General features: G+C 46.0%; 19 protein-coding genes across 19 annotated transcripts in view; 11 read left to right on the top strand and 8 right to left on the bottom strand.

Annotated features, from left to right (window-relative positions):
• F4813DRAFT_365968 (P-loop containing nucleoside triphosphate hydrolase protein) overlaps window positions 1-1,175 on the bottom strand; it is a 4,241-nt gene extending 3,066 nt beyond the window's left edge. The window contains exons 1-4 of the mRNA XM_049243981.1: window positions 806-1,175; window positions 546-712; window positions 247-477; window positions 1-136 (exon numbers count right to left, since the gene is read on the bottom strand). The exon at window positions 1-136 is cut by the window's left edge and continues 293 nt beyond it. Coding sequence (XP_049097950.1) covers window positions 1-136; window positions 247-477; window positions 546-711 — 533 coding nt within the window. The 5' untranslated portion in view covers window position 712; window positions 806-1,175. The remainder of the gene's footprint in view (window positions 137-246; window positions 478-545; window positions 713-805) is intronic.
• Window positions 1,176-1,935: 760 nt separating this feature from the next.
• On the bottom strand, window positions 1,936-2,932 carry F4813DRAFT_381816 (acid phosphatase/Vanadium-dependent haloperoxidase; the record flags this gene model as incomplete). The annotated part of the gene is made up of 3 exons (XM_049245723.1): window positions 1,936-2,275; window positions 2,355-2,788; window positions 2,867-2,932. 3 exons carry the CDS (start codon window positions 2,930-2,932, stop codon window positions 1,936-1,938), a joined length of 840 nt encoding a protein of 279 aa, XP_049097949.1.
• A 432-nt stretch (window positions 2,933-3,364) lies between these two features.
• On the top strand, window positions 3,365-5,565 carry F4813DRAFT_151028 (uncharacterized protein). The gene has a single exon (XM_049238953.1). It carries the CDS (start codon window positions 3,510-3,512, stop codon window positions 5,289-5,291), a length of 1,782 nt encoding a protein of 593 aa, XP_049097948.1. The 5' UTR covers window positions 3,365-3,509; the 3' UTR covers window positions 5,292-5,565.
• On the bottom strand, window positions 5,380-6,862 carry F4813DRAFT_151011 (dienelactone hydrolase). Its single transcript, XM_049238952.1, has 4 exons — window positions 6,662-6,862; window positions 6,350-6,421; window positions 5,855-6,236; window positions 5,380-5,788 (listed from the first exon to the last, which is right to left on the bottom strand). The coding sequence occupies exons 2-4, from the start codon at window positions 6,397-6,399 to the stop codon at window positions 5,468-5,470; spliced, it is 753 nt and encodes a 250-aa protein (XP_049097947.1). The 5' UTR covers window positions 6,400-6,421; window positions 6,662-6,862; the 3' UTR covers window positions 5,380-5,467.
• Window positions 6,863-7,189: 327 nt separating this feature from the next.
• Window positions 7,190-9,382, bottom strand: F4813DRAFT_381813 (uncharacterized protein; the record flags this gene model as incomplete). Its single annotated transcript, XM_049245722.1, has 3 exons — window positions 7,190-8,010; window positions 8,041-8,408; window positions 9,357-9,382. 3 exons carry the CDS (start codon window positions 9,380-9,382, stop codon window positions 7,190-7,192), a joined length of 1,215 nt encoding a protein of 404 aa, XP_049097946.1.
• Window positions 9,035-11,240, bottom strand: F4813DRAFT_365958 (uncharacterized protein). Its single transcript, XM_049243980.1, has 4 exons — window positions 10,708-11,240; window positions 10,473-10,641; window positions 10,370-10,409; window positions 9,035-10,274 (listed from the first exon to the last, which is right to left on the bottom strand). The coding sequence occupies exons 1-4, from the start codon at window positions 10,931-10,933 to the stop codon at window positions 9,699-9,701; spliced, it is 1,011 nt and encodes a 336-aa protein (XP_049097945.1). The 5' UTR covers window positions 10,934-11,240; the 3' UTR covers window positions 9,035-9,698.
• Window positions 11,241-11,593: 353 nt separating this feature from the next.
• F4813DRAFT_365957 (ARM repeat-containing protein) lies at window positions 11,594-15,995 on the top strand. Its single transcript, XM_049243979.1, has 3 exons — window positions 11,594-11,870; window positions 11,982-14,277; window positions 14,478-15,995. Exons 1-3 carry the CDS (start codon window positions 11,807-11,809, stop codon window positions 15,262-15,264), a joined length of 3,147 nt encoding a protein of 1,048 aa, XP_049097944.1. The 5' UTR covers window positions 11,594-11,806; the 3' UTR covers window positions 15,265-15,995.
• A 1,974-nt stretch (window positions 15,996-17,969) lies between these two features.
• On the top strand, window positions 17,970-20,169 carry F4813DRAFT_365951 (uncharacterized protein). Its single transcript, XM_049243978.1, has 2 exons — window positions 17,970-18,764; window positions 18,847-20,169. Exons 1-2 carry the CDS (start codon window positions 18,582-18,584, stop codon window positions 19,720-19,722), a joined length of 1,059 nt encoding a protein of 352 aa, XP_049097943.1. The 5' UTR covers window positions 17,970-18,581; the 3' UTR covers window positions 19,723-20,169.
• A 15-nt stretch (window positions 20,170-20,184) lies between these two features.
• F4813DRAFT_150856 (uncharacterized protein) lies at window positions 20,185-21,684 on the top strand. The gene has a single exon (XM_049238951.1). It carries the CDS (start codon window positions 20,420-20,422, stop codon window positions 21,323-21,325), a length of 906 nt encoding a protein of 301 aa, XP_049097942.1. The 5' UTR covers window positions 20,185-20,419; the 3' UTR covers window positions 21,326-21,684.
• A 1,838-nt stretch (window positions 21,685-23,522) lies between these two features.
• F4813DRAFT_365947 (uncharacterized protein) lies at window positions 23,523-24,467 on the top strand. Its single transcript, XM_049243977.1, has 2 exons — window positions 23,523-23,945; window positions 23,998-24,467. Exon 1 carries the CDS (start codon window positions 23,586-23,588, stop codon window positions 23,889-23,891), a length of 306 nt encoding a protein of 101 aa, XP_049097941.1. The 5' UTR covers window positions 23,523-23,585; the 3' UTR covers window positions 23,892-23,945; window positions 23,998-24,467.
• On the top strand, window positions 23,970-24,467 carry F4813DRAFT_365946 (uncharacterized protein). Its single transcript, XM_049243976.1, has one exon. The coding sequence runs from the start codon at window positions 24,143-24,145 to the stop codon at window positions 24,383-24,385; it is 243 nt and encodes an 80-aa protein (XP_049097940.1). The 5' UTR covers window positions 23,970-24,142; the 3' UTR covers window positions 24,386-24,467.
• Window positions 24,468-26,545: 2,078 nt separating this feature from the next.
• Window positions 26,546-29,017, top strand: F4813DRAFT_150792 (uncharacterized protein). The gene is made up of 2 exons (XM_049238950.1): window positions 26,546-26,875; window positions 27,134-29,017. Exons 1-2 carry the CDS (start codon window positions 26,822-26,824, stop codon window positions 28,739-28,741), a joined length of 1,662 nt encoding a protein of 553 aa, XP_049097939.1. The 5' UTR covers window positions 26,546-26,821; the 3' UTR covers window positions 28,742-29,017.
• Window positions 29,018-30,458: 1,441 nt separating this feature from the next.
• F4813DRAFT_391255 (UPF0187-domain-containing protein) lies at window positions 30,459-32,056 on the top strand (the record flags this gene model as incomplete). Its single annotated transcript, XM_049247138.1, has 4 exons — window positions 30,459-30,668; window positions 30,726-31,087; window positions 31,142-31,488; window positions 31,557-32,056. The coding sequence occupies 4 exons, from the start codon at window positions 30,459-30,461 to the stop codon at window positions 32,054-32,056; spliced, it is 1,419 nt and encodes a 472-aa protein (XP_049097938.1).
• A 735-nt stretch (window positions 32,057-32,791) lies between these two features.
• Window positions 32,792-34,463, top strand: F4813DRAFT_391254 (nagb/rpia/CoA transferase-like protein; the record flags this gene model as incomplete). The annotated part of the gene is made up of 2 exons (XM_049247137.1): window positions 32,792-33,991; window positions 34,080-34,463. 2 exons carry the CDS (start codon window positions 32,792-32,794, stop codon window positions 34,461-34,463), a joined length of 1,584 nt encoding a protein of 527 aa, XP_049097937.1.
• A 449-nt stretch (window positions 34,464-34,912) lies between these two features.
• F4813DRAFT_381806 (Fungalysin metallopeptidase-domain-containing protein) lies at window positions 34,913-37,226 on the bottom strand (the record flags this gene model as incomplete). The annotated part of the gene is made up of 7 exons (XM_049245721.1): window positions 34,913-35,009; window positions 35,064-35,153; window positions 35,217-35,634; window positions 35,704-36,129; window positions 36,240-36,364; window positions 36,418-36,809; window positions 36,870-37,226. 7 exons carry the CDS (start codon window positions 37,224-37,226, stop codon window positions 34,913-34,915), a joined length of 1,905 nt encoding a protein of 634 aa, XP_049097936.1.
• Window positions 37,227-39,404: 2,178 nt separating this feature from the next.
• F4813DRAFT_397869 (acetyl-CoA synthetase-like protein) lies at window positions 39,405-54,751 on the bottom strand (the record flags this gene model as incomplete). Its single annotated transcript, XM_049247986.1, has 6 exons — window positions 39,405-39,855; window positions 39,921-48,243; window positions 48,301-48,371; window positions 48,427-50,540; window positions 50,591-53,694; window positions 53,754-54,751. 6 exons carry the CDS (start codon window positions 54,749-54,751, stop codon window positions 39,721-39,723), a joined length of 14,745 nt encoding a protein of 4,914 aa, XP_049097935.1. The 3' UTR covers window positions 39,405-39,720.
• Window positions 54,752-58,377: 3,626 nt separating this feature from the next.
• F4813DRAFT_381803 (L-lysine 6-monooxygenase (NADPH-requiring)-domain-containing protein) lies at window positions 58,378-60,093 on the top strand (the record flags this gene model as incomplete). The annotated part of the gene is made up of 3 exons (XM_049245720.1): window positions 58,378-59,285; window positions 59,362-59,944; window positions 60,001-60,093. 3 exons carry the CDS (start codon window positions 58,378-58,380, stop codon window positions 60,091-60,093), a joined length of 1,584 nt encoding a protein of 527 aa, XP_049097934.1.
• Window positions 60,094-61,058: 965 nt separating this feature from the next.
• On the top strand, window positions 61,059-62,578 carry F4813DRAFT_397867 (uncharacterized protein; the record flags this gene model as incomplete). Its single annotated transcript, XM_049247985.1, has 3 exons — window positions 61,059-61,249; window positions 61,342-61,603; window positions 61,659-62,578. 3 exons carry the CDS (start codon window positions 61,059-61,061, stop codon window positions 62,442-62,444), a joined length of 1,239 nt encoding a protein of 412 aa, XP_049097933.1. The 3' UTR covers window positions 62,445-62,578.
• Window positions 62,579-64,160, bottom strand: F4813DRAFT_150482 (uncharacterized protein). Its single transcript, XM_049238949.1, has 5 exons — window positions 64,029-64,160; window positions 63,511-63,976; window positions 63,113-63,449; window positions 62,856-63,056; window positions 62,579-62,800 (listed from the first exon to the last, which is right to left on the bottom strand). The coding sequence occupies exons 1-5, from the start codon at window positions 64,051-64,053 to the stop codon at window positions 62,714-62,716; spliced, it is 1,116 nt and encodes a 371-aa protein (XP_049097932.1). The 5' UTR covers window positions 64,054-64,160; the 3' UTR covers window positions 62,579-62,713.
• Window positions 64,161-66,439: the final 2,279 nt, after the last annotated feature.

The following is a 66,439-nucleotide window of genomic DNA, read 5'->3' as shown; positions in this document are numbered from 1 at the left end:
AAGCGAATATGAAGAGGGCAACGCGTGCACACGCCAGCACTCCTCGGGAGGTTTATACGAGCTAGACCGGACATCAGACTGGACTTGCCAGATGATTGGTCGCCAACAAGAACAAGCTCAGGAAGGGGGGCAACGTCTAGAAGCACATGATTAGCAAGCACGCCTCAGCCGTGAGTGGGCCATTGCTTGGTTTATCCCTAACAACGCAACGTAGGCTGCCAGAAACCTGGAGGGAATACGACTTACGAGACACGCCGAGCGTCTGAAGGTCTCCTAATGTATCATTACAAGCTTTCTGTCTGAGTCCAATATCGGCAAAGGTAGGATGGGAGAAACTCTGCTGGAGAAAGCTGGCATCGGCGTTCTGTGATACTGGAGAGCCCTGCTGGCCGCTTCTGAGGCTGTCCCGCCGGTACCTCATTTCCATGAACATGGGCTCAGTCTCATCATCTCTTCGCTGATGAGTTTCGGCACTAGCTATAGGGTGAAGAAGATTTAGCAACGATGGAAACGATCAAATAGGCAAGGGGTGTGGAGTTACTCACGAGCATGTGAGCGATTGAACGTTCGGGCCATGGAATGATGACTCTCACTGGGAGGGACTTTCCGCTTGAGAGGATTTGGAGAGGGTGGCCCCATGGTCCCTGATCTCACACTTGGCACCGGTGAGCCACCACGTTCGTGCTTGACACCGCCATTATGTCGCGGCATTCTAGACTATAGTTAGAAGAAATTTTGATATAAAAGATAACTAGCTTAACAAACAAATGGAATTTATGTGGCGGAGAGTCGGGAGAGACAGTACCTGTGGTGGTAATTATATGGCAGTGGTTATTAGAAATCAAGCCTGAACAGATCGCCGAACAGATATATAACGGAGCACAATATTATATTACCTAACACCCAAGGTGGTAAAGAGTCGAGTTACCAAATCTGGAAACCTGGGGTAGGAATAGAAATAGATGCGACTGCCAAGAATCGGTGATACTCAAACAGTGCAAGCTCTAGAAACGACCACTTTATCAAGTACTAAAAGTATTAAATAGGATAAGGATTTTAGATATTGTAGGGGAAAAGAGAGGGAATGATACACTGGTGTTGGTGATAGTAAGAAGGAGAAAGAATGGAGAAAGTGTGCGAGGAAAAGAGAGAGAAAATTAACACTTTGATCGAGTAGGTGTATTAGTTATGAAGTTGACTTGAGGCTACCTCCTTAAGATAATAGACGTTGTTAGGGCAACCTGCCTAAACAGGCCCAAGCACTAACAGGCACTATCTAAGTACCGAGTATCGACTAGAAATTGTTCACGCGTAAAAAAAAGTGACAGATTTTGGGGGTGGGGTTGCCTGGTGGCTGGTACATATAGTGGGGTTATTATACCACTGATAAATATCTACGTATAGGGAATTTCCTGGGGAAGATAGGGAAATTAGAGACGAGGAAAAAAAAACCCTCCCGGTCAAGAAAAAGTAAATTCGCAATATCAGCAAGACCCTACAAATAAAAATACTTGATCACATTTTTTAAACAAGGGAAGCAGTTGAGATATCATGGAGCTTACCCGTATCCTAACCAACATCTCTAGCCTCAGGGGCTACTAATTCTGTAGGTATCCATGTCAAATATGTATAGAATTTACATTAGGCCTCATCACCATCTCACATCCTAGAAATCAACCTATAGATTAAGCTCTAGGACAAGATCAACTATCAATCGGCCAGATATATATGATGGACTTTGACCAGATCCTCCTCGGTGGTCTCATTACAAGTAGATAAATATAACCATAGGGCCATCCAACTGAATCCTACGCAGATGCCACTCTAGGAATAGTAGAACATATATCGAATAATAGTTCAGGCATATCACAATATACGTACTCCGTGGTTTTTTAACTCGGAGTCCCCGCGATTCGTTTATCTAATAAATATATGTTAGCCAGGAGTTCCTATCAAGTTGACCATCTCATACCCAGTATTTCTTCCTATGATTAACCCGCCTTCTTCTTCATCTCGGATTCTTCTCCAGCCTTCCCCATCTTTGACCTCGGTACCAGGCGCCGGGTATGGCTCATCGCACTCACGGCTACTTAAACGCGGCCAATACCTCCGATAACTAAAAAACCCGACTGTAAACCCTAGCGCTGATCCCACACAGACGTCATATACGTCGTGGCGATAGTCCTGACACCGACTGATGGCTATCATAGCCGCTCCAACCAGGGGCGCGAGGCAAATCAACGAACGGCCAAGATCCTTCCTATCGCGGAATATCCTCAATTGGCCAGCTAAAAAAGCAAGCTAAGTATCCGAGACCGCTAAAGGAGAAGCTAGAGTGCCCCGAGGGGAAAGACCGCCAGCCGTCGTGGAGAGTATGGTGATTCGTCTCGGTACACACATCGATAGTCACCAAGACGTTAGGTTTGGTGCCGGCGACAGGCTTGCATCTGGCGATTAGGTCCGGCCTAGGACGTCCAACGGTGTTCTTTACAATGTCGGTGAGGAACGAACTGAGGATGAGGGCGATAGCAAGACCAAGAATAGTGCTGTGATGCTTATGGAACGAGGCTCGGGCGAAGCTATTGTATAGTAGTAGAAATCCGAGAGGAACGAACAGAGCGTAAACAAAGTTTAACCAGACTGGAACCCGCTCGACTTCGGCGTGAGGGAATGAGATATTTAAGTTATTGATATAGAACATGCGATGGAAAGGTTCGACGAGAAATTGAATCAAGAGGTAGGCCGTCAACAGGCCGGCAAATCCTACATAGTCGGGTGCATATGAATGCTTGAAAATTAGTTAGACTTGCTTTAGGTTCTGATAGGTTAGGTAGGTATAAAGGAATAAAAAAGACCATCACCATACAGTCCAGAACTTAGCTACCGATCCTAAGATTCCTCCTTGCTGCAAAGAGTCGTTCCGCGGCGTCATGATTGCAATAGCAGCAAGTCACCGTCCACGTATAGATTTAAAAATACTCCACAGCATTTCCAGGTAACGACCAATACAAAGGAGATGCCTACGGAGAAGCAACAGAATGAGTAACTACCTGTTCACAATAAATTGAAACAGATTAGGGAATAGGAACTAATTATGTATTGTTGTTTATAACATGTATGTATTATAAGACGTTAAGAAAAGATGAAAGTTGGAGGTTGCGTGCCAGATTAAGGTGCGAGATCAGAAGATGACGATTAGCGCATTCGAGATTACCTAATGTACGTACCTAGGTTAGGCATGTACATATTTTAGGCGCCTACAAGGTACATGGGTACCTAATGCTAGCGGTGTCTCAGCCCCCACTGTCGGGACTAACCCCCAAATTACCTAGGCATTTCACTTCGGTGACCTTTAAGCCTAAAACTTCATTTTCTTTCGCAAAGACTTGGTCAAAATATTACATCGGTCAATGTTTATAAGGGCCACCTCTTCCGACACCGAATTTCCCGCTCTACGTTAGCTCTCCACTATCAGCTACATCTATCATAGGTATATTTCACACTATAATATGTTGAAATCAACATATAAACCCTTCTCGAACCAGCCACCACCACCACCTTTACTTCCTGGATGGACGGAGCACAAAGCTCCTACGGGCCATACTTATTACCACAACGCGGCTACAAAAGAATCCACATATACTCGTCCAACCACGTCGCCTCTACCTACTTCCACTTCTATTTTTCAGCCTTCACCTCCTCTACAGGACCCCCACACCAACTTCCTCCAGTATTCCACCGTTCCTCAACTTTCCGATCCCGCGACCGCCAATGCCTTTCTTGCTCAGTACGACCCAACACACCAACGTCATGCACAGCAGCAGCAACAGCATGGCGGCCGTGGTGGTCACCGCGGACATCATGAAGGAAAAGATCGTCCCCGCCCTCAGCCGGCGGACAAGCCAAAATCCAAAGTTACCATACCGGGTTGTGAGCCATGGTTGCTAGTGTACACCAAGTATGGTCGGCGCTTTGCATACAATCCCGTCAAAAATGCGAGTTATTGGCGAATCCCCGAGAAGGTCATGAAGGGGGTACTAGAACTAGACATCAGAGGAATTAAAGAGAAGGCTACAGGCACGCAAGGTGGGGGGGCGGATGCTAAGACATCTACATCCCCGTCCGCGGAACCGCAAATAGAAACCCCTATAACAGATGTGGTGGAGGAAATAGGGGAACAAGTAGAACTAGGTTCCGATTATGAAGAGGTTGAAGTCACGGACGACGAAGGCGAAGAAGAGGAAACCCGCGAAGCGATGGGAGATGGAGACAAACACAATGAGCGCCCTCCGAAACGACAGCGTACGGAAGAGCCTACCGAAGACATACCGCTAGAATTTGACGAGGCCGATATTGCATATCAGTTACAGGCGATGGGAGATGAGTACGGTCTGGACCCGGGCGAATACGACGACGGCAACCCGGACGCGTGGCCCGAAGGTGCTGAAGGTCTCCCCCTATCTGAGACGGACGCGAGAGAGCTATTCAAAGATTTACTAAATGATTATGGTATCAACCCTTACTCATCATGGGAAAAACTCATCGAAGAGGGCCGCATCATCGAAGACGGGCGGTACACAGTGCTTAATACGATGAAGGCACGCAAAGATGCCTGGGAAGAGTGGAGCCGCGAACGAATACAAATTCTCAAAGAGCAGCGTGCGAGAGAAGAAAAGAAGGACCCTCGGATTCCGTACCTGGCATTTCTCCAGCATAAAGCAACGCCGAAGCTCTACTGGCCAGAATTTCGGCGCAAGTACAAGAAGGAAGCGCCCATGCGCGACACCAACCTAAACGATCGCGATCGGGAGAAATGGTATCGTGAGCATATCAATCGACTAAAATTACCCCAAGACACTCTTAAGAAAGATCTGGCTACACTTTTACGCACCATCCCTCTCCGTGCGTTGAACAACAAGACCCACCTAGAAAACCTCCCTGCTCAAATACTGGCCGACTTGCGCTACATCAGCCTGGACCCGCAGATCCGGGACCCTTTAATAGAGGCATATATTCAGACGCTAGGACAACTACCCACAGATGATGGGGCCGACAACGATGGCGAGGCGGCACGCAAGGCGAAGGAGGAACGGAGAAAGCGGGAGAAGGCGCTTGAAGAACGAGAGCGCATTGTCGCAGAAGAAAAGCGAAGGCAAAAGAGGCAGCTGGAGCACGGAAAAGCAGCCCTACGAGAGGAGGAGCGGGAACTGGAGAGAGCTATGCACGTAGGAAAAAAAGGCCTGCAGACTCAACTTTTAGCCGCGAATAAGACTGATAATGCTGATGGGTAACTGAGTATTTTCTAGATATACCCACACTATCACAATCATGATTCGCAAGTTTACCTTCGGTATGAAATATAATTATAGTCAAGATTTAGCATCAGTTAATAACTATCAAGGAATATCTGGATTATCTCGAGGTTCCTTCACAGCCTTCCCTTCGTCGATATCTCTTCGTTATCCGGTCATAGCAGCCAGTTATCGAGCCAGGTCACGGCCTGCAGGAAGGCCTGCTCCTTAGCGAAGCGCTCAACCTTTTTACTGGTGTCGCAGCGGACAGAAAATCCATGGACTACCTGCGAGTACAAGTTGATCTGGTAGGGTAATCCGCCCTGAGCTAGGATCTCTTCAGACCTGTGGCGCTTGTCGGCTGGGAAGATCTGATCCGTCTCAGCAGCCGCGATAGATAGCGGTGCCTTGAATCCCGCAAGCTCATCCTCGTCAACAAAGGACGGGTGCGCCATAAAGCCAGCCTGGATGCCGTTCTTGTAGTGACGGGCGAGGTACTACATAAGTGATCGTTAGCGACTCGAACGTATAGAAAGAAGACGGAATAACTAATTTAAACATACCTTTGCTCCGAAGCAGTACCCGACGGCACCCAGCTTATTGAACCCCTTCTCAACCTTGAGATACTTAATAGCAGCTTCAATAATAGGATCGACAGCCTCCTTGGTGTGGGGGTTGTCGCCAGTAGAACCCTTAGATAGCCAAGATACGAAATCGAAACCCTCGGGGCGATTCAGCGATAAGGCATCGCCTTTAAAAGGGTCAATGATGAGGGTTAGATAGCCGTTCGCGGCATATTGATCAGCCATCAGCTTGCTATTCTGCCAGATACCGATGACGTCGGGGATAAACAGGATAGCAGCGTCTTTGGCCGTAGATGGCTCGGGAGTAGCCAAGTAGGCTTGGTGTATGCCTACCTTGATGTCTGCACCTGTGGGCGTGCCCCTACATAAAAATACGAGGTTAATATAAGGATCCAAGGAATAGCAAGATATACCTAGGTGTATGTGTACATAGATATGTTCAGGTGTAAAAGTTTAAGTAAAGGAGTAACTTACTCGTGCTTGACACCCTTAACGCAGCAGTCTCCGGGAAGATTTGAAGCCATCTCGAATTCTCAGTATGGGTACCTAAGATATTTATCTTTATATGCGTATCAACGAGTAGATGATTACGAGGTGATGTGCGGCGAGAACTGTGATATAGATATGACAGAAAGAAGGATGATATTCAGCTTCGGATGAGTAAAAGGAAGAGCAACATCAACACCAAGAGAGAGACGAGAGAGGCTTAAGTATAAAAATTGACGCTAACAAGTTCTTAGTCGTCGAGATTTATCAGCAGCAACAACATTTAACCTACCTACCTACATTGTTACAGCTTGTTCGCTCTTTCCTCTTTATGAAAGGTAACTTTCTTTAGGAGCGCCCTAGCTGACCCCTCCACCCCACCTACATGTACATGTAGTTTTACGTTCTACTAGCCGTTCGCGGTGCCGACGCCTGGAAACAAACCCCACCCGATTCTTGATAGATTGCTTCAATCGCGTCAGCATGCAGGCACATTTCGAGGTTTTATATATATATCCACAGGCGCAATGCTCCGATGCCACCGACCACCGAACCAAACCCGGTTTCTATATCTGATAGTTAATTAACCCTGAAACTTGTATGTCAACATTCTTGCCTGCAGCTTCACCACCATCTTACTCCTCTGTCCAACATCGTATAAATATATTATTTACGCATTTGATATACTAAGGATATTATATAACAATGATTATTGCCTTTACGAAGCGTAGCTCTCGCTCTCGTTCTGACCTACAGAGCTACTCCTACGATGGACTTCAACTCAGGAGACCTACAACTTCGATGAGATCCGGCCGAGCATAAGGCAATCTATCCACTTTTCCATCTCCTGCGTGTGATTCTCCCCTGCTCTCCCGTACTCGGCTCCGCAAGATCTTCTTGTCTTGACGCCCCGTCAGCATTATCGTGCCGTGGGAGTCCTACCTGCGGCCGAGACGATACCCAGAATGGAATCCATGATCTATTCCTCTGCTCCATCGACTGTCTGCCAGAAGCACGACCCTCCCGACTTTGTCGTCCCAGCATAGCCGTAGATGATGCCGATGTACGAGTTTCGATGTCCTCCCGGTCTAGTTGTGTCCCTATTTTCGGTGACGGCGACTTCCCGGGGCCTAGCAGCAATCGTAAAACCTGAGTGGGAATCATAGGGGACGGAGTTTGATGCCTCCATTCTTCTCGGGTGACATACTTGTGCGTTGCTACGTTGCTAGGTGTGGAACTAGTTCCGGCCGTGCTCGCACGAACCTGGGATGAGGATAGGCTCTTTCGGCGCCGCTTTGATGGCCCCGGTATTTTTGCTAGTTCCGCGTCTGCTCGTGGAGATAAACATCCCTTCTCCGTTTTCTCCGTTTCACCGTATGCTTGGTCGACGTTCCTTTCGGACGGCTTCATCATCTTATGCCGCATATAACCGCTTCCGCGACCATTTGTGTCACTATTCCGTACCCTTCGGGTATTTACTAGCTCCTCTAGGTTGTTTCCGCCCTCTTCGTTGCGAGGCATTAATTTCTCTGCTAGGCCGGAGTTCGTGTCTCTATCTCCGTTATATGCGCTCGCCCGCCTCTTGAAGGACCACCAAGATTCTTGACGAGTCTCTTCTACTTGGGACTCTAGTTCTGTCGAAAGATGGCCTAGAGATGTCGATATGTCCTCTAAAGAACTAGTATTTGATATCTTCGCTTTATTCTTGGTTATTCCAAGAATGCTACGAAACTTAGTTCTATGTTCTTTCGAGCACTTGAAATTGGCCCGAGATTCCGGGGTACACGTTAATCTGCTCCTTCTCTGTGGTGTAGATGCAAATATCTGATTCCGGAGGCTGGAAGCTGAGTTGACTCTCTTGTTCTTTCGTAGCTGGTCCGGAGCTTGTGGTGTTTGCTCTCTCAAGGTCTCAGCTCGTTCCGTATAACGAGACGCGGGTGTCAGTTGTCCGCCGTCTCTAATTATTGCGGCTGTATCTTCAACGCCAGTGTCGTAGGGGTGTGTACTTTTACCGGGTTTAATATTCGCGGATGTAGAGTTTCGTATCCTAGGATTGTTAGACAATGTCGACGCGCTCGGTCCTTTCTGCTTCCGTGCCTCTATTGCTTCTACATAGTCGTCAATTCCGTCTTGCTAAGATTCAATCTTCATATTTATCCATAATAGGGGAATCGAGACTGCCTCAAGCGCCTTTACTCGTCGTGATTTTGGCTTGTCTTTGGCCTCTCCTTCTCGGAGTTCTCGTGACTCGTATAGCGTTTGTTGAGTCGGCCAACGGTGTCTATAGTCAACTACCGCCTTCTCTCTCTTCCTCGAATGTCTTCCCATTCTGGTATTTAGGTCGCCCTTTGAATATAATGTTGGTCTGTAATCAGACGGTGCTGTTCACGTTGAATGACGGGGATGTTCGGGATCCGATACCCGTCCGCCTTTTGTCCCCTAGCCTAACTTTACGTATATTGCAAGAAAAAATATAACCTAATGCTAATCGACGTAGAATATATTGCAGCGAATGTAGTAAACAGCATCGCCCCAAGAGATGTAACCTGGAATGATATTTGTTTTATTCGTAACTAATTGGAATAACATAGGTATCTTCTAAATGCTCTAGTTATCTCCTAGCTAATCCATATACGTAATTTCACATTTTTGCACTCTCGGTTATAGCTTCCTGAATACCTTTGCTAGGTATACATTTCTATCAGGCAAGCAGACTGTGAGGATGTTCAGTTCGAAGTTACGCTAAGGTACGTAATTTTAGTTGATGCTTCATCTAAATGATAAATAGATAGGTAGACACTAGATAAAACTCAGGCCTATAATTTGGGTATATCGCATAAACTCGATAGCCTTGACCTTCCATTGCCTCCTTTGTATTATACTGCTCTTCTTTCCGCTATTGGGGAATCCCAAAGCTCTATGAAAAGGAGATTTGCTAATATGCAGTAACTGAAACAAATGATAGTTCCCTGGGTACCCATACCCCCGTTCATACCGAATGCCAATATTAAGCCCCTTCATATTTATATATAGGTAATTGTTGTGAATGGGATGACCGTCTAAATTACCCCTATATCTAGTGAACAGAGGCGGGGAAGATAATGATATAAAATGCAGAGTGTGCATTTTATATCATTATAAAGAGTCCCGCTAAACAGTCTCTAAAAAGCGAGCCTGTCTCAGGTACCTAGGTAGTTATACTTTCGCCCGTATTACACTTTTCTACATCATAACGGCTCCTGTTAACCGCATATCATTATAAATAGCATACTCCTATGCGTATAATATCACATGTACCTAGATAATATAAGTCTTACAAAGCATAGTCCTTACACAATTATCCCAACTCGGCTCGATTGTACCCTGTCCCGGTGGCGGGGGTATACGGTGCCTCGACAACTTGCGTTGCTTGCGCTACCGGAGCTTGATACTCGGGCTGTACCGAAGCACCGTGTTGCAAGATGGGAGCGTAGTTCCCATAGGAAGGAGTCGGATAGGGAGAAGACATTTTAGAGCCGGGAAGTTCCCGAGGTCCAGAAAGCATTGGCGGCGGTGATGCAGTTATATGAGCGCCCTTTTGGTACTTCTTGATGAAGAAGATACCTACAATAGTCAATCCAATAACAGTAACGCCACCCACAACGCCGCCAACAATAGCTCCGATAGGGGTCCCGGAACTATTACTCGATGGCACGGAAGTAATATCTATCGATGCTGAGGATGAAACGGTTGAACTACTTGTTGCTACGGCATGTGAATTAGTAGACTCGTGCGTTGAAGACGTGGTCCTTAAATCGTTCGTAGTCGACGATGCCGTACTACTAATTAGGCTTAAGGGGGTGGCTAGTAGCTCAAAAACTCGAGTTTTGCTTTGCGTATCACAGTCCCATGCTGTAACGGTTGAATCACTCGTCTTCGGTAATCGAATTAGCACCTAGCCTCTTGAGAAAAGCTACGGGGGCCGTGACGTGACTATCACCGTCCAGGAACTTGTTCTTTCATACTTACAGAGAATAGCCAGGTGATGCAGTATGGTAGAGCCGATTGACTATTGTATGGGGAGTTAACTTAGGTCCGAAGAACGATAGAGTCTAATTAGGTGCTTCCATACCAGCAACGCGTCTTTGAACTCGTGCCGCAGAAACTCGTCGGATCATAATCGTCACACTTAGTCCAAAAACTCGACGAACATGTCTTCAACCCTCCCGTACAACACCCCCTGTAGTCGCCGATATTTTCGCATGTTCCGACACTTGAGTAACAAGTATAAGTAATACCAGCTACGTAATTAAGTTAGCTATCTAGGCTTCCCACACAGCGCATTACTTGAAGAGAACAACCCTTACAGTCGAGAGCACCAAATCCGCATGTATCATGACCCATGTGGTATTCGTCGCGCCTTAGCAGTTCGGTTGACGCGTAATATTCCGGGGCCGTGGTAGGCATAGGCTGTAAGGCTGCAAATGCGCCATCTCCGGCCTGCGTGGGAAAGGGCTGGAAAAGGAGTTTAGAGGCCGAAGTCGTGAGAAGCAGCCCGAGCCGAACTGAGAAGGATAACAAGGCGCGTCCCATGGTTCATGGGGTTTCCTTTTATTATGAACACGCACCTGAAGTTGACAAATCTTACACTGGTCCGACCAACAAGCTGGATGAAAAAGTTACGCTGATTGAGATTGTGGGAGTGAAGACCTTCAGCTTGCTGCCAAGAATATTGGTCTTTTCAGCTCCAGTGACAAATTGTATTCCCTCATCTTCCTCTCCCAATCATCTAATCTCGTGTTGGAGCTAGCGTCACTAGGTAACTAAATGTCAGATTATCCACTTGACCAAAAGGTAACTTGTAATGTCATAAAATGTCATTACTTATTATATGCGACACTAAATTAACTTTATCTTAATTTATTAAAATTGTTTAAAAGACGTTTAATGTGAAAAACTCCGGTTTAACAAAGCTTAAACCTTTTTTTTTGTTTATAAAAGTATTTCAGGTACAATACCTCTTACTAGGCTTTATACATTAAATAGGTAGATATGTAAAAAAGAGTATTAATTACTTAAAGCATGTTGGAGGGGTAGACGAACAAGGAGGACATGAGGGGTAAAGTACAATGCCTTTGTAGTTTTACATGTAGCTAGCGAATCAGTTATCATATCTTATCAGAGGTCCCCAATAAAATTTTAATTTTTCTATGCGACGGACCCCACCTAAAAATTTCCAACACACCTTAAATACTCTGTTTTTTCTTCTCTTCGGTCCTCATTGTTGCCCAACCCTTCGTCGTCAACGGAGGAGCAGCGTTAGAAAAGGAATAAGAATCTGGGCCAAGGACCACGTCGTAGACGTAAGGTCGTCGACGCAACCCGGTCCATTCCATTTCCTTACTATATCTAACACTTGTTAGAATTCTGCGCTGGCCTATACGCTCAAGAAACGCCAGAACTTCTATGTCGACTTCCTTCACCATGGATCAGCAAAGGCTCGTCGAGCTGCTCCAGGCATCTCAAATTCGTAAGTACTTGCAAGATATGCATATACGTGTACTTCATATATACACACAAATAGAGCCGACAATTAGCTAGTCTCATATTTGCTAACATTTCCTTTTTCCTTACCTCACAGCTGACACGCAGAAGGTCAAGGCCGCAACTGCCGAGCTCCGCAAGAACTTCTATCCTCACCCGGATTCTCTACTCGGTCTGCTTCATGTCATAGTTTCCCATCCCGAAGATACCGTTCGCATGTTGGCTGCTGTCCAAGCCTTACGGCTCGTTCCCAAGCACTGGGAGAAGATTGCCGACGACCAGAAGCCTGCTGTGCGCAATGAGCTCCTCCAAGCTATCGTCCGAGAGCAAGACGCGAAGTGCCGTCACGGCCAATCCCGTATTATTGCTTCTATCGCAACGATTGATTTTAATAATGAGCAATGGGGCGACTTGCTACCTGCCGTTATGCAATTGACCAATTCCGACAATGTCGCCCACCGTGAGGTCGGCTCCTATATCATATTCAGCCTCCTGGAAGCGAACCCCGCCTACTTCGAAGACCACCTATCCACTTTGTTTGAGCTCTTCACTAAGACTATTCGAGATCCCCAGAGCCGTGACGTGCGAGTCAATACCATGCAGTCTATTAGTGCCCTATTGATGCTGATCGACTGCGACAATGATGAAGAATATGTCAATATCGTCCAGGGGTTTGTTCCTACCATGGTTGACGTACTGAAAGACGCCGTTGACGGCGGCGATGACGAGCGAATACAGCAGTCGTTCGAAGTCTTCCAATCCTTTTTGGCCTATGATCCTGCTCTGATATCCCGTTACTTTAAAGACTTGGTACAGTTTATGCTTGACCTAGCCATCAACACTAACGCTGAGGACGACGTGCGGGTTCAAGCGATCTCCTTCCTCGCGCAGTGCGTCAAATACCGCCGTTTGAAGATCCAAGGCATCCCTGACATGGGCGCACAGCTCATGAAGAAGAGTTTGGTAATCCTATCCGAGTTAGCGGATGATGACGACGATGAAGACACAACACCCGCTCGGACGGCTCTATCTCTGATAGATCAGTTGGCCACGGACTTGCCGCCGAGACAGGTTATCGTATCTTTGCTCGACGAATTTCCCGCCTATGCCAGTTCGCAGAACCCAGGGCAACGCAAGGCTTGTGTACTCGCCCTGGGTACGTGTGCCGAAGGTGCGCCCGAGTTCGTGTCTACCCAGATAGCGTCGGTCATGCCTATGGTCTTAAACCTCCTCAAGGATCCCGTACAAAGTGTTCGCCATGCGGCTCTCCTAGGTCTCATACGTTTGGGCGAGGATCTATCTGATACCATGTCTCCCCACCATGATAGCATCATGACCGCTTTGGTCTTGAACTTGGATGCAGCTAGCGGTGATGAGTCTGATAAGAAAAATGTCGAGATTATTCGATCCGTCTGTGGCGCTATCGACTCCATGGCTGAGGGGTTAGGAGCGGACATTATGGCTAAATATGGAGAGAGCATGATACATCGTATTGGAACGTTCTTGTCGCATCCAGACCCCAAGGTCAAGTCTGCCGCAGCGGGTGCGCTTGGTGCTATCGCTGTCTCTATCAAGAGCGCATTCATCCCTTTTCTCAAGCAGACTATGGAAGCCATGTCTTCCTATATCATGGTTGAGAGTGGTGAAGAAGAGCTCGCGTTGAGAAGCTCAGTCTGTGACGCTATGGGCCGCATCGCTCTCGGTGTCGGTGCGCAGGAGTTCAGCCCGTACGTCTTGCCACTGTTAGTGGCCAGCGAGAAGGCCCTTCACCTTGGCAATCCACGCCTCCGAGAGACTACATTCATATTATGGAGCCAGCTAGCTACCGTATACGAAGGGAATTTGGGTGAATCTCTCGCGGGTATCTTCAAGGGTTTATTTGACAGCCTGGAACAAGAGGAAGAGGAAGTTGAGTTCGACCTCCCAGAAGATCAAGATGGCCTTGTCGACGAGGTTGTCATGCACAGCAAAAAGAATAAGGTCAAGGGTGTTGAGGGCGCAGATGACGAAGATGAGGATTTCATGGATGACGACGATGACGATGATTGGGATGACCTTGTCGGCGTGTCCGCACAAGCATTTGAGAAAGAAATTGCCTTAGAGGTGCTGGGCGACGTCATCTACGCCGCTAAAGAGAGGAGCACGCCCTACATCGAAAAGGCTATAGAGCTTGTAGCTCCCTTTGCCGAGCACTCATACGAGGGGTGCCGCAAGACTTCCATAGGAACCCTCTGGCGAACATATGCTTGCGTATGGGAAGTCATGGAAAAGCAAACCGGCCGCAAGTGGGAACCTGGTTTTCCCCTTAAGCTAGAGCCGGTCGCCAACATCGCCAAGCTTGGCGAGATCGTATCTACCGCTACGTTACATATCTGGCCCGATGAGTCCGACCGGTAAGTTATTCCTTATGTGCACTTGCTACTGTTTCCTATTCCGGTTCCAATGATGACTACTTTACGTTATACCCAGCTCACTCAGACGCTTTATGCGGTTGCTGAGAACACGTATTTTGAACTAGATCTGATTTTAACTTTTTCTATCTACAAATTTTGCCTTGGACAATGGAGGCAAGACGGATGCTAACATTCATTAGGGACGCTGTCACGGAGATCAACCGCAGCGTTGCTTCTACGCTGAAGACTTGCGGCCCGGCTATATTGGGACAGAAGGATATGATGGAGCAGGCCGTGACCATACTCGGTACCATCATTACCCGATCGCACCCTTGCCAGCTAGATCTCGGTGAGGAAGATGACCAGGAAGAGTCCCAAGGGAGCTCCGAGTGGGATTGGTTAGTAGTAGACACCGCTTTAGATGTTTTGATCGGTCTTGCCTGTGCCCTAGGCCCGCAGTTTTCCGAGGTCTGGAAGGTTTTTGAGAAGCCCATCATCAAACTCCTAAGTTCTAACGAGGCTATTGAGCGATCAACCGCTGTCGGTGTGGTAGCTGAATGCGTCGCATACATGGGCAGTGGAGTGACGCCTTATACCTCAACATTGTTACGCCCGTTACTGCATCGCCTCTCCGACGAGGATAAAGAGACCAAGTCCAACGCGGCGTACGCAACTGGACAGCTCATTTATCATTCAGAAGACGCAAAGACGTACCTTCCTGCTTATAGCCAAGTCCTAGGGAAGTTAGAGCCCTTGCTGCAGATCAAGGACGCTCGGTTGCAAGACAACGCCGCCGGATGCCTATGCCGCATGATACTAGCCCATCCCGATCAGGTTCCGATTGCGGACGTACTGCCTGTTCTTGTTGATTTGTTGCCTCTAAAAGAAGACTACGAGGAGAACAAGCCTGTTTATCAGTGCCTGCACAAACTATGTAAGCCCACATTCTGCATACCTCATCATTACCGCCTGAAAATGGCCATATAGAACTACCTGGAGGATACTATGCTGATTACAAACCTCTAGATGTGCTCTCAAACCCAACGGTGCAAGAGCTGACGCCGAAGCTGTTAAATGTCTTCCAGCAAGTCCTCGGACCGCCGGAAGAGCAACTTGAACCAGAAACGAGAGAAGTGGTACAGGATATGGTACGCATCCTGACCAAATAAGACGGTTATGCGAAACGGTTTAAATGAGGGAAAGGTCTTCTGGAAAACGGAAATGGATATGGTTGCATGAAGTCATGAGCGAATGAAGGATGGGAGAGATGCGGTGGCTACCGTTGTTTGCACATAGATGATTCCCCCTGAATGATTGTTTTTTAAGTGTCCTCCGAGAGACTACTAGTCAGACTACTAGTTATAGCTAGGCCTGCTGCATTTGCTGCGTCGTGTCGATAAGATATCCATGACAATATACGAACTACAAGCCGATATCTTGGGACGTGCTTGTGACTGTGAGGATTGCTATAAATTGAAGATCGAAGATTTCCATCTCGGAACCAGCAATTTTCAAAATGTTCAGTGTTGAAAACTCGTACCTTGTGCGGCCGAGCACCGCATCAGATGTTATAACAGGTAGATGACAAGTCGTTCGTAACATTATCCTTATAACCTCGGGCTGTTATTGAGCCACATTGCCGCTCTACCGCGAGAAGCTATATATGGCCCTTACTAACCTGTACTAATTATTCGCGATACTTCACGGTGTTGTCGCAGATACCTCGGTCTTATGACATTATCTTGTACTGCACGACAAATAGGCCTCCGGTGATAAAGGGTTGTTTTTCCCTCTTCTAGCCGCTACTCGTCCTCCTGATATCATCATTCTGACATATTGACGGAATACATGGTAAGGTAGGACTGACATCTTTCTATGGCCATATCGAGGGGGTTGGGTTGGATTGACGGCTTTGTATCATAGCGCGTCACGGCCGTCATCCCTGCATTTCTCGTCCCCTGCCGAGCCGAGCTGGGAAGAAACTAACCATGCATTATAACTTACATTACATACAATAACTACCCCTGCGTCTTGCACTTGTTAAGCCTTGGTACTGTTTGAAAATGTGACGGACCCAGTTTAGATGGAGGGTAGGTATATCCAATAGGAAAAAGATCCCGCCTGCAACAGGTCGATATTGTTTCCCATAGCCATATCTACGAGCTTCATTGGACTATTAGCTTTACGGAGGGTTGCATTCTACCAATTCTTCTAATCACGGCTACATTCGTGTCTGTTCAGATCGTCGTCTTGATAAGCTCGCTCCTTTAGCCTCCCTTTCCCTACATAGACTGTGCCGTCAGGCCATACATTCTTATAAAATGAATTCAAGCAAGTAGGTAAATATGCAACTTGCTTAGGCACCTAGCCTAGGTAGTGATATATATCGGAGTTAATTAAACGCCAGATGGCATAGAAAATACGTATTAGTTAGGTACAAAAAGAAAGAAAGAAAGAAAACATGTCTCTTACATAGTTTCCTATCTACATGCCAGTGGGTCCGGTGGATCACTAGGGAGGGAAGATCATCTCCGATCTATGTTACTAACATTCGATTGCCGCCCAGCCGCCATGGGACGGGAAATGGCGATTGGCACCTAGGGTTGTAGTCTTGGGGTTCCCCGGGGGGAAAGCTTGATTTCGATCCTAGAACAGGTCATAATGAAGAGATAAACATATATGCACTGACTTAAATAGGCAAGATATTATAGTGAGCTATTAAGGTGACCTCATGCATATCAAACATATATCACAAAGTTACTGCGGTGTTTTCATAAATAATCTTATTTCAGCTCATCCATTCTATCGACGGCGGTACGATGCGAAATACAGCCTCGAGGCGGAGGTTACTTGCAGTAGTGGTATGTAACACATATCAATCTTAATCACGTTGTGTAAGTTGACAGCTCCTGCGTAGGTAACAATAGACACTCTCGAACCGGAGAAGATTTGTATATGAAAGAAGAGGGTACCGTACGTAGACAAGTACCTAAGTCAGGTTCATACAATAGGTACAGTACTTACCTGTGAGGCCATATTAGCCGATGAAATATACATACATATATATTATTCTACATATACTTTAGATCTATGTATAAGTAAGTACCTACTTATTGAAGTTGAAAGATAAGACGGGAACACCAGGTAGGCCAACTATATCGATTGATATTTTCAGCATGACATTATACACGCGGTACTTATACAAATCACCAGACATGTCCGTGGACGGCTGTTAATAGAAACATGTTTATAGATATATATATATTAGGTATGCATCTGTGCATGCATATCGGTCTTTATCAGGTAGTTACTTCATATACACTGTGCAAATTGACCGTTTCTGCAGTTAAATGTACATGTCTATGATATACCCAAAGAAAAAGCAAAGAGAAAGCCATCTACCTAGGTAGGTAGGTACGCAAGGTATACAGTTGTAGAATGATTTTAGACCTTAAGAGCTATGATCACTAACTAAATGCCTTTAACTAGCAATTTTACTCATTAATGTTCGCACAGGCCTTCATCATGCAGCTACCTATACAATAAACCTGCATCTCCCTTTGCTCCGAAAGGGCATATGCAAAAGGTGTGTAGGTGTAACAGCTAATAACGACTACCTGCCTAGGTAAGTAAGCACCTATATACTAAGGACGGTTAGTTGGTTTACTTTAATACGCCTGAACAGGAGCGATATTTGAACTGCGCATCACTTTTCAAGTAAATAATCTTCTAAATATAAAAATCTAACCTAGGTTACAGATCGACTACAAAGTACATGTATATACAAGTGTAGATAGATAGTGTATAATAAGAGTTGACTCCTTTCGGTTACTTTAATCTTGATTGCAAGGGCGAACTGGGGTGAGTACCAGCCTACCCGCAAGGTTGTTTAGATGCAATATGTGAACCAAAAATAATGGGATGTCGGATATGTGTGTAGCTACGTACGTGGAGCACGTACGTGAAGGCATGAAGGGTAAATTCCAACGAATGAGATTTAGGCGTACGGCTCCAAAAGGAATCCTGGTTTTGAGAACAGGCATAAGGATATAAAACAAGTGAAAAGGGCTGTTCCCCCCCTTTTCTAACTGTTTTTTTTCTCATCCCTTTACTGTTCAGAACAGGCTTTGTAATACGAGTAGGACGAGAGGCAAGAGTTGACCAGTGAAACATTGGAGGTAGAGTCATTCGTTACTAAAACCGGCTTGTACAATAATCCAACCATCCTCTAAGCGCCTATCAACTCCAACCAACCATCAACATACACTGTCAATCGTTTAGGGAGCCTTACTGAGATTTACAATATGCGATTCACGCTCGCTTTCGTTTCCGCCCTTCTGGGCATCGCCATTGCGGCTCCTCAAGGCATCACCGACAAGCTAACTCCCACTGGCACTGCACCAGCCGGTTGCACGGGTAGCTTCGACGGCAAGTTTGAGATCAGCGTCGCAGAGGTTACTGAGAAGCGAAGTATTTCTCAGCCTCAGGTACGTATGGACAAGACGGTTTTAGATTAAAGCCGGATCTTGATTAGGATAAATGCGTAATGGCTGCTAACGATTAGAATAGAAACGCGCCGAGTGCGGTAGTGATGGAATTCTTGTGTTGACTTTGAAGGATGGTTCTACGTTTGACGCCAAAGACCGAACCGGTTACATCGCGTCCAACTACCAGTTTCAATTCGATGCTCCTGCCCAAGCTGGTGCTCTCTATACTAGTGGATTTTCCGTCTGCGAAAACAATATTCTGGCGTTAGGAGACTCCAAGACTTTCTACCGATGTCTGTCTGGCGACTTTTATAACCTATACGATCGCGATTGGGCTCCCCAGTGCTCACCTGTCTCAATCATCGCCGTCCCATGCGGTTCAGACGACCCGGCCTCGCAGATACCTGATGGTCAAGTTGTCGGCACTAGCGTTGTTCTGACTACTATCGTCACCGCTTTGCCAGACGGCCAGCCGCAGGTTGTTACGACTTCAGTCCCTGTTCCCATCTGCCAGATCGGTGATGGCCAAGTGCAACAGGTTACTACGCCTTGCGCCTCAGTAACACCTAGCCCAACGAGCACGTATGTGCCTGTGAGCGAGCACACGGATGGCCAGGTCCAAGTCACGCCACCAGGCAGCGCACCTGCTCCCCCGGCTACTCCGACGGCCACTCCCACACCCATCCCATCCGCCCCTTCGGCTCCGGTCTCGTCGGCTCCCGGGCCCTCGGCTCCCGCACCCAGCAGCGTACCGAGCTCTTATACCAGCGCCAGTGCAACCGCCAGCGCCAGCATTAGCTCTAGTGCTAGTGTTACCGTTCCGGTGAGCTCATCACCACCGAGTCCTAGTGCTCCTAGTGAGACTTCGGCACCGCCCCAGAGCGGATCATCGCGTATCTCGGTTGGATCTGTCGGTGCGCTAGTCTTCACCGCAATGGTGGCCTTTTTCTACCTGTAAATAAAACCAGCACACTCTTAGGATAAGTTTATCAGACAAGATGGTATAGCAATAAGGGTTGCAAGTGACTAGGATTGCTTTAGCTTGGAAAGCTTGGAACTAATGCATGTGTATACCATCACGAGATGGTTTAATGTGAGATACGAGGGAAATGAGGAGTAACATAGTGATAGCAACATGGGAGTTAGGACATAATGTTATAAAAACCTGTAGCATATCAATGCAATACCATGGTTCGAACTTCTTTATCTTGATGTCTCTGCCAGCTCTCTGCCGGAAAAGGTATTACTTACCTAGGTGATAAACGGTACGACGAGATGTTGATTGGGTTCGTCAACAAACCTAAAATATTAGGTTAATCCTATTGATAGTTACCTACCCTCAAATAACTAAAAGCGGTTGGTTGTAAGACATACATACCTAGGTAGTGATATTGGGATTGGAATAGATGTTGTATTAGGAAGGGTTTATAATGAGTGGGCGAAGCCCACCAATTTTCAGTATAGCCAGTAATTACGTAATCCCATCCCACAGTAGGTAATGTACCTCGAATTAGTGCAATTTATTCAAGCCCCGTTAAACGACTATCGATACCGGAATAGGACCTAGGTACTTACGTGTAGGTACCAAAGATAGGTATATTCTTTTCCATCTCATAATTTGTTACCTACCTTGCGTTAGAGGCGGTATTCCAACCATGTCCGAATACTGGAAATCAACTCCTAAATACTGGTGCAAGCATTGTAGCACCTACGTACGCGATACCAAACTCGAGCGTCAAAATCACGAAGCTACCGCCAAGCATCAAGGCGCCTTAAAGCGTTTCCTAAGAGACCTACACCGAAATCACGAACAAGAGCAACGAGAGAAGGATCGCGCCAAGCGGGAAGTCGAGAGACTAAATGGCATAGTCGGCTCCGCCTCTTCGGATCATCACCATGCAGCAAGCACTAGTAGAACATCAACTTCAGCCTCGTTGCAAGCGCAAACACAAGCCGCTGGTTCGCAGCGTCAACAGCAATGGGAGCAATTGGCCGAGATGGGCATTGATGTGCCAACCGAACTGAGGAGAGAGATGGCCATGGCTAGCGAATGGACCGTTACTAGCAAGAGGATTATCGACGATACACCCAAGGCAGAAGACGATTCAGATGCCAAGCCTCAAAATGTCGATGCCATCGCGTCTGGCGTACGGAAGCGACCGAAACATGAAAGTGGAGTAGACGAGGAAGAAGAGGAGAATGCAATCAAGAGTCTATTCAAGAAGCCTAGGAAATGGGGTCGCGATACAAAACAGGCTCCGGAGGACGATGAAGAGTTAGACGCTCTGCTCAGCGGTGCCCTAGCGAAACCACCCAAGTTCGAGGATAATCCTCAGGATTCTATTGATGAAACAGCCGATTTACTAAGGGGGACGAAAGAAACCCCAACATCTGATATAAAAAAGGAAGAAACGACCGACGACCAAGCGCTATGGTCTATCAAACCAGAGTCCCAAGAGAATCATCAAGATGCGCCCGTCAAGCAAGAAGGGAACGCGGAGAGTAATCCACCCACTGTGGTTTTTAAGAAGCGAAAGCCTAAGAACATTCGTCAGAGATGAGCCTCGTCTAACGGGATTCTATTCTAGTAGCAATGATCTACTTAGACGTTGTGTTTCTAGGTCCTATTTGAGGCAGCCTATGCGTCGCAAAGCTGGTCGCTTGGCATCCCACTCTTATATCTACACGGAGCGTGTACTACTATTCGTATCGTGGTGTGGGGAGTCCGGATCTCGTAAGCTAACATCGAAAAGCTATAGGCATACTATCTACTCAACAGATCGGTTATCCAAGAACCTGAACGCGAACTTACCGCATATAATACCGGCTATCCTTGGTGCTAACCTCCTAACCTAGAGGATATCCAAATAAAAAATGATTCAATTACCAAGTCGAGGTGGATGTGCGTAAAGCCAAGCTCTAACCACGTTAACATCAAGACCCGTACATGAGTGAACCAAACGTACTATGTAGGAACATAGGAGTGACCCTTGATATTATCGTTTGTGGTCCCAGTATACGACATCAGTGCACTACTTCGAGTACTCCTGGGTTGGGAGGCTACGGCCTATGGAATATGTGATTTGGGTACACAATACACAGAAAAAACACGCAAGACTTGTAAACACAAGCATGTGGATAACCAAATATGGTATCGTAGGAAAAGGAGTGGAAAAGTAAAGGGTTAGACATCATCTGGATGAATCAGTCCCCATGCGTCCGACAGGGTATCACGAAATAGGGGTCGGGAACCTCTTTAGTAAACGAGAGAGATTCTACTACGGCTGAGCGCCACTTGTTAACCTAACATACTTTGCGAACCAGCTAGCTGCGTATAATAGTCTACTGTTTACTTCTCCCCATTCAAAAAAGATGATATTATGTTTAGTATTAACGCTGCTTACCATAGAAATAGCACTTTACTAACTTGAGAAACATGTATAGAAGAAATAACACTATCACAATACAGCTACCAGTTATATTACTGTACATTAGGTAGGTCAGCACATCTTAGTACATGAAATGATCTCATAGTCTATGTAAACTCGTTAGACTAGCCTTAGGTAAATAACTCTTCGCCGTTTCTTTGGAATATATACCTTCATATAAAGCCACTGGTCTACTCAATACTTAAATCCTCCCGGTTTTCTCTCGTATTCCCTATTCTACGAAACCTCTAGATAGCTAAACAAAGGGTTCAACTTTGAACGGGAATTTGATAGGAATAGCACAAGGCTTCGATTTAGTAGATTCATAATACAATACCCGCAACCTACTTGAAGCTGCTAAAGGCGAAAGCTCATATCTGTATACATACCTAGGTACCTATTTTGTTAGGATCTACGTGTTTTGACGTAACATATTTTCAGCCGCACAAGCTGTGATTACTGAATTTCACTTTCGTGGCAAATTTGGTCTTGATACACAAGCTTCTGTAGGAATTGAAAGCATTTCTTCTTTCTCGGCGTCCAAGTCGGGCGTTGTTGAGGTCACTACATATTGGTAACTCTAGACGGGGTTTCGTCATCGGGGTGAGCTGCTGTATAACATACCGGGACTTATATTATACACGACGTAACAGCTGTTGCCGAATATTGATCGAACTTTTGCCGTGCTCTGGAAGCCTCGACTGCCTACGCACCTTTTCTCACATGGTGTTGTTCGCATCACATATTTTTATAATTCGAGTAGCCAAATAGGCCCCGGGAGGCTTATGGGGATGACCGGTTTTCTGCTGCCCCCCATCTATATATCGTCTTTCACGTTTCACCGATAGCTTACCTAGGTAGGTAACTAGGTAGGTGCCTAGTAGGTATCTATGAAACTTCCTATTCGCTCCCCTATCTAAAGTTCGATGGGGTTCCGTGCTTCTCATCGAGTCACACGTAGCAGTCTTTGGCAGGGGTGAATCCAGCGACTGGGCTAATTGGCCTTGGATCCAGTCTCAACACGGCCAACGCTCAGATATGAAGAACTTGGTGTCGTCACCGGCGTCGGCAACTCATCGTCGGATAGCTAGCGAAGATGTATCACTTACCTCTAGGTCTCTGCCTGACAACACTTTTCGGTCCACTCATCCTTCCTCCGTATTGTTTAGATCGCGGGAATGGCTTCCTATCATGGGTGCAACTAGATTGGCCAGTCCATCAGTAACGACCTCGATAATGAATTGGCAAGACGATGGAGACCTTGGCTCTCTATTATTTACGACACCCCCGAACTTAACTCCAGATACCTTCGACCGACATCAAAAGCCAGGTAGCATTTACAAGTCCTCGGAGCCTTCTCGAGCATCACGGCCGGCTCCAGTGCAGTTTGAGTATGTTCATATGGATCATCAGTCCCCCGTTGCATCCTCGTAATCCATCTTCTCCCCGCGACAGATTTCAGTATAGTCGTGCAGACTCTCGCGCCAATCTCTTGAATACGCCAAGCACAGTATGGAGAAGCCCCCGAACGCCACCCCCTTACTCTACCACGATGTCATCTCCTAGAAAATGGTGGCATTGGCGGCCTGCATGGTTTATGTGCCTATCATTCCTCTTCGGAGTTGCTTGCGCAATTGGCCATCACGCATTTTATACGTCTTTGAATGGGAAGCCCGCCGTCGACCAGCTATGCTCTTAGCGGCGTTTATATGGCTGACACCCATAGTGATAATATTGATAAGTAATACTTTAACTATGGACTTAGCTTTGAACATAGAGAACACGACGTGCTTAGGTATCCGAACCTTAAATTTTACGAAAGATGAACTCGAGGTGACTAGCTTCATTTTGCAAATGGTGCCTTCTCTCTATTTATGTCCAAGGAGCCTATAGGAATGGAGGAGCCCTACCAAGTTCAATAATCCATACGGCTTGTCAATGTCGATATGAATGTCGATATGGAATACGACATCCTCTTATACTGCCTCGCCGGACGGGTTCAGCTCTAAACTCCTCGTCCCCGGAGGTGATTATAGCTACTACGCCTACACGAGTGGCGGCGAATATTCTACCCGGCAGATGAAAGATACTAGCCACGGAGGTATTCCGAATATGGAACCGCCGTTTCCTGAAGCTTTAGGAGCATTCCGTACCGAATCAGTGTTATGGATAGGATATTTTGGTGAGAACTAACCCGAATGAAGCACCACCTCTCAATAGATCGATGCCAGGTTGGAGCGACGCCTTTATTCCTAAGGTGATTGGATGCGAGCATTACGAGACCGATTACACTGTCCTGTTTAATCTGGCTGGCGGTCAGCAGATTACAAAAGTGACTGAGCGTAAATTCCAACGCCGTATTGTAGAGTAAGTGGGGACCACCAGCGTGGAAATATCCAGCCCTTTGTGTATGACCAGGCAATTGGGGGTTTCCTGTTCCTACTAAAATGTTCAGTTAACACGACCGAGTAATACTAACAACACCTAGTACGGCCTGGATCCAAGGTACGGATGCGAACGATGGTACAAACGACAATACGCGATATCCCGAAAGAAGGGTTTGGGATGGCGGTGATGTGCATTATAATTTCGGATTAGAAGGTGACGTCCGGCAGCTGAGGAGTGAGGGTAGTATATTCCGTCAGAGGTGAAGTTTTATGCAAGGGCACGTTCAAAAACATCTACATAAAGTATACATGGATTATGGAATCAGTGTGAAGGGTTTAATAGACACCACAACGTATAAGTTAAGCATATTTGATCTTAATTAATTTGGCCTTGTTATTTTCGTACGTATGTGGGAAAAGTAGACTTTACGCTGCAAACCCCGGCGATCTTGTATTAGACGTCCGATATCATCGTATTAGCCACATGTGGCGTTCATTGGTTGGTCTACCCAAACCAAACCAAACCAAACCAAACCTACGGTAATTAAACCTGGAGTAAATCAAAATATGGTCCGAACGGGTCACACAAATTCTCCAAATTCCCCAAGTTAGATCCCCTAACTTAGACAATCCATCATCATCTTGACGTATAAAGGATAGGTAGCTAACCTTAGTATTACAAACATTTTGTAGCATCTGAAACATCGACAACTGGCTAGTACACGGCCTACGAAAGCAACTGACGTATCCTATCTAGGTAGATCAGCCGAGTCTTAATCGTGTGCACATCGTACATAGAAAAAAAAAAAAAAAAAAAAAAAAAAAAAAAAAAAAAAGTCGTGGTCGGACTGGATAGACGGGGTGGACACGAAAGAGCGCACGACATGAGATCAGTACAGAAAAAGGGCGTTAAATCCCGATGATGACTGGATATGGTGAAGTGGATCAAAGCCATTCACATCACCATTCCTATCATTCCTGCCACTGCTTCGATGGGTATGTAGAGGGACCAGCCCTAGACTAGCTTCTCTCGCGGGCACGTCCCGTTAGAGCCGCTGTCGCGATCCCCTCTTCCTACCAGGGCATATCCCGGCTCGAAGGGAGGATCGCTGGCTTGATTGAGTGATTGAGCGGTCACGATAGCCGCCACTTGTCTCCATTCAAAGCCTGCATTTTTCTTCGTTAGATGACTTGATAACGAGAAGCCAAGCAAATCGTGCGCTGCCCGAACCCTCTCCGATTGACTTGACACTGCCGTTCGGCCTCCTCCCGCGCGATCAGCAGCGATTTACAATTCACCCGCCTTCCACTCCCACTATGTGGTACAACGTAGTAACGAGGCGAGCGCGCCGAGTATGATAATTTGTGACTGGATTAAGACGGTTCCTTGAAATTGATCAATCGTAATAATACCCAAGTACCTAAGTGGTAGGCAGTCTAATTTATCTTCGGCTTTTTTGCGTTATGCTTGTTCACGCCCTCTTCTTCCTACGTACGTACGAAGTACATACCTTAGTATTATACCCCTTTCCCCCCATTTTTTCTTCTCCTTTTTTTCTCTCTTTTTCTTCTGGATCTTTGCGATCCGAGCCTCTGGAATTACGAAAGCGGTCGCATACGGTACGCCATTTCGTTTGTACAGATGCAGCGTAAACTGGGTCTGCGAGTAAAAGATAACATCATATTGCATACCTACTGATCTCACTTATCCCTCGTGCGCCTCGGCCGCCACAAAGTCGTTAACAACGTGGTGCAGTTGAAGCGCCTGCACGCACGCCTGATCTACCTCTTACCCAGCCAATCAACGATATCTTTCTCCGAGACCGATAGCTCGGACAGATGTGCTGTTGGTCCTTGGGTGGATTCTTGCCAGAATAGGTGGTTTTTTTCTTCCCTCCTAATGCTCCTCTTATATTGATCGGTTCGTCGGCTCTTATAGTACTTATACTACCTAGAGTACTTGGTTAACCTAGTTAAATAAAACTCTTGTTCTGCCCGCGAAGTTCTGTCAAGTGCATCGATGTTAGGCCTCCTATTCCCACTTTATTACCCCCGTCCATGTTCAGCGATCCCTTCACCGCCGCGTGTTGGCCGGACAGACGAATGACAACCGTGCTGGTTAGCTAACCGGTTGCGTTCCCGCCTCGTCCCTTTTCCCGCTACTTCATAAGTAATTAAACTAGAACTCATCTTTGTTGTTTTTCATCCCCAACTTTATAGGATAATAACAAGTGTTGCTAAGATGCCTGTGGAAGTTGTTACGATCGTGAACTCGTCGGGGAAGATAATCAGCAATGTAAGTTTGCGGCTATGGCCTTTCACAATTTCGTGTTACTTGTCGCTGTTACCGTCATAATATTGTGGCTATTACACTATTACACTATTACACAATGTATTACCGGTGCTACATTTACACTGGGTTTACTACAATATGCCCCGCAAAAAAAGCTCATCTCTTTTCCTTCCAGCGATTTCAGTCCAACATAAGCAGAGAGCTTTTTCATTTCATTTATCTTATGACCGATGTGTAACCTAACAATTATCTCTTCCACAGGGCAGACACCTGATCAATATTCTCAAAGAAGCCAAGGCCTCCTATCAGGAGAAAAAGGCGTCTATTAAAGCCGAACGCGCCATCAAGCGTAGTGAGACTATCGATATACCCAGTGCATCTCGCTACTATGACAGCATCGAATATGATGGGTGGCCTCGCCGGGCGTCTCACGATGACGCTGCTTCTCAAGCTTCCTCCCGCAGAAGCTACCGCTCAAAGAGGTCTACTTCTCAGGCGGGTACTGCCTTGACTGAACGCAACCTAAAGACTCTTACTGAAGTCTCCTCTACGACCCCTTCGCGCCCTCCGGTTACATACCGTTCTCCGTATGCCGAGACAGCCCCTAGAGACATGACGTTGAGTCGACCAACGTTAGCGCATGCGCCAATGATGCCTATCTACGCCGGTGAGCTGGCCAACTCGACCCCGACGCATATCGTGCCCGTGACTCGATCAACATCGGATCCGGCCCTAAGGGAGAAGGGGAAGGACATTGATATGAACTTGGCATACGGGAGTCTTCCACCTGATCTAGAAGAAAGGAAGGACCTAGACCCTGTCCATAAGAATGTCGAGAAAGAGCGCGAAGCAATGAGCGTAATAGAGAAGATCGAGAACCTACTAACAGAGGCTCAATGTTTACACCATACTGCGACGCATATCATTCAGCATCTGCAGGGAAACCCGGAAGCTGCCGCTGCTGTTGCTCTTACGCTCGCCGAGCTTTCTGCGCTACTGGGAAAGATGTCACCTTCTTTCCTTGCCGTCCTCAAAGGTGGAAGTCCTGCAATTTTTGCTCTTCTAGCCAGCCCCCAGTTCCTTATTGCGGCCGGTGTGACAGTTGGAGTGACGGTGGTCATGTTTGGAGGTTGGAAGATTGTGAAGCGTATCCAGGAAGCTAACACTGCTGCTTCTCCGATGGCTTTCCCGGCGTACCAACCAGCGCCCGGTGAAGCTAATCGGGCTCCATATCCGGAATCGGAAGTAAGCGCGGGCTTTGACGAGGCTCTTGTGCTTGAGGAAGAGTTGAGCAGTATCGAAATATGGCGTAGGGGTATTGCGCCATTTGGCGAGGATGACCAGGCCGACCTTGAGCTTATCAGCCCAGAAGCTGATCGTGCGATTCGCGGGCAGTACGGTGGCGATGATGCGCGGACCGAGCGTAGTATTCGCACGAATCGAACCAGTCGCACGGACAAGACATCCAAGACAAGTAAAACGACTAAGACTAGCAAGTCGCATAAACCACAGAAGAGCCGTAAGGGCGATGCGGGAGAGCATCATGACGTTCCCAAGAACGGTAGCAGCAGTGGCGTCAAAGATGTCGATAACGCGAGTGAGGCGGGTAGTCACCGAAGCCACCGAAGCACTCAGAGTCATCGCAGCCACCAAAGCGTCCAGAGTCATCGGACCGATAAGACAGAACGCCACTCCAAATCTAAGCGGTCCGAAAAGATAGAAGTCAAGGCCATCGATGATAATCACAGCGACCAAGAAAAATCCGGCAGCGTCGTGCTTCGTCCGAAGAAGGACAACATGCTTAAGTCCTTATTCAAAAAGAAGAAGGACCGCGAAGATAAAGAACGGGCTTACTCGGTTGTTCGGTGATGTTGTTTATATTTGAGGTTTCGTCCATCTTTCGGTTACATGCATCTCCATACAGAATAGGAGGGATACCAGGCTCCTTAGATTTAAGTGTTCATTTACGGGAGTTTATGGATGATATTTATATTATATATATATTAGCATGATGCATATAGCGGGTGGTCGCCCATTACGAAATCTGGTTTGTAGCAGTTAGCTACCTCTTAGGCACGAAGTCATACGAAAACAATACAGAGAGTGAAATTCGCATAGCATGTTCCCAAATTTGAGACGGCTTGATATGTGTTGAGTGTGATGTGCTTTTGCATCTTACGATGCAAGATTGTCTATTTATATACATGTGATAGGCAATGCAATATGTAGATCCGGAAGGATTCAAGTGTAGGGGCCGTCCGGTCTAAGAGTTGGCATGCTTTCTGGTTTTCTGGCAGCTTAGGTAGGGATGGGAACAAAATGACTACCTTAGATAATAGGTACCTATTATATACAGATTCTTGCTAGAAATTAACCGAATGAAGAAATTATATGTTCGGATAGGTAGTATGCATAGACATATGTTGGCCTGATAGCCTTTCATCCCTAGAGCCCTGCTCCACTGGTATCATATACATACACAAGCCTCAAGGAGAGAAAACATCTAGGTAATACCACGCAGCTGCCACGTTTAGGTAGGTACTTGGTAGGTAGGTAGGTGTTCCTGCGGGCTTATTATTCTGCTTCCCTCAGCCACTGTCATCCATGTACCTGTCTTTGGGTAGGACGGCAGTACGTACCGAACCGATCGCATGCTCATTTTGGAATAGGTAAAGCCGCTGGTTCCTTAACAGACGTTCTTAACAGACGTTCTGGACCGAAGGTGTCGAGCGTTCGATCCCGTCAAGTGGCTACCGACTAGGATCATCTCACCAGCTTCTGTGGAGCAAGAGGTTCATACTGCTCGTATTTTTTGAATTGCATTTGGAGTGCTATTGTACGCTCTCCCAGCTCTTACCACGTCAAGTTGGTTAGAAATCTACCTTTGTAGTCTTGTTGCGTTCCTAAGACCTGCATTTGAGAACGAACATTGATGTAACTCATCCGGTTACAGGCTGGCGTACAGGCGATAGCCACAAAATACTACACCATGATACAAAATAGCCCATGCTAAATCCCCCTGAGTTGCCAAGATCCTATTCTGGGAATTCTAGAAACCCACGTTGCTGGTAGCATCTAATTCGTCCGTTATTCTACAAGATTCTTTCTAATTGGTCCCCTTGGGCATTTTTCTCCGTTTCAATTAACTCCACCGAGGTGACGACTAGACCTATGTAGAACAAGAACCCCAGTATGTACACTAGGGCTCTAAGAAAATCTCGGGCTGACAGTTCTCAATGCTGAAGCAGATATTTAAAGCTGCGATGCCCAGCTCGTCTATGCGCAAGGAAGTCGGATTTGACTTGAAGGTCTCCGTTTGAAATTTCTTTCTATTCTATTATTTTTACCCCTTGGATACTCAACCTCAACTTTCACCGATCCTTGTGTATCTCCTCCTTCATTTTCACTTAGACAGCTTCCATCTCGCGGCTGTGATAATTAATAGACTGTTATACTGTGGTCCTGCCGATCAACTCCTTACTGCTCTCTGTAGATCCCCATATAATTGCGCAATACTACTATTTGCCGATCACATCGTCGTCCCTCGATCTCCCCACTCGTTTCCACTTCTTAAGCTTCTCTCGAGATGTCTGAGGACGCAGGTACCATAGGAGCGCCCGTTGCTCATGCGCAAGAACACTATGGCGAACCGACCGCGCTTCATATCTCGACCGAGCAAGAAAAGAGACAACCTACCGTCCAGGAAGATGTATATCCTATGTCACCCCGACGAGATACGACGACACCAAACCCCTTCAGCCGGAGAAACACGACCATGGATATAGATGACTATTTTGTACGGTGCAAATTCCAATCGTGCCGCGTATTGAGTGCTAACTCTTCCGTTGTTTAGACCGGTCCTCGTGATCTTTCTAAGCACTCAAAATGGCCTCTGTTCATGCAGCTACACGGCAGCATTCTCCCTAAAATGATTGTTCCACTACTTGTCGTTGCCGCCTGGGCGAGTCTTGTGACTGTCGTCTCAAAGAAGGTCCCAGGGGTTAACTTGGGAATCAGTTCCATATTGCTTACTGTTACTGGTTTCGTCGTGGGTCTGGGCCTATCCTTCCGCAGCTCGACGGCGTATGAGCGATATGCCGAAGGCAGAAAATACTGGAGCCAGTTGATATTCACCTGCCAAGGACTCGGCCGAGTCTTTTGGATACATGCTGTCGAACGCGAGGGATCTTCTAAGAAGGACCTGCTAGCGAAATTGTAAGATTCCGATTAAAGCTTTGACGTATGTTTATATCCGCTAACCAGGGCTAGAACTGCCATGAATTTGATCGTAGCCTTTGCGGTATCCTTGAAGCACAAGCTCAGATTCGAACCATACACGTACTACGACGACCTTGTAGAGCTAGTCGATCATCTTGACACCTTTGCTAGATCGGCCACGGAAGAAAATGCGATAAAGCCGAGGTCGGGATTGTTCAAGGCGGTCGGAGAGAATCTCGGTTTATCATTTGCAGCTTCGAATCCTCGGAAATTGATGAAGAAAGCTCAGTCCCCCCTGGGCAATCTTCCACTAGAGATTCTCTGTTATCTTACCGCATACGTAGATGAACTGGCCCTCAATGGCCAGTTACCTGTTGGAATGCAACAGACTTCCGCCTGTAAGTCGTTTCTTGCTGAATGAATATGAATGAATATGCAAGTTTTACTGACATAACATAACCTACAGACAACCAACTTCAAGCCTTGAACGACGTCCTAGTCGGTACCGAGCGAGTTCTTAACACTCCCCTTCCTATTGCTTATGCTATCGCTATTTCGCAAATCACTTGGATTTATGTGTTCCTGCTGCCGTTCCAATTGTTTCTCGAACTTGACTGGATAACAATTCCGGCTACCGTAGCTGCGTCCTATATTATCCTAGGCATTTTTTTCATAGGTCACGAAGTTGAAAACCCTTTTGGCAACGATGTCAACGACTTGCCTCTGGATCTGTTCTGTCAGCAAATCGTGCAGGATATGGAAACCATTGCGGCACGGCCCAAACCTCGCCTTTCGGAATGGGTCGAGAACCCGAAAAATAAGGTCCTATTTCCTCACAGCGAATCAGGCTACAGCGTATGGGCGCAACGACCCGAGTCGGCCATTCGGAGCGCGCTACGGAACCGGCCCCATGCCGGGTTTGACAAGATGGGCGGGAGTAGCGGAACGGGACCTCAGAGCGTATAAGATTGCGACGGCGGACTACTTCTAGGTTATGGAGAAGTTTCAGTCTTGCTGCGACTCGATCCATTAATACATAGAAGCAACTATCCCAAACATAATCCATGCTCTTACAAACTCCTTAAGGGAAGCCCATTATTTCCGCGAAGCTATATACACTTACATTTCCGGACATTTCTCCACAAATTCTTTTTTAATCATGGGAATAGGAAAACAAGACAGCGTGCTGGCGGTATTATCTGTGTCGTTTTGGGTTTAGCGGGATTGCATTTGAAAATATTATTCATTAAGGGGGTAGGAAAGTAAGGACAAAAATGCGGATTAATGATGCTATTAGGCATGTAACGTTAGGAAAATACATATATTGGTACCTAGGTAGGCAGGTATATATTTGGGAATACACAGGTACCTACCTATTTATGTTGTGTTTTTGATTTAATTCATAAAATTGTTTATTATAAAAATCCCACTTGGGGCTGAAGCTCGACATGCAATATCTCTATGCTCTATACCGTCATCATCTTATAACCAATCCCCCCTCCAACCGGCTGATTGGCAAGTGACGTGCACTTATGATGAGAAAAACGTACCACGAGCCGACTAACAATCTGCGGCTGCCCTGTGATGTACGGGATTTACCATGGCTCCTTTAAAGCCGTGCCGGCTATCTCTCCTCGATGCGCATTGAGACCATTTATAAGAATAACTCATACTAAATGTTCACTCGATCGGAGGCACATAATGTCTTCAAGCGATGCTACGAAAAGTAAAGACGGGCTCAAAAAACGATCTGTCGCAGGATCCTTTCTTTTTAAGTTTCCCCACGGCGACGAGAGGAAGGCCCAAGCAGCCTTGTTTAAACGCAGTGGTAAGGTCAGTACTTACCAGCACAAATTTGCTCCCATATCCGGCAGTGTCGAGAAGTACGATGTCACTCCACTCGCCACCGCTTTGCGGGAGATCAACGAGGAGACGGGATTGACACCGTCCTCGATCGAACTGTTTCGCGTCGGTAAACCATACTCTTTCGTCGATGAATCTATTGGTCGCGAGTGGACCATCAACCCATTCGGCTTTCGTCTCAAAGAAAAGTCCGAGGGAGGGAGAGGTGAAGAGGGGATCACTATCGACTGGGAGCATGAAGGATTTGAATGGTTCAATCCATTAGATGTGAATGGGTCGGACGAGTTTGGTGGTGTCCCGAAGCTCGTCAATAGCTTGAGAAGGGTGTGGCCCGAGTACGATCTGGGCCAGAGAGCGGCTGAAGTCCTAACATCCGGCCTACAACAGCTACGAGATGATCATGAAAGCGGTGCTAGGCAGCTTGGTGACCTGGCGATATCAACCTTGAGGAACCTTATTGTAGAGATGGATTCCGATGTGATTGATGACGACTGGTGGGCGAATATCCGAATGGCCGCATGGCATATCTGTCAAGCTCGCGAGAGCATGGGAGCTGCGATCATTAGTGCTACAGTAAAGGCACTCGACCGAATTGAGAACATAATCACACAAGACGTACCACCACAAGAGAAGATTCGGATGATTGTCGATGCCCTTGAGAACCAGTTGATCCAACATAAATCTACGACCGATCGTATTCGTGACGCATTCGTCGACTATCTCCGCCAACATGTTATCCAATCCATGGGATCGAAAGAAATTATTTCTATCCTTACATTGTCCTCTAGCTCTACTATATCGGCATGTCTTTTGCAGGCTGCTGACCGCCTAGGCGTTTCGATTGACCTTCGTATTCTAGAATCGAGACCCCTATACGAAGGTGTGACTTTAGCCTCGAAGCTGCTCGTGGTAGAAACCAATTCAATAGATTTAAATGTGACGCTCTATACAGATGCCTCTTCGGCTCTAGCCGCTGATGGAATCGATATCGTCGTCCTTGGGGCTGACCGCATTAGCACATTGGGCGACGTTAGCAATGTAAGTCAATACGTATGCCGTATATCTTTTATTTTTCTTTACCAGAGCTCTTCTAAAACCAGTTCTCGTGTACTAATTATACTATCAGAAAATTGGATCACTCCCTGCCATTCTCTGCCAGAGACATGTTGCACCAAACGCGAAGGTTGTTGTACTAAGTGAAACGGAAAAGATAGCTCGCCCAGACTTGATTAAAGATCACCTAGTGGAGGAAAACAGTTCAGCAGAACTCGTACGTACATGGAAGGGGATAGTAAAAGGTGCCGATCTCATAGAAAAGATTTCGAGTGGCGGCGAGCATGATGGAGTACGAGGAAAAAAGGTCCGCGTAAGGAATTTATACTTTGAATGGATTCCCGCCATCTTTGTCCATGCGTACGTCACTGACGAGGGGCTTTTGTCCGTAGAAAATATTACAGAAAGATCAAACTGGATCGGCAAGGAGACAGACAGGTTTTTCAAGCAGCTTTAGTGACAAATTTAGTCGGGTTGTAAGAGAAAAAATGCCAGACCGTCCACCAGGGTCGGCTCACACATATGGCTTAGTCGATTGAGAAACTACGTAGAGAATGTCTCGGTACTTGGTTATCGGTATGCTGATATACATGTATTATCTCGCGTCTATATTTGCAACATAACGTCAACATGGGATTTTGTTTTGATTATTGATCACGAATAAAACTACTTATATTAGGTAGTTAAAGAACGTTACAATTCACTAGGTTAGCTTTAAGGTATGAAATATGAGTACCTTGGAATAAAATAGTAATTTTTTGATTAATCAGGTATGCTATCAAACGAGGCTAGCCCGCCGTAACCTTGGTATACCCTTAGTATTGCCTTTGCTGACCATCTCGACTAAGAGTTCCTCTGTCTCAGTAGCTCATAAAAGGGTGTATAGAAGTCTACCTAAGAATGAATCTAACACACTCCACTGGGTATCGTGTTGCTTCCTGTGCGTCTGCTGCTCGAGTACGCAGCGCCGTCACCGAGCCCCCGCTTAGCGAATGCAGTCCAGCTAAAAGGTCATTTGTCAGCTATTGTGTCGGTTTGAATTGCTAGATTTACTTACAGCTCGCAGACGTTGTCACCGCCGGTCAATGCCTCGTCAGCGTCAATGATGGCATCACGGGCTTGAATGAAGTTGGGGTTGCAGGGTTGGCTAGAAAGAATAGAGGGTCAGTTCGTCGCTTTATCACACCATGTCTTAGATTCAGGTACTTACAGGGCCATAGCGTCAACGACAAGCTTTAGAGTCAGGTACTTTCCGTCGGTCGGGACACCGTTCTGGTCGAATTCGGGCTTGGGACCGTCATTCTTACCGTGCTTGTCGATGAGATTCCATAGGACTTCGTACAAGATCGTGGCCCACACCTCACCAATATCGTGCACCTCATTATACGTGTTAAGCGTGACATATTGGTATGGGTTGGTTGTCAGGCTTGTCGAGTATAGATAGTTTCGGATGCCCGCGGGGTCGTTGTAAACCCACGCACCTAAGCTGTAATCCGTATTCCGAGTATCACCAGGCTGTAGGCGGATAGCTGTTGCGAAGAAGTCGCCCCAGCCCTCGCCCATACCACCTGATTCAAGCGCGTTCAGGCAGTTGGAGTTTGCAGGGCCACCGGTCAGGCGGTTTGACACTAATACGGGAGAAATGTTAGCGATGTTATTTCTTCGGGCTACTCAATAAAGAATACATTGTCACTTACATCCGTGGCTGTATTCGTGGATAATGACGCCGGCCTCGAAGGCGCAGTCTCTATAAGGGGTCGACAGTGTCCAAATGTACATCCTCATCCGTCCGTTCTGTCCGTCGGGAGGGGTGGCGAAGTTAGCATTGTTGGTGCCGGAGCCGTCCTGCGCGTTGAGGATGACGAAGTCATTGCCCTTGCCGCCCTGTCCGTTGTTATTGGTTTCGAAGTTGCCGGCCGCCTCGGTGAAGCCGAGGTCATACAGTAAATCATGGTACGTGTTCGCCGTATAGAAGAGCTGAGCGACCGAAGCGTCTGCGTACGTCGACGGCGGCGTCAAAGTTGCGTCCCACTTATACTCGAACTTTAGGGACGAGCTGGTTGGGCGATAGTTATCGAGATAGTCTGATCCACCATCCGGGTTGGTTTGCGCAATGCCGTTGTCTGTTGATGAGATATAAGGTCAGCCATTACATTCTAAGCGTACGCTGCATGCGCGACGAGCTGTGCGCCGCCTTTAGACGACAAAATAGACGGGTTGGACATTAACTCACTTCCTCGTGTAGTCGTGTAGTTAGTCGTCCCGTCGGATATCCACGTGAACTCGGATGTCGTGAGGTCCCACGGGTCTGTTACGATTGATCGACTGCCAACATCGGGGTCGTTTACTCCCCACGGGCTATATAAGCCATTAGAAATGGGGTTTCGGCTAGATGTCTGGATTTTACTCACTAGACCTGGTACGTAGCATCGGCGACGTAGTCGACCACACCATGAATTTCTTCGTTGGTGTTTGCATCAACGTACGACAGTAGCCAGTTGTCCAAGACGTCGGTTTCGATTCTCCATGTAAGAGCTAGGTTACCGTCAGGCTTGGCGAAGTAGACTAGGCGGGCTTCGGGATCTTTCATCGCGCCTGAAGTTCCTTTGAGCACAAAAGTTTCGGTGCCGTCGGTCGCCTCCGCGGAGGCGTCCCCGGTTACAGGCAACTCCAAAAGTTTAGTAGCCCCCGAGAGTGCTTGCGTCGGGTCTGAGAACTCCCGCTTCTGAAGAGGGCTTTCTTCGGGGATGGAACCGGTGAAAAATGAGTTGCCGTATGAGAAGACGTTCCCATCGGCGCCAATCTAATGAGCAATTAGTTTCAAACCCATCGACTTCTCCCATAGCTAGGCTTCGAAGCTTACGTTGACATTGAAGTCGGCATTGTCAATATCCAATCCGTGAGCCGTCTGCTTGAAGTTGACATGAGCAATCCCGTTCTTGCCAACGTAGTGGTCGTCAACGAGGCGGAACGTGGCTCCGGGGACAATACTCTTGACGAGCTCAGTCGCGGTGTCGACGTAGGAATCCCGTTTTAGAAGACGGACGGCCTTGTTGGTGCTTGCTGCAGCCTTGTTCGTATACTCGGCCGTCTCCTTTAGACGATAGGCGTTTAGGTCTACCGTCCGGCGCCGGAGCCCAGCCTTGTAAGATTGGGTAGGGTGTCCATGGGCGGGCAGTGATGCGCCTAGAAGGCCGAGTAACAACAATGATCGGATCATCATGAAGGAGAAGCAGCAAAGATGAATTGCTGTGCTTGTGCTTGTGCTTGTGCTTGATGGTTCTACGATCGTTCAGCGTCGAGTGTTTATATAGTTCGAGCTTCTTAGTATTCGGTCTCGACCCTGGTATCCTTCCTCACTGAACTTCCTCTTTCGAAAAGGTTCGTGATGGCTGACAGACCATGATGCTTATCGGTAGGGTTGGAGTTTAACATGTCTTGATTTGTCGGCCTACTGACTACGGTCGTGTGCTGTTGACTGAATATCTCACAGATATTCCTCCGCTCGAGAAGGCCGTTAAGATTCACGAGCACAGCTCCCATTGGCGGAATGCACAACAAGCTCGCCAGCTTTCCCCCTGCTGGATACGAGTTCACGAAAGGAAAGTGATTATCAAGTTGCAGCAACATATCGTACGTCTTGACAGGGGCCTATGGCGTTCGGAGTAGGTTCCTGAACACGGTAGGCCGGCTGGCTGGCATGCCAAGACGTCGGAGGTTTGACTGGGACGAAATAGCGCCGGACTGCTCTATCTGTCGGGCTTCAATTTCACGATACAGTGTACCCACCGGACAAGGCTAAGCCCTTTATTCGATTAGCCTCGTGGGGTTTCTACCTTGGCCTAGAGTTGCAGTCGCTTTCTTCAGGGCTTTGGATTTATCGTTTACCTCTGCAGTAGGTATATTTTCAACACCCCGAGCTGCCAGCAGCCGGGGCGCCTGATGGACTACAGACAACCGCTACGAGCTCGTTAATGCTATTGGAGCTTTGGTATGCATTTATGCAACTTCCAATTCGAGAATGTCTCTTCTGCTAACATCTCCCGAATATAGGATATCTCAACTATGGCACATTCTTGTCAAGGCTTAGCTCCAATCTTTTGGTACTCCCGGGGGTCAGCCTTGGCGCATCGGCTGACCTCCGCTATGCCAGTGTCGCAATCTATATCCCGGCAGACGAGGAAGCAAGACTACCTCATTAGGGTGGGTGTGTGACGCGCTGAGTCCTATGGTAGGACATGTTGAGATAAGGGCTTTTAGCTTGGCAGATGCAATATTTGTTGCTTAATAAGTCCTAAGTCTGCCCTCTGCGAGAGAAAGTTGTAGGTCTGTGCCCTATTAAGTCGTCATCATAAATCGACCTTGGGTCTGGCGCTTAAACAGTGGTCGATACAACTCTTATGACCTGGGAATTGATTGGTGGTTATATTGCAGACCTTCCTAGAGAAGTAAGACGGCCGAGACTTGGACCACGATATTGCAACTTTATTGCAAGGTGAACTAGATACGAAGCAATTATCAAGCACGACAGTTTACTGGTTCTGTACTTCTCTCCAACCTATACCACTTCTTCGGCTTCGTCGCATGCGACATAGGTTGAAGCTCGTCCGGGTCACCTGGGTTGCTAATGCATGCGTAGCAGTGCATTACGATCCTGGGGGTGATCCAGAATTTCACGAAAGGCCTAGATTTTCCGCACGTTGTTGGGCTTCCCCAGACAACGAGTCTAAAATACCTATAACGAATACCTATAACGTAGGGCTGTGACTAACGACTTCTATATCTGGACGTTGCGCATTAAAGGCCTTTCCTATAGCAACTAATTATTTAGGGCACCTAACCCAAGAGTGAAGTAACGTGCCACTGTTCGTTACACCCAACCCGTGTCTTTGAGCTTGGCATACTGAACCCCCAATTGTTCGTAGCCAGGTAACACCATGCGGGAACACACTCTGCTCTCGAATAGGTGGGTTGTTTCACCGATTTAGTTGTAGATATAACCCGCCGAGGCTTCTTCGAGTGAGCTCGTTTCCTCTTTAGGCCATCCTTTTGCCCTAATGATAATACATAATACGATAACATTGATATGACCTACCTATAGTAGGTTCTACGGGGGGTTTTAACTGCCTCATCGGCTTAGCTTTAGCAGACGATACTCGAACGAACTTGGCATTCTCGTATGCGTTAACTGCGGCTGCAACAATCGATCTCGCGATGAATTATTAATGGGAATCTTGTTGAATTGTTCTTTACCTGTCCTATCTCGTGCAATGGACTATGGAGTTTGCATGATAGCGGGGATATAAGCATATATCTTAACAAGCAACTAGATTCAGCGAATCGTATAATTGTGCCAGTTCAACTGCAAGGACGGTTGGTCATGTCATTACCTGGCTGGTAGTGTGTAACTATCTCATACTACCCTTGGGCATTGCAGTATAAATTATAATCTGGCAGTAAATGACTGAGTTTTAAGATGAAGACGAAGCAAGATCGCACGACGGGATGAATGGTTAAGCAGCATCTACAAGACAGAATCAAGACAAAGGAAACAACAGTGTGTCGTTACTAGAAGGTGAAAGATATGCAAACCAGCGCAATTAAACTGGGCTCTTAGGTCCATTTAGTCGGACTTCCTATCTGCTGTTTGTAATATCAAGAAGCGGCTAGCCTAGTCGTCTATAGTGACATTCGAAGATTTTGCTCACCGTAGCCTAATGTATAGCCTCCAATATAGTAGTAATGCCCTCAATTAGGGATTGGGATTGGGACTCCGAGAGAAAGGGGGGGCTGAATATGCCAATATCTATGTTACCCTCACGTATAGCCACTTCGACATCCAGTGTATGCTGTTGATATTATCTTACGTTAGCGTCGTCGTGCCCCTGTTTTAGATGTATGATAATGAACTCACCATATACACCTCCATCGCTTCGTTTTGTGATGTAAACCGCCCGCTTGGTCGTGGAGCGCTCCACGATGAGCCGTCCCTATCGGAGTTCGACATCGGATTATCAGGTATTTCAGTCATCGTAACACTGCGCGTCGTGTATGCGGTGCTTGGATTCATGGGGGTAGCGAGAAAGTTGACAGAACTCTCAATCCGTATCCCCGTCCAAACGTAAATCTCCCGCAAGCTCACGCTAGCATTCTCAAAGCTACCGATATCAAGAATATCTTTTTGAATCTCAATAGCTAAATTAAGGACTGTCTGGGTCAATGGTTTTCTGACGAGAAGAGGTACGATGCTCAACGTCGGAAATGGCGCATCTTCAATGCCAGTAAAGGTTGTTCTGTTTGCAAGATAAACTCCAAAAACAACGTCTCTATTGTGTTCGCCTGGCTCATCGGACTGCCATATAGCTGCTAAAGCCTTTGAGTAGGCTGCGAAAAAGAGCGCCTGCAGCGTCACCCCATGGGCCGAACCTACCATTTTAATCCTCGACACGTCGTTTATCGCATTGCGCCTAAATCGTGATGTTACTCCAGTCTTCTGAATACTTGCTGAAGTGTTTTGCGGAGGAGGCATGCGCATTGGGGCTATTCCTCGAAGATATTCAATCCAGAACTTTTGTCTTTGCTGCTGTACGGGAGGGGAATAGTGATTCAGCACGAACTCACACCACCTAGGTTGATAAGTGCTCAAGATCGGCGTCAGGTTATTGTCGCATATATCTAAGAAACGGCTCATTAGAATCGGCAGGCTGATGGCATCGTATAGGGCATGATGAATCTGTAGATGCATAAGGTGACTTTCTAGGCCTAAATTCTCAACGCGAATATATACGAAGGGCGTCACGGACTCCTCGTACACCTGGCGACCTTGTGCGATATCTAGCGGGCTGCGCTTGAAATAATCTTTTGACTTTGATTTCACAATGATTTGGACGAAGGGGATCTCGGTGAATTTGGTCGCGACAAAGTGTGTTCGGAACGCTAGAGTTTCAGATGCAAGCATGGACCATGCTTTTGAGATTGCTTCACGGCTGGTGTGCCCATGAAGCTGGAAAGTAAATCGCGGGAAGAAGAGAAGCCCGTTCGTGTTTTGCCAAGTACTTAGCATGTGCACTTGCATGGGTAGAGCTGGTAGAACAGCTTCTACATCGGCTTCATCTAACCCGGCATCCTTGAGAAGAGAATCTATTTCAGCTTCTTGAAGTATTGAGTCGAGTCGCGACGGCGAATCTATAAGGCGAGATTTTGACTGCGTGTCCTGACTTGCTACCCCGTCTATTATTTCGCGTATAGATGTTGCTTTGAGTAGGTCACGGACAGAAACGTCTAGACCCCGTTTTCGGATCATAGATGATGCTTTGATCGCGCTGATAGAATCTAGACCTAGGTAATATATGGAATGATTGGGGTTGATAATGTGCTTGTCTATCCCCGACAGCTCAGACAAGACTTCTAGTACCGGCGATTCCAAGCTCGCAAAATTTATTTCTTGTGATTTTATTTCTCGTGATGCTTCGTCATCTAAAGTTGTCTTTACTCCGCTAGTAGTATTGCTGTTCGGTTCGAACGGCTCTAACCCACAAACTGATACATTGTCTGACATGTCAAATTCGAGGATATCTGTATAGTCCCCGGTAAAATACCCTAGAACAAGTTCAATATTGGCTAGCATTCGATTCGCACCCTCTAGGGATATATAACGTTCGTCACCCGCTATGCGCCACACGACCGACTTTCCAGTAATTTCCATCTCAACGCACATGGGATAATCCACAGCGGACGATGCATGAACTGATCGTAGAATGGCGCTATCCGATCCGACCGTGTGATCCCCAGCATTTTGCAAGAGGAAGAGTGTATTGAAGATATTTTCTCCCTTAAATTTGCATATTTTCTGCACTTCTCGAAGTGGGAAGTGCTGGAACTCCATAATGTCTGACATGCTGGCCTGTAAGTAGTCGAAATATTCCGCTATTGTTCCATGGAGTATGACTCTTAGAGGCACGGTATTCATGGTGGGGAATAATAAATTTCGAGCTTCGTCTGTGTCTCTTCCAGATAATACTACGCCAAAAATCACGTCGAGGGATTTTGACATCGAAGCGAGTACAGGCGCCCAACATCCTTGGGCTAGGACCTGTGGCGTGATGTGATACCTTTTACATAGCGCCTTCACGCTTCGAGGGTCTAGTGCAGATAGCAATTCCGATCGATGTATTGTTGATGTATGGCTGCTGGGCAGATTTGTAACGGGGCGGAGGATAGTTGGACGAGCCTCCATTAGGTAGTCGGCCCAAAAGCTCTCACCGGCGGTCGATGAGCTAAAGAGTAGACGAGCAAGATACGGCTCATATGCGCTTCGCGCGTGATAGTGACCATAGTATGCTGCTTGTACGTCTCTGTGGAGTAATTCGATTGACCATCCGTCATACAGGGCATGGGCGATCGAGAGGACGAGATAGCGACCATTTGGAGTATCTACGAGGGCGAGCTGAAATAGATCTGACGTTCCATTTGCTGCTGCTGCTCTGTCCCGGGCCCGCTCAATCACGGTCGAGATGTCGTCTAAATCGGAAAGCTCCACTATCGGCCCAAATTCGAAGGGATGGTCTCGGACAATTTGACAGTACGCGGTTTTACTATTTGGGCTGTCGATCTCTGAAAACGTCGTTCGTAAGATTGGGGAGTTGGCATATACTGTAGTCCAGGCTGACTTTAGTCGGTTGATATCTGTATCTTGCGAGATCTCTAGTACGTCGTGATTGAAATATCGTCTGAAGTCAGATAGCAGCATGTCTGCTACCATGAAGTCTTGCAATGGCGTTGGCGGTAGAATAGCCGTGACATTATGAAGATCTCTTAGATCCTGTACTAAGCATCTCCTCAAGAAGGCGCTCGAGCTGTTTAGATTAATGATTTCCTTGTGATCGTCATCGCCGTTCGTGTCTGTAGTAATATGGGAATTAACAATGCTCTTGAAGGTGGGGTTCTTCATTAGCTCGCTGATTGTAATTTGAATGCCAATTTTTTTGAGCCTCGCAGCGAGCTTAATGCCGTCAATGCTATCTAAACCAAGCTCAAGGAACCTTGTATTTTCTCGGATTTCTTCATCTGGCAATCCAGCTAACAAGGCCACTTCATGCCGAGCTTCCCGGGTTTTGATGTTGTTGAAGATTTTGGATCCATTTATTTCCGGGTTCGAATGATTTGACTTCACCAGGTATGAACTTTGCGATACAGTGCTTGATCCACTGGACGTCGTGGAGCTGCTCGGAAGCGGCATATCACCGTCTGAATTGGCGAAGGCTAGGAGAGCCTGGCTGAATTCTTCTACCAAGAAGCCGATAGCATCTTCTGTAGCAATATTCTTCCGAGCGACGATGCTGGTCCGTAGGGATTGGTCTCGTAATAAGACTACCTCGAGCGCCAGTGAGTAGTCAGGGATTCCAGTCGAGTGTACCGATGACCAGAATGATGATTGAGGTTCTGCTGCTGGGAGGACGTCCTCTCGGTCAAATGTCAAGAGGATGTCAAATAATGGTTTTCCTTTCGAGCACCACTTTTGTACATCTCGAAGTGGCGTATGCACATACTCCAGCATGTAAGTACTGTACTCTTGGACTTCTTGAACAAGTGAAATCCAATTATTGTGATTAGTAAGGTCTATCCGGAATGGCAACGTGTTGAAGACGGGTCCTATTACATTTTCTATACCTTCAAAAACTAGGGACCTCCCAGAGAAGACAATGCCAACGGTAGGTACGAACCCGAGATGCTGGCGTAATGCAACAAACCAAGCGGACAGGACTACGGTTTGGTGTGTTACGCCGAATGCCAACCGTTGGGTTTCTAATCCGTTTATACCGATCACTTGAGATAATAAGACGTCAAGTGCCCCGGACTGAATTGTAATAGCCGGCATTGGTTGAAATGAACTGTCCTTAAACATTCTTTCCCAGAAAGGTCTCGATTCAATATGCTTCAAGAGTGGCCCGTGGGGTAATACCTCAAAGAACGTAGGGCTACGCACGGGCGGTTTTTGGAAGTATTTTTCGTTCACCCTTCGGAGCAGGAGTTCAAAGCTACGGCCGTCGTAGACGGCATGGAAGAGCCGAACGAGGAGCATATGCTTTCCGTGATGCGTAAGGTAGTCGATCTCTATAGGATTGTTAAGAATATCCCGATTCGACGCGATCCAGCGGTCTCGACGTTCTGACATGAAAACCGCGATATCCTTTTCTTCTGGATTAACCTCAAACCAGGGCACAGCTGTTTTCATGGTTGCGACTTGGATATACCCATCCGAAGTAGGAACGAAAGTCGTCCTTAGAACGGCATATTCGACAAACACGCTATCCCAACAATTTCTTAGGCGACTCACTGACACATCGGTATCGAGGTAGATCTGAAACTGGTTGAAATATGCCGATTGGATCTCAGCGGCCTTGGATCTAGTGATCATTCCCTCTTGAAGGGGAGTGCATGGCGCGATGTATTCCACGTCTGGCTGATCTATATTTAAAGTCCTACACACTGTACCAATATTCCTATGGTATTGAGCGCGAATGGACTGCTTGATTTGAAGAGTTTGTCTATTGAGAGTTATAGGGGTCGCTTGGGTGAGAGCCTGGGAGAGATGGCTTAGTTGAGGATGTCGTAAAATAAGCGAAGGAGCTGCGAGGGTGAATCCTCGGGATTGAAGAGCGATAGCTAGTCGTGCAACGTTAATCGAGTCGATGCCGAGTTCAAATATCGAAGACGATGGGTGTATCTCGGTATCTTTGACCTCTGTGATAGTTGAGATAACTAACGCTATCGATCGTTCCTTTTCATTAAGTGCCCTCCCAGTGCTGGTCGAGCCCGTCGTACCATCCCGCAAGTGGTCATGAGGCAGCTCTGCGAAGAGCTGTTTCAGACGTTTCGTATCTGCTTTATTGTTTGCCGACAGAGGGATGAAGGGCACGCAAAAAACGTAAGTGGGAACCATGTATCCAGGAAGGCGGTCTCTGCAAGCCTCGAGCGCTGCGCGAGACAAGTTCAGTGATATCTGATCAGAGGCGATTTGCAAATCGGTAGGGCGGCGCGAGCCCATGTCGGGGGCTAGAAATGAGACAAGGAGATCTCTGTCTTGTCCTAGAAATCTCGTAACTAAGGTGACTACATCTGTCAATTGATTAGGGAGACCAGACTTAATGGCATGGTTGATTTCGCCAATTTCGAGCCTCTGGCCGCGCAGTTTAACCTGGTCGTCGGCACGGCCTAAGAAGTCAAATGAACCGTCGTGAAGCACGCGGACTAAATCGCCTGTACGATATACACGTTCGCCGTATCTCTCAAGTACCGGGAAACGCTCCTGGGTGAGGTCTTTCCGGTTTAGGTACCCCAAGCCGACAAGCCTCCCGGACACGCACAGCTCTCCGACGCCGCCCTTAAGTACCGGGATTTCGGTACCGGGCTCTAACACGTAAGTGCCCACGTTTGGAAACTGACGTCCAATATTAGACGGTTTGCCATTAGCAGGAACCCTCTGGAACATCGTAACACCAATAGTGGCCTCCGTGGGGCCGTAAGCATTATAAATAACCCCTTTCGGCCCCCACGCTTGCAATATCTCTTGCCGAAGTTGCTCGCCTCCGGTAATAAAAATGCCTCTACATAGACTTGGCGCTTCATCAGGATGAATAAGCTTCGCTAGACTCGGCGTTAGGTCGATATGGGTAATGTCTAGACTTGATATCGTGGCGGTTATGTCTGCCAGTATCAGGTCCTTCGGCGCCGCAACAACAGTGATGCCTACAAACCAGGACCAATACTGTTCCAAAACAGATACGTCAAAATGGAACGAGGCAAACTGTAGCCATCTAGAATGTGCGTCCCAGTGACCAGAAAAAAGCTGCTCAAAAGCAAGCATGGCCTGGACAGCATTATCGTGACTGATAAGACAACCTTTTGGAATACCTGTCGTACCGCTTGTGTAAAGACAATAACACGGATCTGATGGGGATCTTTGAGCAGGCTTTAGGGACGCTGGAAAATTCAAGAGTTCACTCTCCGTAACCGTATGAATAGGAACAGTTGTATTTAAACCCAAGCTATCACTCAAACATGGTTCGATAAGTAAACAAGAGGCCGCGGAATCGTTTAAGACGAACTCGAGCCGCGATATCGGGGCGCCAGGATCAAGAGACAGAAACGCACATCCCGCCTTCAGAATCCCAAGAATTGAGAAGTAAGCCTCTGGGCACTTGTTAAAACATGTTGCGATGACGCTACCTGGCGGCGTATTGTGATGTGATAGCATATTAGCGACACGATTTCCCATCTCGTTCAACTCGCGATATGTCCAACGTCTGATGTAGACCGGGTTTCCTAGCTCCCTAACAAACTCGAGAGCAGTGGATGTCGGTATGCGCTGCGCAGAATTTTCAATAAGCTGGTGTAGAAGGTCTGCAGGAGGTGGAATCTGCTTGGTCTCCGCCGGAAGAATAGAGAATATGTCTCGTGTAAGGCGAGGAAGTTTGTCAGAATGACCCCAAGGGAATGTGAGAAGGTCTGCGAGTAAGGCATCGAACTGTCTCAGGAGAAGACGTGCTTGTTCAGTTGGCAGGATATCTGCTTGGTGCGTCAAATGTAGTTGAAGTATCCCCGAAGTCATCTCAACGGCTTCAAGTGCAACCGCATATTCAACTGATGCAACCTCCTCCAATATCTCCCACGGATGCTCAATTTCGATCCCATCCGTGGTTTGATAGGCTATTATAGTATCAAATAGTTGGCTACCAGGCTGGCCGAGCCATCGCTGCACTGTAGAAAGGGGCGTACGCTCATACCGACGTAAACTTGTATTGTATCGCATCATGTCTTCGAGAAGCTCGGCATTGGAGTTAGAGTTGCGCGCGAGAATAGGCAAAGTTGTTACCATTGGGAATATTACATCTCGTTCTTCCTGCGTGGAACGTCCATCAAGAACAATTCCAAACGTAACAGACGTCTCCCCAAGATAGGAAGAAAGCACCCGGGTCCAAGCTGCCTGTAGCGCGGCCCTGACCGTAACGTCTGCCTGGGAAGACATGCGACGAATACTATCAGAAGACACATCGCTCGTCATAGATACAGTTAATGAAGTACGATTAGAAATATGAAGTGGTGTCATCGCCGGGAACTTGCTAACAACGAGGTCGGCGGCTTTCGCTCTCCAGAATGCTTCCGAGGTTGATTCGGAATGTGTGGGATCGAGGCACGCAGATAGAGCTGAATGGATCGAAGGATAATCTCCGCTCGTGACACCCGATAACGTTTCAGTCAATCGGCGAAGTAAATCTCGTAGTGAATTTGCGTCATACAATGCGTGATGTATAGCAAGATGCATAGTCGGCTGACTAGATCCGTGGTCTACGATGGCGACTTGCCAGGGCGGTACCGAAAGGTTTTCGAGGGCCTTTAGGGCGGTATCTGCACGCCATTCTGATTCATTGAAGGAGCCAGATTGTTGAATCGACACTGGAGCGGAGAAGCCAGCCACAGGGTAAATTATCATCGTATAGGAGGCGTCCTTGTGATTAATCGGCGCGAACCCAGTACGCAATATCTGGCAGTGAGCCGCGAGCTGTACCCATGCCTCGGCGATTTGTTGAGAATCAACTTCGGCTCGTAGCACCCAGGCTATGTAGTTGAAGTAGTGCGCTCCGTCGGAGTTAAGGAACTGAGATATCATACCCTGTTGTGTCGGGGTACATGGCAACAATGTTTCATAATATTTGGGTAATTTGGGATTTCTATCCAGATACCTACTGACGGTATCTTGATAGCTGCTGAAGCCATAGACGAAACGAGCCTTTTCGCAATTAGGAGTCGTCAGACGAGAGGCGATGCCTGCACACGTCGGATTCTCAATTACGTCTACTGCAGATATGACGCATGACTCTCGACGAAGAAGAGTTGCTAGTTGAACCGCGCCAATACTGTCTAGACCAAAGCGATATAGCGACACGTGCCGTCCAATCCTCTCCTCTGGGATATTTATTAGTCTGGATAGCAACGAACGAACAGTCGATTCAGTTCTACTCCAGGATTCGTCGCTTTCATATTTATCCGGTGTTACGAGACCTGTATCCTTTCTTGCCAGTTCCCGCGATACTGATAAACTGGAAATCTGACTCTGCCGTTCGGCTGGCAAGTTTGAAGTGGCTGGCATATGGGAGGATGGGCGTTCTAGACAGGCGTCAAAAACATCCTGGAAAATATCTAGTATAAGTGATGAGATATGGCGCGAGAAGATTGAACTATTCGCAAGTAAGCATCACAACTGAAGTGTAGTCGAGGCGGTGTCTAAAGCTCACAGATTGGGGTGCAGTTGCGTAGTGAGGATATTTCGTTCCTGCCAAGGGGTGACCTCGCACACAAGAGGAACCTGTCCTTGACTTAGCTTAATGGTCTATATAAACAGCATCTAATTAATAACTTACATCCATGGCGCCATGTTCTTGTTCCAGTGACCAGACCGCCCCGTCTAAAGCATAACCCTGCGGCTGGACAATGAGCACGGTATCAAAAAGATATGGTAATTGGAGTCGTGTTTGGATATGCCGCAAACTGGTGAACTGATATGGTATCATTTCGATATTGAGCCGTTGGAATTTGTTCATAACTTGATGAGGAAACTTGAAATTGGAAATATTAATCCTAATAGGAACAGTGTTGAAGCATGGCGCTACAAGGGTATCGATTTGGTCTATGGCGATAGAGCGACCGCTCACAACGTTCCCAAAACAGACATCACGATTATCTTGCAAGAGAGAGAGCGTAATAGCCCAGGCCGTTTGGCATAATGATAATAACGAAACACCTAGCTCCTGCGCACGAGCCACAACGGAGGAATATGGTCGATGTGATGCATTTCCCGATATTACAAATGAGTCGGGATGGTTAACTGAGGTCAACTTGCCAAAGCGAAATGGAGAAAATGAACGCAAGTGTTCTTCCCAGAAAATATCCGCTTTGGGATGTAAAGGAAGCGTTTCCTGAAGGAATGATTCAAAAGGTAGAACAGCCGGTAACTTCTCGTGCCGTGATATCGCCTCAATTTCCGCAAGGAGTTGCTTCATCGAGACACCATCATAGACGGCATGATGACAAACAAATGACAGATATTCTGCGGAGTTTTCAAGCTGGAAAAGGGAAAGGAATACTGGAGGCTCACCATTGTCAAGCACACTCGGGAGGGAGTTTCTATGCTGGGATACCAGATCCTGGAAATTAGCCCTGTCTGCCTCGACAGTCTTCCACGTAGGTAAGTGAGACGCCAAAACCACTTGGACTATTGGATGATGGACATCCTCAGTTGTTACAAAACACGTCCGCAGGATTCCATGGCGTCTAAACATCACGTCCCAATATTCTTTTATAGTCTGCGAGGGCAGGCAAAGACGGAATATCATCTGATTGCAGTAAGAAGACCCACCAGAAGACGATCGTGAAGACGAAAGCATAGCTTCTTGTAATGGGGTACATGGAAGAATGTTCTCCACGCACGCCTCTCCCCGGTCATCAAAGCGTCTCCGAACGGCTTCCACCAGCGGCTGAGGCAGAGCAACAGTTTTCCTATTGGGCTGGACTGTTGTCGTATACTCGTCCTCAGCGATGGCTGAAGCAAGTCGTCCGACGCTAGGATTTGATAGAATGAGGGATAGAGGAATTCGTTTCCCTAGGATTGTTTGAAACTTCCGCGCTAGAGGCATCGCGGTGATTGAGTCTATTCCGAGGGCAGCAAAAGAACCCCACCGGTTGATTACCTTCTTATCGACACGCAGCGTCTCTGAAATAACCCCGGCTAGCAAAACCTCGATTTCGGTCCATTCGAGAGGATCTTCAGCAACACCTTGTACGGTGCTGCATAAGTTTAATACCACGTCGGAGAGGTCGCTAGCGGAGGAACGCAGCAAGTCATGATCGACTTTCCCAGATGATGTCAGCGGTAAAGTGGATATTGGAATAACGAAAGACGGCACCATGTAATCTGGCAGAGCATCCCGCAGCGTCTGCTGTATCGTGGCCATTGACTTTCTTATCGGATCTGTAATAGGCAACACGCTAAAGCCGGAGCGTTCATAACTAGTAGGAACGTAGAATAAAACTAGTTGTTCTGTGGAAGCACTCCCGATTGTAGCAAGCACACTCGTGCAAGCCTTAGCGAGTCTACCCCTCAGAACAATTGCTTGGATCTCCTGAAGCTCGATCCTCAGTCCTCGGAGTTTCACTTGAGTGTCGATCCTCCCTAGGATAATTAAAGAGCCATCAGGCAGCATACGACCGAGGTCTCCGGATCGATATAAGCGGCCATACTCACGATGATGGAAGAACTTAGTCGAGGTCAGTTCAGGCATATTAAGGTAGCCTGCAGCGACCTGGTCGCCCCCGAAACACAATTCGCCGACACAACCCAGGGGCATCAGCTCTGGAGCATCTTGAGAGAAAACAAAGGCTGATGTGTTTTCGAGGGGCCACCCTAAGTACGGCGACGAATCACCTCGAGATACCTTTCTAACGGTACATATATTAGTCGTCTCCGAGGGGCCATAGCCTATCGGTATTAGTAGAATACCGAGAATACAGTTGTGGGCACTTACGTACCTTGCCATAGCTGCCGTGCCCAGGTTTCTAGCACTGCATCGGTCATTGGCTCACCTGATGTAACAAGCATTTTAACATTGGGTAGCCGACTAGGTTCTAGAAGCGAAGCAACGGTGACCGTCATACTGAGGTGGGTTACTCTTAGTTCTCGCACAGAGTTTTCGATATCTTCAAACAAGACATCGTTAGTAGCCGAACATAAACACATGCCGTTCACCCAGGAGAAGAATATTTCGAATACGGATACGTCGAATGCCTGAGAACAAGCCTGCAGCATTCGGTCCGAGGGTTCATGAGGGTAGATGCGAGATAGTGCTTCAATATTGCTTAGAATGTTTGCGTTAGTAACCGAGACACCTTTCGGGGTCCCAGTGGTTCCACTAGTGTAAATGACATAAGCGAGATCGTTCCGATCCCTAGGAATTTTCAGGTTACAGTCGTGATATTCAGAGAGCATCACACGCGATATATAAGCGACGGGGCAATGAACTGCTTTAGTAATCTGCCGTGGGAAGGATTCATCGACGAGGCAAATTCGAGGTTGGGCCTGCTTGAAAATCAGTTGTATCCTCTGTGGAGGGGTGCTGGGAAGGACGGGGAGATACGCGCAGCCGGTCTTGAGTATCCCGAGAATAGCGCAGTACAACAGCGGTGATTTGTCCATAACTAACGCGATTATCCTTCCTGGCACAATACCGGATTGCCGTAGATAATTCGCTATCTGGTTAGCTTTCGAATTCAATTCCTGGTAGGTTAAGGTATGTGCCTGTATATTAGAAGTGCCGATCGATGACGCGAAGCACAGGGCGTCGTTAGTTGGATACTTCAGTGTTATCTCCTCTACAAGGTCGGACAAGCTCGAGGATATTTGAAGAATCTTCGGAGTCTTGTTGTGACGGGATAGGTCATCAACAGGAAAGCATTGCGAGACACTACTAAGCGATCGGTCTCCATTCTCAATAAAATAGCGAACTAAAGAATCGAGGTGTCTGAATAAGACGTCGACTTGGGGGTGCGAGAAGGCGTCCGAATGCCACGTCAATTGGCACGAGAAGCTACCGTCAGAGGGAGTTATTTCGACGAGAAGTTTTGCTTCTACCACGTCCTTGTGCCAAGCCTCATGAATAATGCTGTCGATCCGTTTGCGGCTGGCAAGAGTTTCCTGGTAGGCGAAGATGACGTCGAAGAGCTTTTGAGCAGGAGGAATTCCAGCAGCTCGTTTAATATCTGAAAGAGAAAGACCGTCATATCTGAGCGTTTCCCGATTGAACATGTGAATGCCCTGGAGAAGCTCAATAACTGTAGTATATTCGCTTAAGATTGTTCTTATGGGGAGGGTTGTCATACACGGCCCCATTATCCTCTCAACACTGGCAATAGGAAGAGTCCGACCGGACGATACAGATCCTATTGTGGTGTCACTGACGCCATTGGTTACCCCCCAGAGCCAGGATAAACAAGCCTGGAATATGACCTGGGGCCCGACAGATGCTCCAAGCGCAAAGTCTCTAACTAATACGGGATCGACCTTAATCTCCTTGCGCGCCGTTATAATCTGGGACTCTCGCACGGCCGAAGTTCTAAAGTTAGGCAGCGGCGTAGGAGCATAGCCGCGAAGCTTTCCCGCCCAAAATTCTTTTGCGTCAATCTCATTCCTCAAGGGGGCAGCTAGATGCTGGCATACCTGCCTGAACTGAGGCCTATCCACTGGCGGCTCGTCTCGCGCCAAAAGGGAAAGATCTTCAATTAATAGATCTATCGTCCATCCATCGTATATTGAATGATGAAGGGTCATCACAACGGCGTGGTACGTCGCCGGTGCGCGGCTGGGTATGATGTTAATTTTGAGTGGGCGACGGAGGAAATGCTCGACGTCGGCGCATTCAAAAGAACATATACGGTCGAGGACCTCAATCTGGCTGTCTTCGAGTTGATTCCAAATTACTTGATATAATTTGTGATTGAGATATGTGAATCCAGTCCGTAGAATTTCATTGCGTCGAGCGAGAGCGACGAACCACGATTCTATCAATTCGACCGTAAGGTGATTGGGAAACCGAAGTTCGGTCTGATTTATATATAGCCTCGCGTCCTTTAGAGTTTCCGCGATCATCGCCTCCTGAAGACGACTACACGGCTCTACGCGTTCGACGTCCCTAGGATGTACGTGCGTCGCCATTTCAGATGCTAACAAATCCGCCAAATAAACCTGATCATGCTGATCAAGGGGAGACCGAGTCGAGCTTGGCGAGTGTACCCCACTATGCCGGTCTTCGATGACGTGAATAAGCTCTCGTACAGTCGTCACATCTAAAATGTCGATAGGTTTGATAGTAATTCCACCGGCCTGCATAGCTGATGCATATTCGATAGCCGCCAAGGAATCCATTCCCAAGGAGGGTAGATACGTCGACGGAGTGACGCGCTGTCCGAGAATGACCTCAGCGGCCTCGCAGAGTTGACGCTCCAATTCATTTTTGAATGCTTCCTCCGCGTCGGAATCATGAGGAGTCGAAGTTTCGTATTGTTCGATTAGGGATCTCTTATCGATCTTACCCGAAGGCAACCGAGGAAAATGTTCCATGATCTTCAAATCAGCAGGGATCATGAAGGCTGGTAGCCAGGATCTACATTGGGAAAGAATTGCCGCCCGCATCCCTGTTGATCTTGCATCGTGTTCAACCGCCGCAAAGGCCACCAAAACGTTGGAGATTACAACAGCAAGAGCTCCATGACAGCCCGGCGTGCGCAAGAGGGCATGTTCGACCTCCCCGAGCTCGATTCTTTGCCCGTTCAACTTGACCTGGCCGCCACCAATCCTGCCAAGACACTCTATTGTACCATCCGGTAATATTCTAGCCTTGTCTCCAGTTCTGTACACTCGACCCCAACTCGTATCGAGGAACGCGGCCGAAGTCTGTTCGGGTCTATTAACGTATCCAATAGCTACCTGATTGCCGCCGATTGCGAGCTCTCCGACGTGGCCGAGAGGGAGCACCCGGAATTCGGGAGTATCACCATCTATTACGAATGCTGATACAGTATCGAGAGGAATTCCGATATTATTCTTGCTAGACTTCTTGGAAAATGAGGGTTGAACTGTGCTGCAGCCTTTCGTATGAGTATTCCAAACCGCGACAAGAGAAAATTGCGGAATACTTACCAATGAATCGTTGCTTCAGTAGGGCCGTACATGCCCCAGAGCAGGCCGCCTTCATCCTCGTCACCTCCAAATTCCTGGATGACGGGTTCGGTGAGCATCTCACCGATGGTCAGTAACAGACGCAATTGGGGAGCATTGCTCCTCTTCTTGAGTAGACTACCGGCAACAGATGGTGTTAATTCGCACGCATTTACGCGCGAATCTCTCAAAACGCCGGGAAGATCAGATAGCATATCCGCGCGACTGCTGCACACGAGAGTACTACCGCGGAACCACGGAAAGAAGATCTCAAACACAGACACGTCGAATGTGGGCGCTGCGAATTGGAGGAAGCGAGTGAATCGTGGAATGTGGCGATCGTGGGCAAGCAAGCTCTGCGTCACCGCACGGTGAGATATCGCAACCCCCTTAGGCGTCCCGGTAGAGCCGGATGTATACATGACATACGCCAGGTCATCAGGCTCAGGTACCCTGCAGCTGTAGGGAGCCGGTTGTCCTGTGTTGCACATTAGAAGGTCCAATGATCGATCGACCGGCAGGATTCTGTAAGCATCATCGTCTGGTATTCTCGTCACAAGTTCAGAGTCAACTAGAACAAGCTCGGCCTTGACATCACTTAATATGAATTTCAGCCGATCTCTCGGAATATCGGCGTTTAGCGGGCAAAAGGCAGCACCGATTTTCAAAATGGCGAGGAGCCCGACGTACAGCGCCGGCGACTGTGGGATGAGGATTGGGATAACAAGGCCTTCCCGGGAGTCGACCGACCCCGGCGGCCGCAAGATTTCGAGCATACGCGTAGCCAGTGCAGACGCTGCAGAATGAAGTTCATGATAGGTGACGCTAAATCCGGCACCGGTGCTGGAATAATAATCTATAGCCGGTAGGCTATCGTTGCTCGACTCTGCCACTAGATCGTGAAGGAGCTTTGGTCCCTCGAGGATCAAAGGAGAGGGATTAAGGATGGATAGTTCTCTCGGGTCCATCTCTAGCTCCATGGTGAGGCACGAATTTCGGTTTTCATCGGAGGATATGCGCTTCACGAGAGAGGATAACGGCAATAAACCACGTTACCTCTACCGTCACTTCTGAGCAAGTAGTCACTGCGATGGCGTAACGACGGATGGGCGATGGCGTGTGATTGGAGTTTATGATTAAGATGATTCTCGCGTACTGGCGAGGAAGCTGCTAAGATAGATAAGACCAAAGCACACCTTTGCTTGTGGATATTAGCCTTGCCACGTTATAAAAGTAGCTGCAACCACATCTCCTTCGAACTCAAAAGCTGACGCGATACCTCTATTCCCTCGTACTTGAGGCAGTTACACCTCAAGGTACTAGAGGCTCGGGCAACACGGAAGCTGGGAGGGAAAGCGAAGTGGCTTTTGTGGCTTGACGCAGGAACAGTCGAAGATCCCGTCTACAATGTACTTGAGGACGCCTTACCCGTACGATCGGCCGCCACGATACCCAGATGTGCCAGAAAGGTTAATTCTAGTCAATTCGAGCGCCAAATTAGGATGAGCCGTTACACTCAGAAGCATACGTATCAGACGAAGGAAGTTGTGGCCGGCGGCTTTCCTTGTGAGGCTTTTTCCCCCCCTCCTAACCGGTAACGATTCTATTACGTTTACATTCCACTTGTGGTTTAGGGGAGTGGCTAAGAACAGTTACCTTAATTCCTAGTACATTGCCGAGGGTTCAAAGTACTTGACGTATGTACCTGCCTACATCAGAGACGTGTACTTACCTAACATGGTAGGTAGGTACCTACCTAGGTAAGTTTCCAACGGTTCTATAGTGCATGTACCTAAAGTACATGCACCCCCGTATAGAATTGTCTAATTGGTTCTATCTTGAAGACCCGGAATTTCTTAATATTGTGACGACGTGATGTAGGTAGCTGAAACTTTGCGTGATATCATATCTATGTACATGTATCTACCTACATGTTATCAAGCTGATGCTTGCATATTTCGTCTTATAGGTTATATACCTACCTATATAAGAGGGTGAGCATGTAAGGGCAAAGAATCTGGGGTATAACTATATACTACAGACTCTGTAGTTTTCAGTAAATCGGTAACGAATCGAAATATAACCATATTTGAAATATGGGTTGTGCATTCGAGAAACTAGTTCAGTAAAAATTTTAGCACGACTGGAAAATTACGTGTGGCTTCTGATCTACTGTTGTACAACCATACCTAACCCTGCCGGTCGAGCGGGGACAAATGAAGTTGACCGTTTCGTTGCGCCGAGCTGCCTCCTATCCAATTCTAACTTTATAGATCTTAAAGAATGATGGTATTGATTTTCTATTATTCTAATATGTTCGGGGTCACGGGTAAATCAAAGGAAGAGGTGGTTATAAAAGGCAATTAATGCTTTGGCCGTAACATGATTGCTTTTTCTTTTAGGACCATCTCAAAAATGAAAATACATTTCGTAAACTTCGGCTGTCGTAAAATATTTGGCGCAAAAAAACCTCGTAACGTGGACTTTCTAAGCATAATACCTCAAGACACTAAGTAGCTCCGGTATTCGTCCAGAACCCCGGTGTCGCCAAGACGCCAACTTCCAGGATGAGATCTTAAGATGATCTTATCAGATCATCAGATAATTTGCATCGTGGATCTACTTAGTACTGTTTAGCGACTTATGAACCAAAGAACCCATGCATTCCACATACCAATCGTCTTTTACTCGACCACCCTCCCCACTCCACAATGCAGGAGCATAAAATTTTCTTCTCGAATTCGGTTAACTCTCAACGCTCATATATTATTCACGTGTCTTAGAACGCCGTGTGGGGTTATTTATGTTGATCTACGGGTTTCAACTATCCCCTACAGGCATAGAGACTCCGCGGCGTTATATAATAGGCCGTGTTTAAAACCTGCCGAGCAATATATAAACTATAGTGTGTCATTTTCGTTTAGGTAATGCATTTATTAGCTGTCTAGTTTATCCCTACCTCTATTCTGTTCTGGGCTGTTAGTCCGCACCCCAGGTCACCAGTAACGAGAGAGAAGAGCTGTACCCAGCTAGATGAACACAGGTTTCCAATGCAGCTAAGTGACTGTTCGCCCGGGGTGTTGGTGTTACCACTAGATGAGATTTCCAGTGTATGTAATAGTAAGAATCGTTAATGGAACCCCGGTTTCTCGAACTTGAAAGAGAACTTGAAAGAAGTTACCATTGTGGATCGATCATGGAGAGAATGGCGTGGGCGGAACAGCTCTAACCTAGAGAACTAGTTAGGCGTACGTCTACCCCGAAATATTTCTCCTTTTGCTCGAAACTGCCAAACGATATAACTCGGAATAGCATTATTACATTAACAATTTGAAATTCGACAATTAACAACGTGAAATATAACAACCACAAATATAAGAATATTTACTTAATTACCTAAGATGAACTTCTGTAAATACTAAGTCTCTAGGTTAAGCAAGTAATAATAAGAATTCGCTTAAGAAAATATATTCAACTCGTCGTAGGGTTCGAAAGGGTAAAAGGGACGTGTCAAAGTATCGAATAAAAACTATGACCGTCATCGGGGAATGCCGCCACTACCTGGTCTCCATGCGCAGACATCTTATCTGATCCGAAGATAACGCCGATGTCGCCAGACTAATACCCCTGCGGTCTCCTCTTGGCTGCATCTCCCTCAGCCAGTGCCAGGTTTGAAGACCGAGGCCAGCTAAGTTCGTACTCCGTGTATACTATTACATGTGTAACAAGTTGAAGGTACAGCGGGAACATCCCGCAAAGTCTGAGCTGGTCTTCGATTCTGCTATTGCTAGCGCAGTGACGCCAGGTTGATCTAGTCTCGATTCGCCGCCCGTCCGACACTGAATCCTCGAACCGAGACAGGTAGGGGTAGGGAATACACACCTATAGCTAGACCGAGTTATTTAATCACTCCCGGCGCTCAGTTACCTACGTCCTAACACACGCGGCCCAGTCACATCTCCAAGTATCTTTCATATCCTCCCTCGTGGGTCCTAAACAGCTGCTGGTCTCCATCGCTCCCAGCTGTTTTGTACCTACCCGCTTGGTACTAGCTCATATAGGTTTACATAGCTGTGACCGTAGGGGCCTATATCTCGTTTCTAGTTCTGGAACATGCCTACCCATTATCTACTCACTACCTACTTGATGTGCATAGCGCGTCAGGCCATTCGATTCACAGCATGTCGAATTTTAGCCTTGGAATTTTTCCATGATCTAGACAAGGATGGGTAAGACATGGTCCGCTCTATATATATTCTAACGACTGCACCATCATTCGGACTACCAAATTACGACTATCTTACTGACTCTTTCCTTCTCTAACAATTTATACCGCGAGAAGCCCCTTATTCTTAGTCCTTTCGGCTTTTCTTTTTCCGGCTCTACGGTTCTGTCAACGTCGTTGACGAATATAGTCTTCATCCTTTGATTTACGGGAACTCGGCAAGTAAGGTCACATCGTTAAATACCCGCAGAGTACTTGTTCCTCTGGCTAGGTACATGCCAGCTTGGCGGAGGTCTGGAGCGCCCGTATTAAACAGCGTCGCATAATCGCCGCCTGTTTTACGGACAACAGCCGGCAGTCTTAGTCCAATAAATAACTATCATGGCACCGCACAGTCTATTAGACGGGCATGACGATGGCCCAACCAGCAATGGTTTTCCGGAGAGCGGTCCTGATGGTCAACCGGCCTGGTTGTCGTCCCATGGCATTCTGAATAACAAGTCGCACCTAAAGAAGACATCAGCAGAAGATGTGCATGACCTTGTCTGTGTTGGATTTGGACCAGCTAGTCTCGCGGTCGCAGTGGCCCTTCACGACGCCATCGACCATGGTAATCTCCACAGGACGGGCACCGGGTCGTCTCCGAAAGTTCTCTTCCTAGAGAAACAGCCAAGATTTGCGTGGCACGCTGGGATGCTCCTCCCTGGCGCAAAAATGCAGATATCTTTCATCAAAGACATGGCTAGTTTAAGGGATCCTACCTCGCAGTTCACTTTCTTGAATTACCTTCACAAGAACGGCCGACTGGTTGAGTTCACAAATCTAAATACATTTCTACCATCGAGGGTCGAATATGAGGACTACCTTCGCTGGTGCGCCAGCTTTTTCGACGACGTCGTCCAATATAACAGCGAAGTAGTTTCTGTCTCCCCTGTCAAGGGGCTAGAACCAAACGGATCGGTTTCCACCTTTACCGTTACGTCGAAGGATCCTAAAACGGGCGAACCGATCACTTATCGATCCAAGAATGTTATTCTAGCTGTTGGTGGACAACCCTCGATACCGAAATGCTTACCTTCGAATCACCCTCGAGTTATCCACTCGTCTCAATACGCGCATCTCGTTCCGAAGATCCTAGAGAATCCGGCTTCCCCTTACCGGGTAGCTGTTATCGGAGCCGGACAGAGCGCTGCCGAGATTTTTAACAATATTCAAGTTCTCTACCCGAATTCTCGGACATCCTTGATCATGCGCTCCGAGTTCCTGAAACCCAGCGACGATTCACCATTGTAAGCCCGCCCAAAATTTTCGAGAAGTCTCCCTTATGTAGACTTCACTTTTTATTAAGAAGCTAACCGGCGATAGCGTAAATTCAATCTTCAATCCCTCGTTCATAAACTCCCTCTATCAAAGATCTGCCGAGGACAGATACACCCTACTAGAGGGAGCTCGGAGCACCAACTACGGGGTGGTCCGGCTAGAGCTTATTGAGCGTCTATACGAGAAAATGTACGATCAAAGGCGTGAACTTGGGACGGACGAAAGAAAATGGCCGCATCGCATCCTAGGTACTACAGATGTAGTCGGCCTAGACACCAAGTCTGATCAGCTGCGGCTCACAGTTCGTCCTCTAACATCAACAAAGACTGACGCTCACGATGGTACGCCAGAAGACGAAGTCTTGGATGTCGACCTTGTCATTGCTGCAACAGGTTACCGGCGCCAATCTCACCTGACTATGATACAAGACGTGGCCCATATGCTACCCCAAGCCCCCGAGTCGAACGGGGCTCTACAAAGCGGCGCAGTCGGACGGAAGTTCTCAGAAGCTAAGATCAACGATCGCCTGGTAAAGGTATCGCGTGACTACAGCGTGCAGTTCTCCCCTGGTAAAGTGGCGCCAGGGTCCGGCATCTGGCTTCAAGGATGTTGCGAGGGAACACATGGAGTAAGTCTATTTTAAATTATCAGAAATTCTTTCGCGTCGCTGACTCTGCTTCCTAGTTGAGCGATACTCTGCTGTCCGTTCTAGCTACTCGATCCGAGGAGATAGTTAACTCTATATTCGGCAAGGGTGTTCAAAATGGAGGGAAGTGAAGATTAATTGTTTGGGCTATCCTCTAAATTAATACCGTCTGTCAATGCGTCGGATTTTTGCGAGGACCAATTTGCTTCTCGTGAATAGTTGGTGGAAGAAGAATTATAAAAGGCGTAGAAGAGAATTATATTTAGCATCGAGACACTTCAAACAGGGGTGCAAATAAGTGCACCAAAACTAAAGCGGGAATACAAAATTTGGCTACGTGCCTGATAGTTAGGACATAACAAAAGATATAAATAAAATGACCTTTAGTTTTCTATACAGGATCGGCTAAACAAACAGGTACCTAATGCATGAAGAAGTTAGAAACATATAATGCGTAAATTATCAAATACAATTTCCCCAGCCGCAATCGGTTGCACTTTTGTTTGCTTACCTATGTTTGCGCATCGTCGAGGTCAATTCTTGCTCAAGCCTATCCTTGACCATGAAATTTGACCTTGAATCGGAGCGAACGCTCTTTTGCAGCCTTTTAGCAAGCCACGAACACGAAAGGCTAAAATGAAAGTTGATTAGAGGGGGTCACGACGGAGGGTAAACAACGCGTATGAGGTGTTAAGATAAAAGGGGAAATATTTGGAATAAATGATATATTCAGTACGTATAGCTTTGGCTTCCATGGTTGGGCGAGGGTTCCTTGAATAATCGAGTTGTTTCCATGCCTTTTACTTTACCTCGTGGTATGATATTTGAGATTAGTTTTTGGTAGTTCAATATAAGCTTACGTTGTCGACTCAAGATGATCGCTTGCACGGCAATAGTTTGCTTATAAACCCAGAGGCAAGCGTCAGCAAGCTGACCAATATTGATACCACTAGTCTGAATATGAAATGGACTTATTCATAGAGTCGGTCGATATTTAAAACATAAATAATAGCCACCTCATCTTTACCGTCTAATGAATGATATAAAATCTAGATCAATCTTGCAACTTGTTATAATCCTGAAAATCCCATACACAATGCTTCCGTCGCGATGGATAAAAGTGGTAAGCTTCTTACGCGTTGGGTCATGTATTGCGGTTCTTGCCCAAGAAGATTCTCTTCAGGCCTCAATCATCGATAGGTCTACGTTGGACGGGAAACTATTTGTCGGATACCAGGCATGGTTCCGGAAGCCGTTCGAAGATAATGGCAACTCCCACTGGACGACGTAAGGCTCTAAGTCCGCACCAAGATATCGAGAGATATTTACCTATAGTATACAGGGACACACCGACACCCGAGGTTGGCCATGGTGAGGAGTTCACTATCCGATCCAGGGCTTACACTAATTCATTATGTAGTCGGTGTCGACATGGTACCTAATATTACGGGGTATCCAGAAGAGTGCCTCTTTGACACCTCATTTACTCTCCCAGACGGCAAGCCCGCACAGTTCTACACGAACGACTGCGAGTGGGTCGTGGACCTACACTTTAGCATGATGGCAAACTACGGTATCAGCGGCGCTTTCATCCAAAGGTTCTATGGGTATATCAACGAAGCGAACGGAGGTTGGGTTAACGTGCGTAACACCTACCATATCGAGCGAAGTTGAACACAGCCTGAATTTGGGGTAGATCTTGAACTATGCAAAAACAGCTGCCGAGAAATATGGGCGTGGGTTCGTGATCGAATACGACCTTAACGGTGCAGCAACGGGTTCCACAAACGTCACCGACACGTTTTTGGCAGATCTAGAAGCTCTCTCCTCCATCACCTCGTCGCCAGCATATATGCATCAAAACGGGAAGCCCGTCCTTGAGATATGGGGGCTCGGCATAGTAACCGAGGTCACCGTGGATGACGGAATCGCAATAGTAACAGCGCTGAAGAACGCAGGTTGGTACGTGATACTCGGAGTCCAACAAGCGTGGCACGCAGAGCTAGCGGCAGATCAGCCTGGCGGGTTCGGACCAGTCTACAAGCTCGCACATATGATACAGCCCTGGACCGTGGGATCTTACGACGTCAACAACTACGACGAATTCCACGACGGAAGACAGGCCATCGAAGACAGAAACGCATTGCAGCAGTTGGGATTAGAAAGCAGTATTGTCGTGTGGCCAGGGGGCTCAAGCAGCAACGCGAACCCAAGCGAGGTGTTTGATCACTTCCCTAGGTGGAACGGCACGTTCTATCAAAAGCAATTAGACGGTGCTATTAGCTTGAAGCCTAATTTCATATTCGGTGCTATGTTTGACGAAGTGAACGAGGGAACAGCGATATTCCCCGTACTAAGAAATAGGGAGTTACCTACCAATCAACGTTTCCTAGGGATCGACGACGACATGGAACCGGATATTTATCTGAAGAAGGCGGGAGATGCAGCGTCAAAATTGGCGGCGGCTTGGCAAGGGGATTAGTGTCAACTGCAAGGGGTCAGATTTCCCTTACGATAACGTCGATTACTTTTGTGATATACTGAACGTATTATCCTTCGGCTCAGGTGATTTAGCGGTGGGTGGATCACTGTCACTGAGCTGCATGGTATAATTTATAGGCTGTCATGGAAGGTATTACGGAAATATTGTACAAGAAGGTCAATAATTTGTCTTCTTCATCTTCAATCTATAATTGACCCTCTCTCCATTTACGACTTGGCCTTTCTCTATTAACAATAAAATTTTTTTTTTTATCTATGTGGGTTCTCAACCAATCTGGCCGCATCTTCCATCTCCTGAATCGATGGCATGTTGATTATCATCATATATAAGATATCCTGGGAGTGCTTGTTAGCCCCATAGGTAATGTTCATAATAATGGAGGTTGAACACCTTTCGTAGCAATCGCTTGCGTGGTTCCTTCTCAGCTCTTTGAGGGTGCTTGCGCGCCCGTTTTTCTCGCTTTCGTTCGTGCTTCTCGCGCTTGCGCTCGTCTTTGTCTAGTCTACGCTGCTGCTTCTTATGGTCCTTTGGCGTAATTTCCACCTTTGGATCCATTAGGGGATTGAGGGCACTGGTAGGGTTCTTTCTCAGCTATTAAAGGGCTGTTAATAAGTAATTGATGATACGAAAGGGATATCAACTCTCACGTATTTCCGTTGAGCCTTAAGATCTTTGCGCTCGTTGAAACCATCAAACGCCTTTGAAAATCCGCCCTTCGTACCACTTTCACCCTCCTCTTCCTCGCTGGACGTGTCCTCTAAATCGGGAAAGACCAACTCTGCGGAAGCCGGGAACTCAATCGGACCCGTTATCCCATCGTTACTTCGAAATTCACTGCGAGCATCAACCTGATTACTAGTTTCCGCATTGAGATCTTGCTGTATTAGAATGTTATTAGATTCCCGGTTATATGCCACGATGAAGCAATACAGGCCACGCGGTCGGAAAAGCTCATCGTTCATCTTCAAAAGGAACGCGTTTTGGCTATAACAATATAATAAGTAAATCTGATCTGATAGACCCGGACGGGAATGTCGTTACGTACTTCTTACGGCTCCGCATCTCCTGGTATACTCGGGCTGTTATCTGGACAGCTAGTCCAACAGTAGATCCTATGGCGGATGGAATGAAGCCGGCCATATTTGAAGCAAGGTTGATAGCACCTACTATCGGAGAGGCCGCCGTCGCTTTATCGAGTTCATCGAGAAAACGCATAAACATACGCTCGTCAATGCCACAGACCATTAAATCGGGCGCGTAGGCTCTGATGAATCCGCGGGTACGTTGTCCGGGCCGCCGCTGGGGGATTATGATTGGATAAGGAAGAGAAACCAGCACAACCGATTCATAGGGTCCAGGGTTCCAAATCGACGGCGTGCCAAGGTCATAGTGTCCTTGCTGGCCGCTATCACTGCTATAGTGCGCGCGTAGCCTCTCTTGAGCTTCGTCAAGTGCCCACTCCTCTTCCTCGTCATACGGCTGGTAGCTGTGGTTTTCAGCATCCTCCGGTCCTATAATGTGATTAACAAGGGCCCCCTTGGATACGAACCAGGATTTACTTACTTGGCACTTTGTAATGCATGTTCATAATGTCTAGCGAAAATCCGATGTGACTTATAAAAGCTTCGATGGTGATAATTGAAAGGGATTAAAATTTATCATATAACTAATATGTATTTGTCATACAATTAATATGTACTGAATAGGTAATATATAAGGTTTAATTTATAATATTTATGATAATTTAATTGATTAAGGTAAAATTGTAAAAATGTATATTATTGTCAGATTAGTCAGCCATGTCAAGTGACTTGAAAATCTTTAATCTTATATAAAATAACGATATTGTCAGATTAGTCAGCCATGTCAGGTAACTTGAAAATCCCTAATCTCATATAAAATAACGATATAACACGCGTTCTTACAATTTTACCTTAATTAAAAAAATTATAAATAATATAATAAATTAAACCTCATATAATATTTATTCAATACATATTAATTATATAACAATTAAAAGTCTTATATATTTAAACCGTATAAACTTTAAAAATAAAATCTTAACCGATACCATATAATATAATATATACGCATTAAAATAAATTTTAAATAAATTATTATTTACCTATTATTTTATTATAAATTTTATTATATTATTATTAAATTTTAAACTTAAACACCTTAACAATTAAAACGTATAAAATAAAACGTTTATATTATTTGTTTAAAACTATTAACTTTAAAAATAAATAAATTTTAATAATGTTAATATATATAAAGAACTTAAAATTTAACTTAAATCTTTTTTTCAAATACTTTAAATTTAAAACTATAAAAAACTATTTAACTTATTTAAATCTTAACCGGAAGTAATAATAAAAACGAGAATTTTATTAAAAAATTAACCGTTAATAATACTAACCTTAAATAAATAACCTTTTTTTTTAAATAATATAAAAGATGATTAAAATTTTATAAAAACTTTACTTAAAAAAATTAAACGCATATATATATATTAAAAATAAATATAATGAATAAAAAAATAATTAAATTAAAATAATTAATTATTTAAACCATATTAAAACTTTATTTCGAAATTATATAATAATTTAAATATATAATTTAAAATATATATAATATTTTAAAAAACCATTTAAGTATATATATATTAAAATATAAAATTTGGAATAATTATATTAAAATTATAACACCATTTATAAAAATACTTAAAAATTAAAAAACTTAAATAATTAATTAATTTATTACATTTATTAAAACTAAACACTTAAAACTAACCACCGTTAATGTTGGTAAGTATATATGTAAATAGGAATAATAATAATAATAATAAAGCAATAATAAATAAATTAATGGTGTTAAAATTAATGTATTAAAATATTTAAAGAAGGAAGAATTTATCTAAAGCTAGTTAAGTATATCGTATTCTTATATTTTTATAATAGTAAATACCTAACCTTTTTACCTAGTAAAATTGGATATTTTATCTTTTCTTTCTTTATTAATAATAAAAATACCTTATTATTAATAAAATACTTTTATATTAATATCATATAACTATTATTTATTTTATTTTTTTTTACAATTAATTAATTATAAAATATAATTAAATAAATAAAATTTTAATATTTATACTAATATATATTTATATTAATTTAAATATATGCCATTACATATTTATAATTATATACATTTATAACGATTAAAAAATAAAATTGTAATAATTTAAATTAAAAATTATTTTATAAGTAAAATTGCGTTAATATATATCATGTTATTTTATTTTTTGTATATTTCTTTTTATTTTTTATAATAACCTATGTTTAAATTAGTATTAATAATTGGCCTTAATAATCTACTATTATATTGGCTTAATATTATTTTTAATTTTTTTGTGTTTTATTTACCTTTTTAAGTATAAATTAATTTAATTATTTTTTACTAATATCTTTATAACTTTATTTAAGAATGTTTTTATTATTACATTTATTAAATTATAACTGTTATATATTTATTAAATATTATTAATTTCTTTATTTTTTTATAATTATTAATTTTTTTTTATTAATATTATCCATTTAAATAAAATATTAATATAATAAAAAAATTTATATATAAAACAAGAAAGATTATTAGAAAATTTAATTGATTTAAGATAATATTAATAGTATTATGGATAATGTAACTTATATTAAAGCCTTATATTATTTTGTAAATTTTATTAATAAATATATTATATATAACACATTTATATTTAGTAAATAATTAATAAATAATATTATTAATAAATTATATTTCGTTATTATAATTTATAAATCTTTTATTATTAAATATTATAATATAACTAATTTAAGAATTTATATCCTTATTATTAATAAATAAGTTATTTAATTTATATCTTTATTATTAATAAATAAGTTATTTATAAAAATATATAAGCGTAAGTTTTAAAAATT

The sequence above is a fragment of the Daldinia decipiens genome (genome assembly GCF_022478715.1).
Source record: "Daldinia decipiens strain CBS 113046 unplaced genomic scaffold F4813scaffold_26, whole genome shotgun sequence".
Lineage (NCBI taxonomy): Eukaryota > Fungi > Ascomycota > Sordariomycetes > Xylariales > Hypoxylaceae > Daldinia > Daldinia decipiens.
This window is presented reverse-complemented; position numbering and strand designations above follow the sequence as displayed.

Bases quoted from the DNA above. Each gene is read 5' to 3' on its own strand.
- F4813DRAFT_151028 (XM_049238953.1), top strand. From the start codon at position 3,510: ATGTTGAAATCAACATATAAACCCTTCTCGAACCAGCCACCACCACCA.
- F4813DRAFT_151011 (XM_049238952.1), bottom strand. From the start codon at position 6,399: ATGGCTTCAAATCTTCCCGGAGACTGCTGCGTTAAGGGTGTCAAGCAC. The intron at 6,237-6,349 runs GTAAGTTACTCC...ATTTTTATGTAG, and splicing joins GTTAAGGGTGTCAAGCACGA to GGGCACGCCCACAGGTGCAG. The intron at 5,789-5,854 runs GTATGTTTAAAT...TCACTTATGTAG, and splicing joins GGTACTGCTTCGGAGCAAAG to TACCTCGCCCGTCACTACAA.
- F4813DRAFT_365958 (XM_049243980.1), bottom strand. From the start codon at position 10,933: ATGGGACGCGCCTTGTTATCCTTCTCAGTTCGGCTCGGGCTGCTTCTC. The intron at 10,642-10,707 runs GTAAGGGTTGTT...TTAATTACGTAG, and splicing joins CGGATTTGGTGCTCTCGACT to CTGGTATTACTTATACTTGT. The intron at 10,410-10,472 runs GTATGGAAGCAC...CCCATACAATAG, and splicing joins AGTTCAAAGACGCGTTGCTG to TCAATCGGCTCTACCATACT.
- F4813DRAFT_365957 (XM_049243979.1), top strand. From the start codon at position 11,807: ATGTCGACTTCCTTCACCATGGATCAGCAAAGGCTCGTCGAGCTGCTC. The intron at 11,871-11,981 runs GTAAGTACTTGC...CTTACCTCACAG, and splicing joins GCTCCAGGCATCTCAAATTC to CTGACACGCAGAAGGTCAAG. The intron at 14,278-14,477 runs GTAAGTTATTCC...AACATTCATTAG, and splicing joins TGGCCCGATGAGTCCGACCG to GGACGCTGTCACGGAGATCA.
- F4813DRAFT_365951 (XM_049243978.1), top strand. From the start codon at position 18,582: ATGCGATTCACGCTCGCTTTCGTTTCCGCCCTTCTGGGCATCGCCATT. The intron at 18,765-18,846 runs GTACGTATGGAC...CGATTAGAATAG, and splicing joins GAAGTATTTCTCAGCCTCAG to AAACGCGCCGAGTGCGGTAG.
- F4813DRAFT_150856 (XM_049238951.1), top strand. From the start codon at position 20,420: ATGTCCGAATACTGGAAATCAACTCCTAAATACTGGTGCAAGCATTGT.
- F4813DRAFT_365947 (XM_049243977.1), top strand. From the start codon at position 23,586: ATGTTCATATGGATCATCAGTCCCCCGTTGCATCCTCGTAATCCATCT.
- F4813DRAFT_365946 (XM_049243976.1), top strand. From the start codon at position 24,143: ATGTCGATATGGAATACGACATCCTCTTATACTGCCTCGCCGGACGGG.
- F4813DRAFT_150792 (XM_049238950.1), top strand. From the start codon at position 26,822: ATGCCTGTGGAAGTTGTTACGATCGTGAACTCGTCGGGGAAGATAATC. The intron at 26,876-27,133 runs GTAAGTTTGCGG...TCTCTTCCACAG, and splicing joins CGGGGAAGATAATCAGCAAT to GGCAGACACCTGATCAATAT.
- F4813DRAFT_150482 (XM_049238949.1), bottom strand. From the start codon at position 64,053: ATGAACATGCATTACAAAGTGCCAA. The intron at 63,450-63,510 runs GTACGTAACGAC...ATATTGTTATAG, and splicing joins GAGATGCGGAGCCGTAAGAA to CCAAAACGCGTTCCTTTTGA. The intron at 62,801-62,855 runs GTGTTCAACCTC...AAGCACTCCCAG, and splicing joins GCAAGCGATTGCTACGAAAG to GATATCTTATATATGATGAT.